The sequence below is a fragment of the Amblyomma americanum genome, chromosome 1 (genome assembly GCF_052857255.1).
Source record: "Amblyomma americanum isolate KBUSLIRL-KWMA chromosome 1, ASM5285725v1, whole genome shotgun sequence".
In the NCBI taxonomy this organism is placed as follows: Eukaryota; Metazoa; Arthropoda; class Arachnida; order Ixodida; family Ixodidae; genus Amblyomma; species Amblyomma americanum.
In genome coordinates, this window is record NC_135497.1 from 511,104,863 (window position 1) to 511,176,951 (window position 72,089).

At 49.4% G+C, this 72,089-nt stretch overlaps 2 pseudogenes; both read left to right on the forward strand.

Annotated features, from left to right (window-relative positions):
- The first annotated feature begins 12,464 nt into the window (after window positions 1-12,464).
- LOC144116783 (U2 spliceosomal RNA) lies at window positions 12,465-12,607 on the forward strand (annotated as a pseudogene).
- An 18,125-nt stretch (window positions 12,608-30,732) lies between these two features.
- On the forward strand, window positions 30,733-51,458 carry LOC144128329 (uncharacterized; annotated as a pseudogene).
- The last annotated feature ends 20,631 nt before the right edge of the window (window positions 51,459-72,089 follow it).

Genomic DNA, 72,089 nt, shown 5'->3' on the forward strand with positions numbered 1-72,089 from the left:
TATTTCTACCTTAACAGTAGATAAGATAGCAACACAAATGTTTTGTTTGGTTTTGCAAAGGATATCTTAGTGCAGCGCAGCTTTTCTGTATGGACCAGCGGGCCACATGTTTGAATACTGTATAAACGCGTGTAAGGGCCGCACTTTTTTCAGATTTGAGGGCCAATTCTTGGGGTGTGGCCCATACATGCGATGTGCGAAAAAAATTTTTTTAAAGCGAAAACACAACAATTAGGGAATGAGTGGCACTTATTCTATGTTCAATCGTCACTCGCGGAGTATTCCTACTCCAAGCTTGTGTTGTGCTCTGGTGCACGCTCATCCCACAAGAAGTGACGCAGCATTTCCGCTGTCAACGCGTTGCTGTTCCGCGCTTCCATCACTTAGCAGAGCAGCTTTTCTTCCAGTTCAGGAAGCTTGCACGGCTTGCCTCGGAAAGTGCACATTTTACACCTTTTGTTCCTCAGTGCATCATTTTGGTTGCACCATCGTCGGACGCACTTCTCGGTCACGTCGAATTTCCTGCCAGGCGAACGCTTGCCGTGTTCGACAGGAAATTCTCAGCCATGTTGCTATTAATGTGCTTGCCATATCGTGCTAAAACTGGAACGCTTGGCGGCAGCACACGAAAGCCACAACGACGTGAACTACCACGCTACCACAACTCCCATGCCTTTGACAGTCGGAAAAGGGTGGTGCTGGTTATACAGATGCCGATATGGATAGCAGGAGCTCGCAACGGAGGCAAAAGTTGATGATTATAAGCCGCCACCTCGGGCGCCATCCACGGGCGGCACCTGAAAGCTCCTGTGTGCATGCGTTGCCTACGCAATCAAGCGCACCCTTGCTTGCAGCCCCAGCTGATCGCGGAGGCCACACCCCGTGCATTTCAAAGGCCATTCCTGGGCCATTCCTGAAAAGTTTGGGTGCGGCCCTTACAGGGATAATATTTTTCTGTAATATTTCCTTGGTGAAAACGTGGTACGGCCCATACACGGGTACGGCCCCTACAAGTGTTTATAAAGTAGGGGTGCATGTGTTGACAAGCTGGTCAACCTGCTGCTGATAATTCCCCTTGATTTTCTTGTACCTTAACTATGCCTTAGGCTTCCATCTCTTGTGAACCATAAAATTTATTAGGTTGTGTGAAGTCTGATCAAATGTAGACTGAGGACTTTGGCTGTAATTTTGTTAATCATCATCTTGACTATGCCCACTGCAGGAAAAGGCCTCGCCCATATCTCTCCAGTTAACCCATTCCTAATTTTGTATTTGCTGCGTGGTATATGGGCTTTCAGTGCTTTAGTGGGACATTAACGCGATAGTGTTAAAGAGCACGTGTCGCAGAATATCCAGTGTTGCTGACAGTCAGTGAAAAATCCACGTAAACTCCCCAGAGAAGCAACCTGCACATAGGTGGGCCATCTAGGTCACGTGACGTTGTGGCATCATCACAGCCTGCCCCCTGGATTGTGAGGAAACTGCGTACTGTGACGGTTAAATTATTCATTGGTTGCGAGAAGTTGCTGGGAAGAGCAACCAGATCGCCTAAGTCCTGCCGGTGGCAGCGCCTGCCACCATCGCAGAGCAGTGGCATATCGCTTAACCATTGCACCACTGTGTCAGGAGTGGTTTGAGGACTCCCAGGGATCTCTGAATGTAAAGCCAAGGATTACTAATTTCGCATTTATGGGCATTAACACATTAACGAGGCCATTTCATATCCTTAAGGCAGTGTTTAGCCCCACCAATTTTTTTTATGTGTGAACAGGTGCATCTTTTGGTGTGTCCCCGAAGAAGAGAACGAGTTGGTCCCGAAACGTTGGGTAAAGTTAAAATATTGGTTGGCGTCAGTTTTCTCTCGAGAACCCAACCAGACGGACTTCCATCGAAGATGTTTTCGTTGAATAAAGAAGAAACTGCGAAAAGCTTCTAAGTAGGCAGAGCTTTAGTGACCCCTCCGATTTTTTTTAATAGCTGCGTTTTAGTGTAGCACAGGCAAATTAACTAATACCTAGATCCACCTGTGAGTCATTCTAATACTCATGATGCATTACTCTTTCTTTTCTGTGTAGTGTTTCTCAAGCATTATGCGACGTATAAGGGCTGCACGCAGGAGGAGGTGATGAAGGCATCAAAGAATATTTGGATGTGGCTGTCACAGAAAGCGTGCCAGCTGCGGCAACAGAAGCCTTCAAAATAAGAACATCTTTCGTGAGCATAGAAAATTGCATTTTTTTTTCATCAGAGAAGTGGCATGTAATTTTTTCCCTGTACAACTTTCTCCATTTAATGCACCATTATGTGTCGCCATACTTACTGAATGCATCTGACAACAGCATCGAGGCAGCAGGGCATATGCTGCAGGCTTGCAGCCACAAACCGTGTCTTGTGGTGCTAACACCAGACCCGGCCTGGTGGATTTTTATGCCCATCGGCCGGAACCACCAGCCCGTGTCTTCTGTCGTTGATATCAGACACAGCATGGTGGGTTTCTCGACCCAAAGAACACCAGCCCGGAAACACCAGAACCATGTCCGAATTTCCACCCTGGTGTTAACACCGAATACGGCATGCTGGAATTTTCAGTTGGGATATAAAGTTCGTTTTGAGCGCTTTATGCTGATCTAAAACTATACTAAGCTCTTGTAGATTAATTCATTATCGTAAAGTGACTGCCCATCTTCACTGTACCTTATTCTGGAGCCGCCGCGATTGCTCCCAGATTAACATAGCTAAAACAAATCCTATGGTATTGTGTTCGTATCCTAAAGATTTTTCATTTGCTCTGGTGATTACTTTTGAACAGCATTACATCCCTGCATACGAACGAGTGTACACTTCTTGGTGTCATTTTGTACAATATTTAAAGTTTGCGAACATACGCACTTATATAAAGTTGAAATGGTCTTACGGAATAAGAAGACTTCTTCGGACGCAGACTTTTTTCGAACAGTATATGGCAATTTTGCCTTATTATGCATTCATTCCCAGCAACTTATCAAACTGTATCATGTCATTGGGAAACATCTACCACACAGATTTATCACTGCTTAAAACACATCCAAAATCGAGCCAGTTGCATTACAACCTTTAGCTTACATCGCAGTGGTGGCCCTGTGATCATCATATTTTATCAATTATTTCTTTAGTTCGATACCCTTTCATTACTATTATTTACAAGTATCGCAATAAGCCAATTTCACTAGTCTTATTTAACAAGGATGCTTTGATTAATCGGAACCTGTCAAGGTTATCCAATTACATGTTTTTACTACCACCAAAGCACACAAATTAGTACACAAATATTTTTGTTTTTACTGCTCTCACGCTGTGGAACAGCTCATGGACAATCGTTAAACTCTTTTCATCGTGGCAAATATTCAAGGCAAGACTAACAACTGCATTACTTAAGGCTTATAGGCACCAAATGAGATGATATGCAAATAAAACACCTATTGTGGTCCTTTTTGGCCTGCTATTGTACAGAACTGGCGAGTAACACTTTTTGTACTGCTTTAGTGGTTGCTTTATTTTTATGCTTATGTGGGACAGTTTTCTTGCTTTATATAGCTGAAATATTCACATTATTTTATATTGTTCAACCCTTGTACGACACTGATAACTCTTTGTACTCATAGCTGTTAAGTTTTGCATGAATATTATTTGCAACATTAATTAACTACTTATGCATGACAACTGCTAGTGTTATTTTTATTTTAATCTTTTTACAATTTCACTGACAGGAGGTCCCGATGCAGCCATGAGGTATGAGACCTCTCCCTGTATTTTCACTTATGTAAGGTTGTGATGCAAAAATGAACTTTTTTTATTTTGACTTGATTGTGGCCTCCACTAAATGGGATCTGAACTGCTTGGTTGTTCATGCTCTCTGATTTTCTCAATGGATTCAGTTACCTAGGGTTATTCAGACTGCCAAACACCGCATTGTTCTTCTGCATGCCACTACAGCTTACTGTGAACGCTGCCTCGCGATACATTGCCGCAGATGTGTTCGGGACGACGACCAACAGGCTCTCCTTGAAAGAAAAGAGAAAAAAATTGCTGATGGCCTAGCTCTGTTAGGCCAGCATATACGTAGTGGAAGTGCGGCGAGTTCTGCATCGGAAGAGTGCATTTACTAGATGGGCATTTATTCATGTTAAAGTTTGAGCCATCGTGGTGGAGTTGTAGCATCTCTGGCTTAAATGCCAAAGGCCCTGGTTCAATTCCGAGCCTCGGTACAGGTTTTTTTTATTAAGTGAGTGTGCGTAGGGTGGCTGCCATAGATGCCGCCACCGAACACGTTGGTTAGTGGTTAAGGGCAGGCTCTGTTAAGGCGCGTTTATACTCCGGCGTAACGCGCGCGCTGCACGGCAACGTCACGTCGGCCAAAGCGAGACCCTCTATACTCCAACTGCGCTTGACCGCCGACGCGTTCGGCGACTTCGGTGCACTGTGACCGCACTGGCGGAGACTTGGAGCACGTCTCTATTTCGCGCCGAGTGCGCCAGCCGTCGCCGGCCCGGCCAGACCGGTTCGGCTCCACAGCGAGGCGCGCGTTGTGACGTCATGTGCCTCCTCGGAGCTCCGCCACGGCGAAAACGCAAGTTCGCAGCCAGTAAAACTTTCGCTTTAAAAGACCCAAGCGCTTGCTGTTTTCTGGCGAAGCGCTCCTTATGATACGTAAGGTTTTGCAGTATCTCTGTTGTCTACATTGAAGGCTTCGGGTACACAACTCTGGATGGGGCAAATGCGAGGTGCAAATCCCGTTACGCCTGCTATTCTGCGTCCAGGATGGTGTTTTCCTTGTCATTCCATGAGTTCATGCTGCGTAAGAACATCCATAACATTGGCTCCAACAAGAGTTTCATCAAGACCCTTGTACTCATAATTCGTGTGATCGCAGTAATCAAGGCTCTCGTCAACATCTACTCTGTAACGCATCTATCGTAAAGACTCCTCGAATTCTTCCAGAAAGCGGCGCTTTTCGAATACACGACAGGTTTCTGACATCCCAGTCTCCACGTTTTCCTCGGAAGAACGTTGTTCTCAGCATTCCTGAGGGCCCCTATACTAGCCGCGACAACGGCGGCCTTTGGATTTATTTTGGGAGCACTGTTCGAAACACCCTTGACCACTGCTCGAGAACAGTGGGACGAAGCGGTCGTAATCTTGAGTGTACTGGTCGATGCCGTGTTCATATTCTACGAGTGTGTTATGTACCTCGCCCTGAGCTGCACCTCCGCAGTCCTGGTGTGGTATGTCCGATCCCAGCTGCGGGCGTTGCAGGTCTGTCAGTTTTGCTACAGACTGGCACATTGTGACGCTGAGATAGCCTCGTCGCGTGAAGCGATACGCAGCAATCAGGACAAGATCACGAAAATGGAGGTATTTCTTGACCTCTGGAACCCAGCCACCCTGACGTCCTCCGCGTGCCTGGTGTGACTGGACGCAGTTCATCAGCCTCTACTGTCTCTTCGTCGATGTCACTGCCGATTTGGACTCGTGGCCGGCGCTGTGCTGCAGCTGTTGCTGGTTCCTACGTTTCCTCGGGCTAGCGGAGAAGAGCCAGGATATGAGAACCGAAGTAAGAGGGACGTCCCTTGTACCGAACTGATTTTGTGTGTTTACGTCGCTTGAAATGCTCAGTGTGCTACATATTAACTGACTACAATCGAGAGCAGATATATCAAAACCTTATATATTGAATTATTTACTATATCGGACACACAGATTAGCATCTTGAAACTCTTGTGAAAAGTGTGCGACAGTAGCGCACTATATCGAGCACCAATGTCTCCGGTCGGCGATATACATAAATGCGCACCGTGCCTTTGCTGGGGGCGCTTCTCCTAACGACGCTGTTCGATCACTTTTCACGCATGGAGATGGGACGGCTTTGCGGCCTTGGGCACCTGTTGGCAGCGTTAGTGCTCTGAAACCGTGTGACGAGGTGAACGTGAGGTGTGCTTCAGGATGGGTTTCGATCTTTTATAGTACCCATTTTTCATAACACATCGCTGTCACGCTGTGGAGCCGACTTAAGTAAAACCTATCGGCGGCTCTCGCCTGGCGTAGTTTGCTCGCTCCGCTGCCGAAGGCTTTGTGGAAGTTGGTTATGATGAATCTCAACGGTGTAAGTGCGGCTTTGGCTAAAGATCGCCGTGACATGACGTATTTTTCCTTAGCTCAAGTTTTGGTCGTAGAAGAATTTCCTAAAGCATTTCACCCCTGATAGACGCAGCGCCAGGCCGGTGGAAGGCTTGTACACCTTGTACTATCTGTGGGTACCCGGCGGCACTGGGGATCGAACCCTGCACCTCCCGCATGCGACGCGAATGCTCATAAGCTGGAGCATGTTATGGTTGTTAACTGTCCCTTAATTTGATGACAGGCTATTTTATTCATATTGTACTGGCGACAGGATTAGACATCCTACAACAGGCAGTGGCTAGTTCTAAGGAACCGTCAGCTGTGGCTTCCATGTGTAGCAGGATAGGCATATCAGCGCCTAGCGAGCAGTGCGATGCCAGCTCATTGGCGTTTGGCACGTCGCTGCAAGATTCTCATCACAAGAGTGGGTGGAAGGCATTCTTGCTTCTAGGTTGCAAGTTACCTTATCGGTTGCCATTTTTATATATCGACTTATTTCGTGATATGCTTCGTGTATGAAATATCCAGTTTCAACTGTTTTACAATTTTTTCGCCTTGATTCTGCCGATGTGAATTTAGTACATTATTTCTAACACAATGCAGTTCAGACGGACAAGTCATCTTAGACTTCGTCCTTAAAGGCACCAGCAAGTGGACTTGAATCGTCCTGATGCTGACCACGTACATTTGCTTGTTCTATAATTTTATTATCTGCAGCGGTATCTGCAACATTTGTAAAATAATGCACTTAGCTCAGTTTCACTGCCACGATGAACTACAGTGTAAACAATTTTTAAGGCCCAAAAGGTCAAGGACGCTGCGAAAACTGCGAGCATCGTTCAAGCAACGGATGGATAATTACATGTAAGTCTTTCTGGGCAATAAGTTACAAATACCACCTCGAAAACAACAGCAGTACTTCACTTCAACCATTATTTCAAAGAACAGAATGGTCCAGAGTTGGCTCTTAAATGATGAGAAGTCCTGCAATGCCAACAGGAATTAATGCAGGACGGAAAGAGAAAGACATGACAACAACGAAAAAGACCTCCCAGAAAGATAATTCGTGCAATGCGTTGTACAGGAGACAATAAGTCGGTAAACAGCAGGTCAGTACTGCAACAATTATTCCGAAATGTTGGTATCATTAAGTGATCATCAGTGAAAATAGGGAGCATATAAATGCGTTTCTAAAATAATCCATCTGGCACCAAACCACCTAGACACTGAATGTTTTGGACGCGTACGCCTTTAGTTCGTAATCTTGAACGTTTATACGTATTACAGTACACAACTCTAACCTTGATGTTCCTTTTATTGTTAGGTAAGCGGTCCCAACCCAAACGGCCATGGTACCGTTCAGAAAATGATAGTCGCTGGGCGTAGACGTGAAACAATTGCTTTAATTCGATCTCAAGTACATCAAGTAATAAGCAAACTGAGGGTACTAACCTGTGCCCTAGGATTGGCCTGATATGAGTAAAGAAAAATCACTTTACGTTTCTCAGCAGTAAACAACTGTTTTGCTTTTGAACAGAGTGACAAAAAGTCATATGGAATTTTTTAAAGAACACAAATTCGTGGGGTTTATCCACAATATCCCTCTGACAGGGCTGCTGCAGAAGTCAGGCGAGTGGAGCTGAGTGGCACGATTGCTCAGGTGCGCTGCCGTTAGGTGTGAACCATTCCTCTCTTACCCATGGTTAGTCTATGTTCGGCAATGGAACCACGAGTGCTTTCTATGCAATTCAACTCATTGCCACTGACAATGAGAAAATGCAACCTCTATGTTGGTTTCTCATGTCTATTTCACCCAGCCCGTGCAGGGTTTGACGCTGTGATAGGCACCTGAAAGAGCCCTACAAAGGCTGGAGTTGAGACACTTCGACTGAAAAATGAAACGGCGCTTTTGTCCACGCCATGCTTTATCACTTCATGACTTTGGGACTGTCATACTCGCGTTTTACGGACGATTAAGTGCCTTAAACGTTCGTTTTGGCTGAGTGTAATGAGATACTTGAAGGGAATTATTAAAGAATCCGAACATTTGGCGCAGAATGATGTGAGATTGCGCGGGCAGCCGCATCTATATATCTCATGGACCCAAGGTAGTTTTTCTGTATTCCAGTTCAAAGTTTCTAAAGCCCAGTGAGCAACGCTTATAAAAAGTTCTGGAAAGCTCAAGAACCTACCGCTTATCTCTAGATTCTGGTCAGAATAAGTTTTCCTCCTAAACAGTTTTTTTGCAGATGCAACAACAAACTACAATGTCACGTAGCACTGAAACAGATGCCATAACCGTAAAATAGCCCAAATTGCGTGATGTGACCTAATACCTCAAGAGAGGATTAAGACCTGGAACCGCAAAAAATTCCGTGGCTGCTGTTTTGAGTGCAGGGAATTACGCATTGTAATAGAAATAATATAGAAAAAAGCCTGTACAAACTCATATCCTTCGAGGCCCAGCTCCTACATGAAACCATAGAACCTCAAAGCATGCGCGTTACCGGGGCCGGCTTCTACCGACTTTACAGGCCTCTTCTTTTATCGGTAAGCGCTTCTTTGAACGGAAGGTGTGCCTGTCTGTTTTAACAGCAGCTAACTGAAGGTTAGGTCTGAATCAGTTTGATAACATATTAGAAATTAAAGAACACCCGAGAATTGGGAAATCAACCTCTTACTACCAAATGACAAACGACCGATGGCAAGCTGCACGACCGCTCTCCATTCTTGGGACGCGTTCGCCTTCGTGAGGGGCTCATTAATGAATTGAAACAAAGCAAATCGTGGTAGGCTGTGCGAATTTAACCTGCATGTGTTTTATGAGGTTTCTTCACATTGATTTCTATCGAGTCCTCTAATGCGCGCTGACATCGAAAAGCACACTGCTGTTTTTTTTTGCATTTCGCCACCATCGAAACCTGGCCTCCGCGTCTACGATTCGATCCGATCAACTCGGCTTCAGTATGGCAAAAGGTCTCTGAACTAGAAGCTGCACATTTAGCACTCGTCGCTTTCGCGAAAGCTGCTGTGAAGTTCAGCACAACTTCGTGTTTCGAACATGCCTTGCTTACGACGGGAACACGGAACTTGTGTTGTATATATATATATATATATATATATATATATATATATATATATATATATATATATATATAAATAAAGTACTTTTTCGGTAACATTATCTCTAATAAAGTGGGCGAAACGCTTCCGTTAATTTTATTGGATTATATCTAGGTGTTCTCACTGTGTGCTCTACATTTGCGAACGAGTAAACACGTGCAATGTGAATAACGTCATAGACTTCCAATGCGTTGGCCGGGACCGCGCCGGCAGAATTAAAATTAAGCGGATTTTGGAATTAATCAAATCAAATCAAAGTTTATTTCCCATCTAGCACTACAGATGGAGGAATCGTAGAAAAAAGCTGCCCTTGGGCAGCTTGACGAGTCTACAATCCTAATTATTGACAGGGAGGCAACACAAGAGTTTATACAATTTTAAAAAAAACAAGCACATCAAGCACATTACGGAGTTCGAATAAAATAGCTTTTACCGTATACACAGAACGATCCAAGCATTCCATGCAGCTATACTCACCAGCTGATTTCACACTTTGGTGCTCCGAAAGCTTTATTAAATTTCGTCAATGACTAGCCACAGTGACGACTGTAAGCATTCATGGTCTTTGTTTTTTCATTTTGGGCATTGAAAACCTTTGTACTGAGGCCAATTATAGCCACCCTTGAAGCGCTGGAGGTGCTTTTTCAGGCAAGTTCACCCTGGCAGAGCCATAATAGATTGTGTGCGGAGATGCTCATACAACTTCGGGCTTCGCATCCTCATCAGCATACATTCCAAAATCCACTCATCATCGTATCGCGTTCCCTTGTGTGATTTTCGTCTTGCAGCAAGGAAACATGCATGCAACTCTTTACAGCCAGCTGTTGCTTTGAGGGAAGAGATTTAAATTTGCTGTTAATGTCTCTTCACTAAGAGCCTCATTTCGCTCTTTCATGTGAGCCACCTGTATCCTTGTATTTGCCAATAGTTTCTTGGTTCTTGACAGGCTTCGAGAAATGTTCTTGGACTGTTTCTTTTCATCAGATTTCCTGGCAATTTCACTTGTGCTTTTCTTTTTTCTGCACGCTTGGTTTTGAGCCAGAATCCTTTGGTACTTGCAGAAAGCGCAGGACTCGCCTTCGGACCTCACAGATAATAAATACTTCTCAGCAAAATCATGCCTTTGTAGGAGATATGCTCTCCCGAGGCCGGCTTTACGCCGCATCCACCACAAAGATTGGTCAAGGCAACTTCTTTGATCAAGGTTTCGGCCTCTTCGGAAGTTGTGACGATGTGTTTTGACTTTTCCCTTCCACTGAGGTAAACCGTGGCTGCCACTGATTGTCCATCAAGTAAAGGCTTCGCAAATGCCACGATCTTTTCAATTAAGAGGTTAGCGAAGTTATTCAGCCTCACAATGGGCGTACGCTAATGAATCGACTGGCACGGATGGCACTTTCATCCATGTCACTGCATGGAATAGCGACGTTGAAGAACGGATGGGGACGATCGTTGGTGGTTCGCGGCCGTTCACCAACATTTTGCGCTTCGCCAGCAGCGCTTCCTTCTGCAGAAACACAGCGTGGAGTGGTGCACTTCAGTTACTGCAGCTCCGCTATTGGCGCCAGATGCTTCCATGCTCACCGATTGAGCATTCTCAACGGCTGAGCACAACTCGGAGGCATTCCGACGCAGCACGCCTGTGACGCTTTGCTGGAGGCTCTTGTTGGCGCAGATTTCTTGCTTTTCTATTTGCTGACACTTTAGGCAGAATGTGCTCTGGGTAATGCGTGAATATCGAAGGCACGGCGTCGGGTTTCAGACGCGGTTTATCGCGGGGAAGTTCGCTGGTAACACCATTTACGGTAACTGAACATGCGCTCGATAACTGCTCTCAAAATGTTTCTCGCAAACCACACCAGCTGGCGTCAGCCTTGTGTCCTCTCTTTTGATGTTTCGTTCCCATTCTGCAAGCCGCGTAGAATCAGTTGGTGCAGTACACATGGAAACACGTTCCTTGTTCGAGCGGTAACCGCTTTTACACAGTGGCACAAAGCAAGCCTTCGCTTTGCACTGTAGCTTTGGCATCTTTATTTTGCTGTCACATGTAGCTCCTTAAATGATGGGTACGGGAAAGAACATTCGGGAATTCAGTCCACGAATTTACGGCACGCTGGAAGCACGCGCCACGGATACACGCTCGCACATAACCGATGCGATCACCGTAGAACTGCAGGGAGCAGCGGATGCGATGACTTGCATGTGTCAGCACCCGCACAGGATAACAAAAACTGCACCTCGGTCAACAAAAGTATGTGCACAAGCAGGTTAATCGCGCACGCACAAGACCAGGTTAATTGCTGCCTTCCGACGCGAGAAAACCACGTCGTCTGCTGCGGCAGCACCCTCCCGACAAGCAGCGCCCTCTGCCGCCATTGATGGGCTTTCGTTGCAAACGGCGCCACCATCTCCCATTGCGCAGTGGTGGCGCTCGGCACACTAGCCAGTATATTCTAGGCACTATAGTGAAGGAGCGCCTACCTTCCAGCGTGCAAGAAGTGACGAGAGGAGAGGGAAAGGCGGGAAGACACTAAAATTCAAATTTTAAGTACAAAAATCTCAGCTTCCACAAAGCGCATTTAAAAGATCTTTGCTGGACACTATTCGTGGAGAGGCGTGCTTTAATATTACGGGCATGCCGCAACTTTATTAGAGCCCCCTTCACAGCCCCTTTAAAGAAAGCAAGGGCGTCATATCTGGCTCCCTAGGTCAGTGGACGCCTCAATCGGGCTTTCAGGTTCGTGTCGGCGGTGAGAGATGTGTGCTGAATGCATTAGCACTGACAACGTATTAACATTGCTAAATTCGTGACAACGTTAGCGTTTTGTTTATGGAGGCAAAGCGCTAAGGCGCCCGTGTGCTGTGCGATATCAGTGCATGTTAAAGATCCCCAGGGGGTCGAAATTATTCCGGAGCTCGCCGCTGCTGCACTTCTTTCTCCCTTTCTTCTTTCACTCCCTCATTTATCCCTTCCCTTACGGCGCGGTTCAGGTGTCCGCCGATATGAGACATACTGCGACATTTCCTTTCCCCCAAAACCAATTATTATTGACAACGCGGCACTGCGGCAACAGGCTCAGCGTTCATTGGCTGCCCAACCTCTCAATAGGGTGCGTTTGGCAAAGTCACGTGACAGTGCTCCGGAAGACTATATAGCCGCCGGGAGCAGAACTAGCAAGACAGGTATAAATGTTCGGACCCTGTTGAGTATCTGTTACGGATCCAATTGGACTTATTTTTGAAAATGTGGTGGAGAGTTTGAAGGATACTTCACTCCCACCACCGGTTGGCCCGGTATTGCACTACCTCCGGGATCGGCCTTGTCTTTAGCGCGTCTTTACTATCCTGTCTTTCTATCCGATCTTTCAACTCTCCTGCTATCTGCACGTGGTAGCGATTGTGGCTCGTCTTGAGCCAGTGAGCAGTCCTGTGCACTTTCCTTTTCATTCTTCCTGGCAACTATCTATCTATGTACTAGCAGGTCAGGGAAGGACACGTGCTAGCCGCCCAGCACTTGGGATATGATCGCCGAAGAAGAGGAACAGTCCTCGAGGGAGCCAGCCGGCAAAAAGTCGGACTCGGGGCAATCTCGAGGTAAGGCGCCGCGTCTTCGTCACGACAACGGTCGCTGTGTTGTAGTACGGTTCCCAAGGCGTGACGCCGGACGGCGTCGAAGAGAACGCGCGTCTTCGGAGAAGTTTTGCTGCTGTATGCATAGCCACGTCCTTGAGGCTCTCGTTTTGCACTGCTTCCTGTGTGGGTAACTGAACCTGTGCGTGGCCTTGCGGGTCTTAGGAAGCTTGGTGCTGCGGACAGTGCTGTAAGCGCGGGGAAGGTTTGTCAGGCTCGGCGTTCCTTAGATCCGGCGCGCATGTTTCGCCAGTAGGAGCTATCTCTGACAAAGTGCCAAGACTTCATGCCGGTTGAGCCTTCATAACACGCCTTTCATTCGTACTTGCTAGCCGTCGTCGACAAGAGAGTGGTGTCTGCAAATTTGCGGACTGATGTGGCGTTCGGCCGCCTCATGCTTGAACGTGGACGGCGTACAAGTGAATCCCTAGTGCCCTAAAATTTTTAAAGACCACGCTGTTCGGCTGTTTCGCGCACTGTTTGAGCTGAAGTGAATAATGTGAAAAGAGCGCTGTTTTCTAAGCTACTTTAGAGCTATTTTTCACGTGTTCTCCGATGCCCTCGTGGGCACTCCTCCACACCATCGTAGGCGGGATGCCTTTTCACGCTCGTCTTCGAGCAAGGCCATCCACCGCACTTGTATTAGGCGTCTGTTACCATCTTCGATGACCATTCCGCTTTTTTTTGTGATACGTTCACCTATTTTTGCACCTTGGAACTCTGCCTGTAATGTAGTGTTTCGTTTATAGCTGTTTTCCGGCGTTCGCAGCCGCTAAGCCCCTGTGCGTACTATTAACGCGATAGCGTTAAGGAGCTCGTGTCGCAGAAAAACCGGTGTCGTCGGCGTCTTTGGCCGTGAGCGAAAAATGGCACATCTCCGTGGACACCTGAACCGCGCCGCAAGGGAAGGGATTTTAAAGTGACCGCGTTAATGATGGAATGATTGATCGATTGATTGATTGATTGATTGATTAATTGACTGATTGGTTAGTTGGTTGATTGATTGATTGGTTTTTCCTTCTCTTACGGCGTGATCCGGGCACCCAGCGTGAAATGTGAGACAAGCGTCATTTTCTTTCCTTAAAAGCAATTGTTCATTTTATTTTCCCGGAGTTCCCGGGTTCGAACCCCACCGCGGCGGCTGCGTTTTTATGGAGGAAAAACGCTAAGGCGCCCGTGTGCTGTGCGATGTCAGTGCACGTTAAAGATCCCCAGGTGGTCGAAATTATTCCGGAGCCCTCCACTACGGCACCTCTTCTTCCTTTCTTCTTTCACTCCCTCCTTTATCCCTTCCCTTACGGCGCGGTTCAGGTGTCCAACGATATATGAGACAGACACTGCGCCATTTCCTTTCCCCAAAAACCAATTATTATTATTATTATTATTTCATTTTCATTTCCTTACTGCCCGCTTCGGGTGTCCGCTGAGACATGTGAGACAGGCGTCCTTTCCTTAAATTGTCCAATGGGCCACGCGTCGCGCCGAACGGGCGACGCGTGGCTTAAGCGTCTCTTATTTTTAATGAACGCGAGTGAACGGCGGCTTTCCAACAAGCGTCGCGTGCGCGCGCTTTGCATGGTGTCCCCTCCCATGCGAGAAATTACGTGCGCGACGCCCGTCCTTTTTCCTCTTTTGGGACAAGCTTTGTTTCAGCGCTCGACGCAAAGCTAAAGCCATTTAGCTGCGCCTTCCTGTATATGTACTCTAATTCCCGCGACCACCAACGATCTGCGCGTATTCCTGCTGGCGTCCCGACTGTTCGCTGTAAAGGAGAAACATTTGCGCATCCACCGACGACAATACGCCTCCGCCACCACACCGTTGTCGAAGGTCAGCCGTCGGTTATCCGCCCGTACAACTGACGCTGTTTTGTGACTGCTGGTTACGAATATCATTAGCGTGAGCACATCGAAACAAGCATGCGTTTCTCATCAGTGGTGTCATTTACGTGACACTCTGAGCTCAGCGTCGAATGAAGCCACTACACGGGATGCGAACTCTAAGTACCGGTACCCGGCTTAACTCAGTCATGCCTTCACACATGTTAGCCTCGTTTAGCCACGTGCCGGTTTAATTCTATGGTTTTTAAGGCGAAAGCCTTTAATGACTCATACTCGCGGCCATGGCCGTGTCCCGTCTCAAGTCATGTCACACCGATGACTAAATCAACTCGATAAGAACAAAAATTGCTGTTGGCATAGCTCTGTTAGGCCAGGATATATGTAGCGAAAGCGCGGTGACTTCTGGATGGGAAGAGTTAGTATATGAACCCCATGCATTCACTAGATCCGCCTTTATTCATGATGAAACCCTGAGCCGTCATGGCTTTGTGGCAGCCTCTCTGCCTCAAGCGTCAAATGCCCTGGTTCGATTCCGAGCTGCTGCTGTTGCTGACAGGAAGCCAGAAAGGAAAGTGCACGGGCCTGCCTACTGGCTCAAGCCGAGGCACGCTCTGCCGCGTGCTGAAAGTAGGAGAGTTAAAGGATAGGAGAAGAAAGATAGAAACGGTGACGCGCGCTAATAGGCCCATGGGCCCGGGCCGTTCCCGGAGGCAGTGCAATACCGGGCCGACCCGTGCCAGAGTGCGTCTAGTAGTCCGCCATATTCCAAATTTAATATCTTGGGTCCGAGGACCAGCAGCAGGTTCTTTTTTTAATCTGTGAGTGTGCGGGGCTTTCAGTGGCTCCCATAGATACCACCACCGAGTATGTTGGTTAGCGGTTAAGCGCGGAAGGGCGGGTAACGACGGCTCCGCGGCGAAGGAAGAAAGGAAGGAAGGAAAAAACTTTATTTGCGACAGATTTAAAGTGTTCTTGACCTTTACTGGTCACTGAGCGCCGTAGTCGATCCATCGTCCAGGATGCTGCACTTGACAGCTGCCATCGTGGCTCGGCGTACGAGAAATCGTTGTGCTTCTTCGTCCTGGCTGGCCAACAAGTGCTCCCACTGCGTCACACTCGGGCGGTATATTCTAGGCTCTATGTCTGCCTTAGGGCAGGTCCATGTGACATGCTCTATACTCTGTTTCATACATCAGGTGCAACACTGTGAAAGGTACGGAAGTAGTCCGTACGGAAAAATAAAGGGAGGCGTGTTACTCCGCGCTTGTTCTTTCGCCGAGTGGTCTAAGGCACGAGGAAGGGACAGATTGTCGTCAACAGTGAGTTGTATTTAATCAAGCTGATGACAAATGTGTAAAGTATTGAGCCTGCAGGCAAAGCCTTTAATATGTTTCGCTCGCCACAAGGAGCGCACTACTTTTTGGTCGCGGATGCAGCCAGCGCAAACAACAGCGCTAGCTTTGACAACGTTGCATCTGATGTATGAAACGAAATATAGTGTAAGTTTACCCTGGCACTCCGGACATTCGTCGACATATTGTGTAGGGAAAATCTTGTGTAGTTTGTGCAGGTGCGGGTAGGTACCGGTTTGTAGTCTGCGCCAGTCTACCGCCTCCTCTTTGGGTTAGCCTTTTGTGTGGGGCTGGGTAGCGTTTGTGTTGACCCCTGTAATGACCCAGTATGTCTGAGTACGGGGGGTCACAGGGTCAAAAGTGCCTGTGGACCAAAGAGTTGAGTCTGCTCGGTTGACGTACCCTCGAGCTAACTCGTCTGCTGCCACGTTGCCCCTCATCCCCTCATGTCCCGGAACCCATACTATATTATGTTTAGTGATTATGTGTCTTCTCGTAGTGTGTAGAATATGGTTGGCGATGCTGTCGATCCTACCTCTTGTAGCGGTGAAGCGTGTGTGCACTTCGCTAAGTCTTCTGCTTCATTGCAGGGCACATACTGCAAAGTTGTTTAAAAGCCATCCGGTCCAACGCCCGTGCGATCATCGGCTTTCCAGATACCAGGAGGCGTAATCGCTGGCTACGTACGCCTGCTACTTGCTGCTTCGTCTACGCCTGCGTAGTCGTCTTTCGACTGGACCCTACAAAAGGAGCCCCTTCATCCCCACAGCCTTCACTTGGCAGTAGCGGTGAAGCGTGTGTGCACTTCGCTAAGTCTTCTGCTTCATTGCAGGTTAGTGCTAAAAAAAAATTTTTTTTTCCACTGGTCTACTTCTGTTCTGCGCTTCGTCGCTGCTGCCAATCTAGAAACCGCTCATTACGAGTCAAGTTACGGGTGTACAGTGCATTGTTTCCATTTCGTGTTTCTGTGTTTTCGTGTTTCTGTGTTTCGTGTTTTTGGTTTGTGCAAAGAAACTAGCCACCTTGGTCATGAGTAAAGAAATAGGCAAACTAAAGGAAGACATGAGAACTGAATTGGCTAAATTAAAGGAGGAACTGAAACAAGAAGTCAAAGCTTTTCGTGAGTCCCTTGAACGAGACTTGCGAAGTGAAATCCGAGAACTGAAAAATGAGCAGAGAAATATAACCCAGAGTTTGGAATTCGCACATCAAACGATTGAGGACCTGGGAAAAAAGCTGGACGATGAGGCAGCAAAAAATACGCAGCTAAGAGTTGCAAATGAAGCTCTCCACGCAAAGTGTTCATCCCTGGAAATCAAAATAGACGATCTCGAATACAGGCTTGTTCAGTCTGAGCAAAATTCCAGAAAAAGCAACCTTGAAATTCAAGGCGTAATCAAGAAGGAAACTGAATCACTCCCCGAAATACTGTCCCACATTGGCAGCTTGATAAGTGAGCCTATTGAGGAAAGCGACATTGAAACCTGCCATCGCGTCCCGACAAAGAAAAACGTCAACAAGACCAACATCGTCGTCCAGTTTAGATCACGAGCGAAGCGTGATGCTGTTTTGAGAAAGGCTAGGAAGGAACGGTTCACAAACAGTGACCTTGGTTTCGAAGATACAACCCCAGTTTATGTAAATGAACATCTTTGCCCAGCGCTAAAAAAGCTTCTTGGAATGACCGTGAAAAGGAAATACGAACACAGCTGGAAATCAGTTTGGACGAACAACGGAAAGATTTTCGCGAAGCAAGCAGATAATACGCCTATCATTCAGATAGCGAGGGAGTGTGATGTCGAGAAGATTGTTTCCAGGCAGATAGGCGACACATCGGCTTGTAACGAGAGTGGGCAGGAATGATGACTCCACAAAGCCAGAACATAAGTTGCACAATGAATTATCAAGAGCTCGCTTTACCTACCGAAGTCAAATGTGATTTCCCCTTGTGCGAATCTGTTATTCATATAAACGCCCGCTCAGTTGGTAACAAGGAGGATGATATTGCTCTGCTTTTGGATCAGTTTCGCTTCAAAGTTGACATTCTTATGATTTCTGAGACATGGTATTCAACTCATTGTAAAATGGTAAATATATATGGCTACGATAATTTTTTTCTTAATCGTCCAGAAAGACGAGGTGGTGGTGTGGCAGTTCTTGTCAAGAAAACAAAGAATTGTTGCCTGGTGTCGGATTTCAGCACTGTAACGGATGACTATGAAATCGTGACTGTCAAAAATAGGAGCGATGTCATCTCTGTGCTATATCGCCCTCCGAGTGGTAATATTGCACGCTTTATGGAATTTTATGAATCTTTTTTGGACTATGTTTGTGATAATAACCTTCGCCTGATCTGCGCGGGAGATTTTAATATTAACATGCTTGAAGAATGCAATTCTGTTTTCGAGTTTAATGACATTTTGGTTTCATCTGGTTTCAAAAATTTAATAATCACGCCAACTCGTATTACAAGAACTACATCATCAGTACTTGACCTCCTTGTAACTAATATCGATACCACTGTTTACAATTCTGGCACTATTGTGTCCGACATAAGTGATCATTGTCCAGTTTTCATGGCATATTCTACCCACTCACCCAAATCTATCAAACAAAAACAGTCCTTTATTGCTCAGCACATCACCCAGAATGGTTTACAGGCATTTCAGCAGGACATTCTGTCACAAGACTGGTCACCTGTGACCAATAAAATGGATGTTAACGATGCCTATAATGAATTCATTACACGTTTTGTGTGTGTGTACGCTAGGCATTTTCCATTGAAGATGCACAAACCTTCAAAAAAAGCCAGGAAACCATGGGTAACTCGTGACCATTTAAAGAAAATTACAAACAAAAACCGCCTCTATCATTCTTTCTTGAAGACACGCTTAGAAACAACCTTAAAAGAATTTAAGAAAGTCAGAAACGAAGTGAACAGTGAACTTAGACGGGCAAAGTGTGCATATTACGAGCATCTGTTTGCACATGTTGCCCGGCAGAGCCCAGACATTGCTTGGAAGGCTATGAACGACGTCCTCGGTCGTGAGAGCAAAAATTATATGCCAGATACTGTAATGGTAGATGGTAATGAATTACGGGACAAAGCTCTAGTAGAACACTTCAATCATCAGTTTGTAAACGCTGCTGCCGCATGTAATGGCACCCCCTCCACAAATTCGCACCATAGTGTTGTCACTGAAACCATATTCCTCCAGCCAACTGATGAATCTGAGATATACAGTACTTTTATGTGCCTGCGGAACAGTAAAGCATTAGACATTCACGACCTGCAGATAAGACCGGTTAAGTACGTTTTACCGATAATTAGTCCTGTACTTGCACATATCTTTAATTTAATTCTAGAGTCTGGAACCTTTCCTGAGCAAATGAAAACAGCCAGAGTATCTGTTATTTTTAAAGGTGGCGAACGTAACTTGTCCACTAACTACCGCCCGATATCTGTGCTGCCTATCTTCTCCAAGGGAATTGAAAAAATCATTTTCACTCGGATAACACAATTTTTCGATAAAGAAAACGTTATCACAGCTGCACAATACGGATTTAGGAAAGGCAGATCAACGGAATCAGCTTTGTTAGCACTTAAAAAAAATATCTTGCGGAATATTGAAAATAATTTGTTAACTGCTGCCCTTTTTGTAGATTTCAGCAAGGCATTTGATTGCTTACATCATAAAGTGCTCCTTAGTAAGCTGCAGTCATATGGCATTTGCGGTAATTGTTTGGCCCTGCTGGAGTCCTACCTCAGCCACAGGACTCAGTGTGTATATGTAAACGGTTATATGTCCTCCCTCCTACCAATTACTCACGGCGTTCCACAAGGTAGCATATTAGGACCGTTATTATTCAATACTTATATAAATGATCTTGTAAACATAGATGCCACAGTTCAATTTATAATATATGCTGACGACAGTACCATACTTATTCCCGAGTACAATGTGGACCGACTAATAATAAAATGCAATGAAGTCCTCCAGAAGTTATCCATATGGTCTCAGCTCAACGTAATTAAAATAAATACAATGAAAACAAAAGCAATGATATTCCGTGCCCGGAATAAACCTGTTGAAATACATCAGTCTATTAATTTTCAGTGCCATAACATAGAAATTGTGGACGTTCATAAAATCCTCGGTGTACATTTTTCTCAGAACTTAAGCTGGGATGCACACACTCACTATCTTAGGAAAAAACTATCCTCAGTTGCAGGCATGATATCGCGTTGTCGGAGACTGCTTCCAGTAAAAGCTAAACTTCAAGTCTATAATGCTTTATTCAATTCCTATTTAAATTACTGTTCGTTGGTATGGGCCACAACAACAAAGACAAACTTAGACAAACTCCATTTGTTACAAAAGAAGGTTATCCGCTACATTGGAAATATCGATCCAACAGCCAGTACTAAAGATGCGTTTGTTTCCTTTAACATCATAAGGGTTGATAACTTATACAAATATCGATTACTCCAAACATTCTTTTTTTCCTCTACTGAAGTCAAGAACTTACTCTCATCTCTGGCATTTTTAACACTACGTAGCACAGATATACACACAAGAAGTAAAGATGTCTGGGAAATCCCCCACTTCCGCACTTACTATAAACATCAATCATTAGCACATAACCTGCCATCAATGCTTAATATGTACCAAAACACAACTCGTCTGAATCCCAAGAAATTGCGCACGTACTTCATAACATTGTGAACCACATTTTGATGTTATACTTAGTTTTTTCTACTGTGCTTCCTTTGTTTACAATTTCGTACTGTTATTTATGTCAACTTGTACTATTTTTAACTATTTTTAGCTCATTTTGGCGAATATGGTGCATTACATACTGTATTATGTTGCCGCAATACTGTATTATGTTGCGTATGGTGTACATTGCTTTATATTCACATTATTCTTTTTTTTCTCAACTTCACTGTTCTGCCATGTAACGGTCTCCTGGGCCTCGTCAAGCTGCTCACCCAGCTTTTAGCCCAGGAGACCATTCCAGTTCTTTCTGGGAAAAATAAAGAATGATTGATTGATTGATTGATTGCCTGGCCTGGCCTCAGCTGATTGCCTGGCCTCAGCTGCGTTCGACAGTTGTACTGTGGCGCTTCCGAGGAACTGACGGCAAGCCACGTGGGACGGCGACATGGGCGGCGTCAGGAGCCACGCTATTTAAGCTGCTACCGACGATCGGCGGATTGCAGTCCGACGGAGTGTGGGCTCGATTACTGACGCACGCTTTATCGTTCTAGATTATCAAGAACAAGAAGATGAAAGCCTTGGCTGCCTGCTGACGGATACATGAAGATTTCCTGGCCTCAGCTGCGTTCGACAGTTGCACTGTGGCGCTTCAGAGGAACCGACGGCAAGTCACGTGGGACGGCGACATGGGCGGCGTCAGGAGCCACGCTATTTAAGCTGCTACCGACGATCGGCGGATTGCAGTGCGACGGAGTGTGGGCTCGATTACTGACGCACGCTTTATCGTTCTAGGTAAGAGATTTTCTTCTTGCTCGGTAGACAGTACTTTTGAACAATTCGTCGGACTGCAGTTTGCTGATTGTCTCCTTGCTTTGTGCTTCAATGGCTTCGCCAGATGCTCAGTGCTTTGTGTGCTCGAAACCTGTGCAGCCTGACAATAGTATAAGTTGCAGTGAATGTAGCTGCTGGCTTCACACCGGCAAATGCTCAGGTGTGAAAAAGAAAGTTTTGAAGACACTTGATACATCGAAGTGGGTGTGCTCAGCTTGCTTAACGCTGAAGTCACAGGAGTTACAGGAGTCTGATTCAGATAATGGCGGAAAAAAGGAGGAACCGACCAGGAGCCAGCTTCTGCGCGCTATCCGTGTGCTCAATAGTAAACTGTCGGAAATAAGTTTGCGTGTGGACCAAATTGACAAAAGTATTCACTATCAATCTGCAAAGAATGATTCTGTACTAGAGAAGATTGACAAACAAGGGAAAATCATTGAGGGCGTTGAGGCGTCAATTGACCTTCTTTCGTCAAACTACGAAGAAATTAAGAGATCGCTGGTCAAGCAGAACACTCAGGTTGCAGAATTAAAAAAGCACTGTATTGAACAAGCTGAGAGTCTGGCGGAGAAATCCATTGTAATAAATGAACTAAGAGCCACAGTGAACAATCTAGAAGCCTACTCTCGCCGACAGAATATTGAGGTGCATGGAATTGAGAAGACTGACAACGAGTACCTTGTAGCTCAATTGAAGTCGCTTGCGAGTGAGTTGGAAATCCCAGAAAGAATAGATGGATGTATAGATGCTGTGCATAGACTGCCGGCCAGAGTTGGCAAAGTTTCAGTAATTCTTGTAAAATTCAAGTCGATGAGCTACCGTGAAGTCTGGCTCCGGAAGCGCTATGCACTGAGCAATGACAACATTTACATAAATGAGAACTTAACATCCTACACAAAGAAACAACTGTGGCTCGGTAAAAATGCTGCAAAGGCAAAGTCGTACAAATATGCTTGGGAAAAAATGGACATGTTTTCGTGAGGAAAATAGAGGGCTATGCTGTTTTTAAGATTCAAAATGAGGATGATATTAGCAAACTCCTATAACAATGAATGATCAGTTTGACTCGTTTGCTGAATGGAATGGACACAGAGGTGGCTTCCTCACGACATCACGCTCAAAACCTGTTCTAGACCTCGTACATGTAAATATCAGAAGCATTAGAAGGCACTGAAATTCTCTAAACGTCCACTTATGCAAGTCATTAAAAAATCTAGACGCCGTAATGTTAACTGAAATAAATGTAAATGAGCTCGAGTCTCATGGGTTTGTATTGCAGGGATTTCAGTATTTCTCGCTCTGTCGGTCCTCTGGCAGAGGTGGCGGGGTCTTAGTGTTTGTTAGAAATTCGTGGTTTGTCGAGAAATTGACTTGTACATTTACGGCTGCAGAGGTTGTTGCACTTTCTGTTAGTAACCACGCTGAGACATTTTTGCTTATCGCAGTTTATCGTCCACCTAGTTCTGACCTGCAACGATTTTTTACTGAGCTTTCCTGTTTCCTAAGCAAACATTCTCATTGTTATATTATACTAGCGCGAGATCTTAACACTAACATTCTGCAACCAAAGAAAAGTGGTGTGGAGGATTATCTTGATTTACTAGCAGGGTATGGCATTGATAATGTTATTCGTAGTTACACTCGGGAGGAATTTGCTGGCGCCTTGCTTACACAGTCTTGTATTGATCTCATTGCTACAAGATGTCCAACATTGGATGCAATTGCTGCAGTGGTACGAGAAAAAGTAGCTGATCATTATTTCCAGGCTCTTTTACTAGTAATGAACCTGAAACGCCGAAGCCACCTCTGCGTACAATAACCATTCTTGACGACCGACACGCGGACGACTTGATTCAGATCTTTGACTGGGAAAGCCTAGCAATGCGTGATCACACTGAAGCATATGACTGACTTGTTAAAAAATTCAATGAGATTTACTCTTGTTCCATGCGACGAGTGAAACAAAAAATTAGAAACCCCGAAAAGAAATAGATAACAAATGATGTCATAGCATTATCGTTTGAAAAAAGTAAGCTATGGCAACTGTGCAAGTGTAATCCCTCTGACGTTGAGTTACGAAAGCAGTATCGTGCACTTAGGAATAAACTTACATCAAAGTTGAGATTAGAGAAGCGGCGGTTTTTTTCGGCTGAATTTGTAAAATATCGCGGTAATATGAAAAAGACTTGGGGACTTCTTCATGACATGATGGGGAAAAAAAAGAGCAGAAATCTAGATGATGAACTAACTCGTATCTTTGGTAGCGAAAACAGTCGATCAACAGCGAACTCGTTCAGTGAGCAGTTCGCTACATCCGCGAAGGAATTAAAATCGCAGCCGCAGGCTCCGTTTACACCGTATATAGGTCCAAGCATTCCAAACTATGCTTTCTTACCGACACTGGGTGACACTGAGTTATGGGATACTATTAAGGTCCTCCCATTGAACAAACCTCCAGGATATGATAAGATCAGATTACGTGATCTAAAGAATAATTATAACAAGCTAAAAAGCGTGCTTTTGCATATTCTCAATGGTTGCTTTTCAACAAGAGATATACCGCAAGGAATGAAAATATCGGATATACGACCAATCTATAAAACGGGGAAAAAATCTGATAAAAGAAACTACCGACCGATCGCAATATTGCCGAGTATTACTCTTTTAATGGAGAAAATTGTATATCGAAATATGGTGTCGTTCTGTGACCTATTTTCTATAATCAATAACACACAGTATGGATCAGGCGTAATATGAGCACTGTAGATCTTCTTGAAGATTGCTGCGATCACATTAACTTGCATATAGATAGAAACGAGGTTGTCCTTGGATTATTTCTAGACTTATCCAAAGCTTTTGACACTGTTGACCACGGGACTTTGTTACAGAAACTAGACAGAATTGGATTTCGCGGGCCTTATCAGCTTTTTTTCAATAGCTACCTCTCCAATCGTTCTCAGGTTGTGAGAGTCAAAGATGACTTCAGTCATTTCAAACCAATTCTATATGGCGTGCCACAAGGTTCCGTTTTAGGACCTTTTCTTTTTAATATTTATGTCAATGATTTAGCACATCTAGGTCTGAATTCATTACTTTACCAATACGCCGATGACACGGCGTTGCTTGTTTCGCACGAGTCATACAATAGGGCTGCAGAGCTGCTACAGTCGGATGTTAAAGAAGTGTGCGACTGGTTTTCAGGTAATCAGATTTACATAAATAAGCAAAAAACAAGTTTGGTATGTTTCAGATATCCACATAAAAAAGTTATATTAAGTGAATCTGTTATTCTGCATGGTAATGTTTGCTTGAGTTGCCAGTGTGTTCCTTTACCCTTCTCTGAAACAGTGAAATATCTGGGCATTCATTTTAACGCCACCATGACCTGGACAGCCCATGTTGACCATCTCATCAAACGTCCCATGTAATTTCTATGCATCTGTACAGGATAAAATTCAATACTTCTGTCAGGCTGCGTCAACTGGTGTTTAAGGCCCTAGCGGAGTCCGTTTTAAGGTATGGCGTCACTATTTATGGTTCGTGTGCATCGTCAAGAATCAGTCAAATCGATAGAATACTGAGCAGAATTTCCGCTAACGTTTTGTATGGCACGTCAATGGAGGCCCTTGAAAGCACCAAACGGATGCTCGTTGCTGATGTGTTCTGCATTGAAGATCTATTCACGCATGTAGTAATTACCAGAAAATATTTCTCAAATAAATTTAAACACCCTGAAAACAAGCTCAACGTATTAAGAAAAAGAAATCCGTTCAAACCTTCCAAGGTATATACTAACTACGGGAAAAGGTGCCGAATGTTCTACATCCCATTTCATTTTAACCAGCTTCCAACTGAAATGCTATCATTACAATCCCTTAAAGAGGTAAAATGTAGAATAAAGTCCTGGCTTAATATGTCAAAATCCCTGTAAGCTTGCATTAAAAGAATGCTCTAAATACTCTGAGTTTGCCATCCCATGTGAATCTAGGTTGTTTAAGTTGTTTTTGAACCTGTGTAAATAAGTGTCTTAATTTGGCAGTGTGCATTAGTGATATTGTTCTTTTTTTGTATTTAGGAATATTATGTGTCTGATTGCAATAAGCTCTGTTGTGTGGTATTTGTTTTGTTTCTACATACTGGAAACTATGTTTTTTCGTCAATACTGAGCCTGTACTTCGTTTGATTGCCGTGACCCGCACACAAGCGCACTTGCGCTTCCGCGGGCACACTTATTTCAACTTGTAATTGTGACAAATAAATATGTATGTATATGTATATATGCTTGTTTGGAGTCCGTCACTATGGTGAGGTTTTGTCCTGTGGCTTTGCCGTGCGATATTGGCAGAGCAATGGCGGCCTCTTCAACTGCCACTATGCTTGTGTTGTTTATCGTTGCTCTGGTTATTTCTTTCCCTCCTTCGTCTATTACAACGGCGATCGTTTCGCGTTGGTATCGGTACTTCGCTGCGTCCGTGTAGACTACGCTGGGACTGTCGCTGAATTCCCTGCTGAGTGCTAGGACTCTAGCTTGTCGTCTTTCATGGTGTATGTTGGGGTCTATTTGTCCGGGTATGGCTGTTACCAGGATATTGTTTGTCTGTTATTAATGCGTTCCTTGTTTTTTTTGTGCCCAGGGGTAGCCCTAATTTCTCCATTAGGTGTCTCCCCATTCTGATTTGAGTGTCTATTTGCGCACTACGTTGCGCTTCTCATAGTTCGTTTAAGCTTTTCGATACTCCCAGTGCCATAGCTTTTCGGTTGGTGTTGAAATTTGAAGTTTGAGCGCCGTTTTCTAGGCTTTGCGTAGTATGGTGTCGATTTGTAGAGTCTCTTGCTTGTTTAGTTCGTGGTAGGGGAAACTATACGCTACCCTGCTCGTGACGTGACTGTCGATGTGCGTTAGGGTGTCCTGTTCTCTCATTCTCTTCTTTTTACTGCTGGCTCTTCGCAAGATTCTGGCATCTTGCTCTGTTGTATTCTTAAGAGCGGCAATGGTTTTGCTACATCGTCCTGTGTTTTGCAGCCACATTCCAAACACTCTGACTTCTGTTTTCTCAGGCATTGTCTCGTTTCCGAGTTTTAGGGTGATTTGGGAGTCGTATTTCCGTGCACCTTTTTTTATTCGTACGTATTCGGATTTTTCTGCTGAGCACGATAGTCCTCTGGTTCTGGCGTATTGTTCAGTATGTTCGATCACTCTTTGTAGCTACTCTTCTTTTGCTGCTATAGGGAGCCTGTGGTTGTCCATATTGTTATGTCAATTGCATAGATTGCATAGCTGATGTTTTCTATTTCATCCAGTACTTCGTGTCTTATCATCGCTACGTTCAATAGTAGCGGTGATATTACTGAGCCTTGCGGGGTGCCCTTGTTTGGCACCGTGAATCTCTCTAGGTGCGCGGTTTGACGTCATGCCAGATGGCGCGGCGAGCGCGCGGAGTCCGCCAGCTGCAGCTGTTGGTAGGCAATGGCTCTGTGTCTCCTCCTCAGAAGTGCCACTGCGAAATCGCAAGTTCGTGGCCAGTGTAGCTTTTACTACAAAAAATCCTTATCATCAGTTGATTGATGGAAACAGAGTCGTGGCGCAAAGCCGCGTCTACCGAAGCGCCGAAGCTGGCTAGAGCAACAGATATCGGAAGTGCACATGAGATCCCAGCGATGTCGTCACTGTTTGACCTCGTGTGGTCGAAGTATTCAGGGTCATCTTCCCGGCACGCCATATATTGGGAGTCAGGAAAGCAAATCAAATCGGGAGCAGTTAATTCCGGATGAAGTAAAGAAACACCCCTTTCGATTATCAGAGGCAACCTGATGATTACAAACAACCTGCTCGAGCTGTACTCCATTCTATGCCGTCTTTTATAACCGTCGCTATCCCTGATGCGTTTTCCGTCAGACGCCTTGATCAATAAGAACGATACGGGGCGGCACAAAAAGAATATTTGATAGATATACGCCGGCATATGACTTTCTAACGCCGCTCATATCGCCGCACTCGCGAGACGCCGCCGAGGAACCACCGACAAGAGACCTCAGTGGTTCTGGCGACGCGATTGCCGCGAGTAATTGCTTATTACAGGTTGCCACTCGCCGCGTCACATCACTCGCGCTAGCACGCTGCCCAGCTGTGCACGATCGGCACGCACGGACTGCGCGGTGGTGTGGCAATCCGCGCGATGCTCAGAATTGACAGACGCGCGCTTTGAAAGACGCGTCGACGCGCAGAAACGCGTGTTGCCGCGCCTGAAAACGCCGTGTCTCTTAGTTTGATTGCACCCGGCATCGGCGGCACGGAATCACGGCCTATAGTATACCTGCGTCCGAACACGCTCCCTCGCTAAAAAAAATTACATGCCGCGAAGACGATGCGTGGCTTTCATACAGCATTGGCCACGCCCCCTTCCTGGGCGAAGTGACGTCTTCTGGACGCCTGGGCGCGTGCCTTGGCGTACAAATATAGCCGCTCTCGCGTCGTCAGCTGGGGCACGCGCGCGCTGCTATGTGGGGAGTGGACCGAGGCTTCACGGTCCGGATCTACCATGTAGTACAATCAGACGCAATTTGAAGGGGATCGCTTTAGGCTTAACCTGCGCACGAAATAAACTAGCCTGATGCTGGTAATTCTTGCAAGAAGGCGAAACCAAACCCGTGCGATTTGTCAGCCGCTGTGTTCCGATAACATGCGGTGTAATTTTGTCATTGAAAGATACATAACCATCCAAGGCGGCCTCAGCTGGCACAGGACAGCGCTTATTGAAAGCAGTGGGAGAGGCCTTTGTCCTGCAGTGGACGTAGTTGGGCTGATGATGAGAAAGTAACCATCACACCTGTACATTGTTTTTCTATCCTGTTCGGGCGAAACGACCGCGTAACATTCCGATTGTGTTAGTGCACTGGATGCCCGTACCCGGAAGGCCGTATCTTCGCAATTGAAAAAAAAAACAACAGAAGCATGAAAAATTCGAGAAGAATTCGGCACCAGCAAGGTAAAGTTGGCTTATTGCCAAAACAAGGATAAATGAGGAGTTTAGGACACACAAAAATGACGCGTGTTTGTGCTAAAATGAAAAACGGATTCTTCCTTTCTCTCACCCCGCCGCGATGGCTCAGTGGTTAGGGAGCTCGACTACTGATCTGGAGTTCCCGGGTTCGAACCCGACCGCGGCGGCTGCGTTTTTATGGAGGAAAAACGCTAAGGCGCCCGTGTGCTGTGCGATGTCAGTGCACGTTAAAGATCCCCAGGTGGTCGAAATTATTCCGGAGCCCTCCACTACGGACCTATTTGTTCCTCTCTTCTTTCACTCCCTCCTTTATCTCTTCCCTTACGGCGCGGTTCAGGTGTCCAACGATATATGAGACAGATACTGCGCCATTTCCTTTCCACCAAAAACCAATTATTATTATTATTATTATCCTTTCTCTCAGTTCCTCCTTTATCCCTTTCCTTAGGGCGCGGTTCAGGTGTACGCCGAGATGTGAGACAAATACTGCGCCATTTCCTTCCCCCCCCCTAAAGAAAACAATTTTCAATTACAATTTTCTTAGCCCACCGAGAAAGCGAGCAGTTTCCATTCAAGTAAGCGCATAACGAAGAATGAAGGAACAGCAAACACCAAGCAGCAGCGATACCCGGCCAATGATGATGATGTTGGTATGTAGCTTTTCCCTTTGTATCGGGTGGGTTTAGGACTGCTTCCGAGGCGGGAAAAATTAAGAAAATAAAGGGGGTGAAAAGAAACGGGAAAATTGAGAATAGGGGAGGCGGGCTTCTTTTGCGCACAAGCGCTCATCGCTCCCTCTAGTATTGATAAATGGCACTGTTAAAGTTCCAAGTCGGCACAGTTTTGCCGGAGGAAGGGACAGGATTCCAAGTCGAGGATTCTTGGGCCTGAATTTTTAATATTGCAATATTGTAAGGAACCGTTATGAAAATATTTAAGGATAACGACCCGTGTCGTATGCGATGACAGTGCCCGTTAAAAATCCTCAGATTGCCGAAATTATTTAGGAGCCCTCTACTACAGCACCTTTTTATTATTTCACTCCTTCCTTTACGGCGGGGTTCGGGTGTCCACAGAAATGTGAGACAGTTACTGAGTCACTTCCTTTCCTCAAAATGAATTCTCAGTTTGCAATGCTTCTTTCTTCCAATGCCTAGCAACAGCTTTCTTTTAAAGTTTATCCATCTCTCGCATGGTGTAGTTCGGACTGCCGTAGAAAACCAATGGAGAACATTTTGGACGATAGCAATAACGTGAATAGCAAAAAAAATGCAAGAATGCCGAAGGAGGATCTCCAAATATATTGATTGTTGCAGTGAAATTTTACGATAGGTGAATAAATTGCATTCACTAACTCTTTCCCGTTGAAAAATGCGGTTGTCCAGGATTTCTCAGTATGCCGTCGCCGCGAAAGAGTTACTAGGAAAACGGATTGCGAGAAATGAATTGTTGCTAACAGAGCTGGGATGGAGATGTCCTCTTCCCTTTGAAGTTTTCTTTTTGCCAATGCCTCCAACGCTTTGCACGTGCTAGACATGAGAACGAATGATGAAGGAGAGAAAGAGAAAAGAATGAATCATCATCGCTACGCAGCGAGTGCCAACTACCTTCGTCGTCGTCTGCACCGCTCCCCATGGCGTGTCGGCTGACCCACACCCGCTCATTACCTCGGTCGAGTCTGCTCTGTCATGGCCGCAGAGGTGGCAGCCTACCCTCTGTTCGGAAGCACTTTGGCGGCCCACGAAGTCTTCCACCCGTTCGACGCAAGACTCGTCGAGTTCCACGGCTCCGAGTCCCGTTGTGAGGACGCCGGGCAAGGGCTGGTCCACCGCGGGACAGATGAAAACGCGGGCCGCTCTTGGACGGCTGGCGGCAAAGACGACGACATCCCATCCCCGCCCCGTGGGGGAGCTCTTCGTATCTGGGAGCACCTCACGGTCTGGGGACCGCCGCCCGCGTGTTCCATCCGCGCCAGTAGACTCTCGAGTACTGAGACCTCCGCCGCAGTGTCTGTGCCTTCTTCCACCAGCCTCCTCTGATAACCCTTCGCCGACCGAAGGAAACCCCGCGGTCCAGTATGTCTGTCGCCGAGATAGCCATGGCGCTGGAAGCCGCCGTCAAGAACTGCCGTCGGAGGTACATTATGCGGCTTTCGATTCTTGACCGTGACTTCTGCGTTTGGCGACCCGCCCGCCCAGGCCCATTGGTAGTCCCCGCTCCGCGTTGCTTCCGATATAAAGCGATGTGTGAAAGAGTATGCGACCACGAGGCGGCCACACTTTGGGCTACTCCTCTATGGTGGAAGGCAGGACGTTATTAGGCCAGATTGCCTTCTTTATAGTGCCGAGCAGTTCTCGTGCCCTTGCATCGTCTTCAGGTGACAGCGCGTAAGACAGTCTGGAGTATACCACTTTCCACTTTTTTTGTCTGTATATTATTCTCTAAGTGGGACTGCTGGGCTGCTCTTTCACCAAAGAGTTGTCGGCTAATCTCGACAGTGAAACATCGCCGCGACTTCACGTTAGTTCGCTGCATCGCCTTCTCAGAGAAGGGTGTGCAGAGCTATGCTCTTGAATTTTATTAGTCGTGTGAGAGTTAGGTTGTTTAACGGCCGTCCTGTCCTGAGTTTCGGCCTCTGTTAGCGATTTTCAGTAATTGGATAATTGGATGTTCACTCTCGCAGATGTCTTTTTTTGTGACGGTCCTCACAATATGTGCTTACAACGGAAGCGGCTGGAGTTAATTCTCGCACATGAAACATTAACGCTTTCTTCGGTGTCTTAACCGTAGTCAAGCCATGAATTACGCATTATTTCACCTGCACGGCAGTGAGAAACAATTATGAGTAGTATGAACTTATATTATCATATAATTGATATAATGTTACCGTAATGCGAACTTACCTGTGTTTGCTTTGTTGCTGAAGGGCCACAGTATTTTTGTACATTGCGTGATTCAAAATGGTTTCTGCTAAGAGTTTTATGTTGCGTTTCAAAGAAAACACGGCGGCTTATTTGGCTGCGCCTGATATGAAGTCCGGAGCATTTATTAACAATCCAACGTCCACTGAAGAAGTCAACACTATTTCATTCCTGGTGGCACTGATTGACGTTTGGTAAACGCCCCCGCTTTTCGGTAATCCATTAAGCTGATTGCTTCACGTGCATAACGGTAAAATTTCGAAATATTTTCCTGCTCCGAATTAAGACGCGTTGATTGTGAAATTCGCGACATGCGGTTAGCGCTAGCCTTTTTTGAGCAGGTTTAGGGATTCTTGTGCTTTGTCTTGAATGCAGAATCACTTGTACTCTCCATGTTCTATACACTTTGCTACATATTTTGTGAAGCGTTCTGCATCCTGCAAGTTTGCGTCCTGCTGTAGCAATTCACTAACATGGGGATTATGTTTCAAATCGGAGCCAAGTGTATGCATCATAAATTAGTCCGCGCTGCGCCACAAGTGGTTTGTGAGCATCCTTAGGTTTGGTGTCCTTACGCAAGGCGATCGAATCAAATGTCGGATTAGCCCAATCCTGTCCTACGGCATCACTGCTGTGTTATCTTTCCCGACACTTGTCAAGTGAAAGATTAAAAGCGACAAGCTGCTTATAGACCTTCTCACTGTCCACAAATTGGTGTGCTTTCTGGACTGTGCTGCGTGTGCGCCGTCCAATGGGAACGTTGTCGCCACAGTACAATGACATTATCGCTGCACCCAACAGCCTAAATATCCACAAATATTGTCAATAACGTCGCGCGACTGTTGACGGCGCGGCATGTCAGCGCCTTATAACGGTGATTAACGAAAATATCGGGGAGAGTTTGCGCCACCGCAGCAAATTCTCTCGAGGGCCAGCGTCATTTGCTTCGCTGTTCCGTTCGGGACACCTGTCGTGGAACATACGTTTGCAGCCTGAAAGTGGTGCGATTGTGTGATCACCCCCGTGATTGTGCTTCTACTTCGCAGCGGTCTACGACAAATCACAAGATTCGCATTTGAGGAATATTTCGTCCGAGCGGATAACATATTTTCTTGTATATTGTTGTCTGCTTTGGTTGCTGCTGTTCGTATGAATGGGCTCCAGTAATACGAAACAAAATCGGAACGGCCGTCCAGTTGACAAATGGTATTTCAAGTGGAAGGGTATGTGTCCTCGTGAACGGGACAGCGCAAAAGACAGCACTCGGACTGGAGATTATTTAGAGCGCATGCGCGAACTCTCGCTGATTTCCCAGCTTATTGCCATTTAAGGCGCTGACTTCCCGCGCGGTTGTCGGTCGCGCAATATTATTAAAAGTTCGGAAGGCTGTGCATAGCGACCACCACCAATGGGTACAGAAAGCAGATTGATGAAAATTGGATGCTCAGTGCGCAGTACTGCGGCACGGCATTCCATAAAACAGTGCCAATTGCGAAGATGTGCTGTCCGCTGGCTCATTTGTTCCCGCTCACCCCTTGTTACTGCGCAGCGCGAATGGTGACGAGACCACCTAGAGGAAGGGCCCCATGCGCTTCTCTGGGCAGCACGACATCCGGCTCCTGCAGGAGGTGCTCAGCCTGAACCCGTTCAAGGACACGCCGCCCACCACCACATGGACGTCCATCTCCAAGAACCTCGCGGCGATGCTCAACAGCGCGCGGCGATGCCGGGAGCGGACCATCCTGCTGCTCGACCAGTTCATCAAGGGTGACTCCCCTATAGCCTGCAGCGGCACAGCACCAAGGAGGAGTCCGCCGTCAATGTGCAGCTTCTGCAGCAGGTAGATGCGTGGCGGTAATCACGTACAAAAATGGTCTATGGACAGTCTATATACTTCTTATAGACTCCATTGCCTTCCTAAAGATAATTTTTCGCTATTCCTAGTTTATAGGCTGTTCATATGAAAATGCCTACAAAAGGCATGGCCATAAATCTATAGATTGTCTATGGACTTCCTATCGGATTTGCATTGCCTATAGACTTTTCTCTCGGTAATTTCTATAGAGAGCCTCTCAAATATAATGTAGATAGACAGGCTATGACAGTGTAAGGGTATTCTATAGATTGTGTACAGAAATTTTTATAAGGAATGGGCCAAGTTACATGGCCATGTCCGAGTCAGTGAAGTCTTTGCTGATCGTCCGAGGACCGCTTCAAAAGTATGATGGTCTCTTTTTGTTACACCTCCACTGGTGAGGACAAAAATAAATGGAGCATGCTCTTGTGTTCTAGGTGAACTTAAACCAATCCTAGCAAAAGTCAATAAACTTCGTATGACCGTCTAAGACCATACCAGTGGTGCAATCTATCATAGCATCCTTAGCAATTACAGCTCTGTTCAGCGCACATTAGTTGATCGCCTTGCGCAGGAAGAAACGCGCTGAAAGGAAAGATAAATTAGAGGAAGCCGCTCCCCACAACACGCTGCGCCACGCGAGTGTCAGAAGTGCGTGGTGCTGGATGTCAGCATGAATTTACCCCATTTAAGATTCTTTTCAGGCACATAAGTGCACCGCATAACTGAAGGGAATTAAATCGCTGTGGCTCCTCATTCTATATCTTCCTATTTTTTTATTAGAATGCAGTACATGCAGCAGTCAGCGTGTAAGATGTTGGCACGAAGACCTGGGTGTGCATGGTTTACTTCTGTTCGTGCCAGTACGATCCCCTGGCATCACTGTATTTGACTTTGGTTCTGGTGCCTTTTGTAGCCATAGCTATATTAAGGTAGCATTTTGAACGTTCAGCGTGGCGGCGCAGTGGCGGTGGCAACGCCGCCACCCTGTGGCTGCGCCGCCTGTCACGGATCTCTCCGGACAACACTCGGACCGAAAGAATGGACTAGGCGACGGGTGTACCCGCACAAACGCACATTTAATACACCCTACGTGGCACACACACACTAGAACACAAAACTAACAAAACTAACGCAAAGCGCAAAGACTATAAATACACATGACCCGGGCACACTGCTGCCAGCGTCTACTACTAGCGTTCTACTATTCGTGGTCGACGTTCGTGCTCAGGGTTGGTTCGCTGCGGCTGCGGCGTTGTATGGATCCCGTAGCCGGCGTCGAGGCGGCGTTCGGCGTGCTTGGGCTGACGTTGCTGGCGGCGTCGCTGGCTGTGTCGTACAAGCTCCGGTTCCAAGCGCCCGTGGAGATGATGCCGGTGTTGTTGGCGTTGGGGGCACCACCCGGATGGGTGGCAACAGCGCTGGAGACACCCCTGGCCGTAGCAGGTGGTAGCGTCCAATGTTGATTCCCCAGAACGGGCTCATGCACGGCAGGAAGTCCATGATGCGATATCGTAGAACGCGAGCTCACTGGAGCAGTAGCCGGCGTCGCTCTCTTCCAGCCGATGTGTCCCTGACCTGCCGGAGCCTCCGCTTCTCTACTGCTCCCCCTCGGGCCTCGCTCTCACTCGCCCTTTTATAGCATCGGAGTTAGTCCACGTATGCCTTGTCGTCGTCTTCTCTTCTCCACCAGTCATCTCTCTCCACTTCACTGAATGCTTCTCCACTAATCATCTTCCTCCACCTCACCGGATGCTTCTTCTTCCTCTTTATTCTTCGGTTAATTCGCGTCGTCTTCATCACACCTTTTTCCTTTAAAATTTAATTTAGGCTCCTTTATATATGTGACACCGCCACGCTGTCACCTGATTGGTCAAGTGGTTCGGAGCAGCTGCCGGCGGCACGGCGCACGTGGTTCATCACGTGGTTGGTCATGTGGCCAAGTTCCACTCAGCCAGTTGTAGCTATCGCGTCACTCTAGTTTTAACCAGAGCTAAACCACTGCCAAATTGTTTTTGTTCACGCCGTCGGAACGTAATAGGAGTGTTGATGGCTTTCTACTAAACAAACCGAGGTTACTAATGGGCTAAGTGCAAAGTGCCTTCGGGATATAATGGCACTGCGGAGCGCGTGTTGACTTCATAGTAGTGGAACATGGCATGTCTGTGCGCAGGACACAAATTGCATGCACCTCGGCCTGTACCTCGTCTGTAAATTTTGCGACCATTTTCGCACAGTTTAGTAGGAAAACTGCTTAACGCTAGCAGTAAACTTAGAAGCCCCAAGGTGCGGCAGGCTTTCTGATTCTTCTTTATCTTGACCACGTGTGGGCTTCGAATTCAACAATAGTTCGCTGCATTTTGGCTTCCATTTCAGGCTTTTGCGCTGGTCCTTGCCCTCGGCGCGAAAGTGGTTTTGTCCGTACGGACCTGCTTCCCTAATTTGGTTATCAGGAAAGCTAAGGTGCAGTACCGTCTCACACTTGATGGGCACCTGAACCGCGCCTTGGGGAAAGGGAGCAAGAAGACAGTTAATGATTGAAGGGAAACAGGTGCCGTGGTAGAGAGCTCCGGATTAATTTTGACCATTTCGGGTTCTTTAATGTGCGTTCGCATCTTACAGAACACGACCGAGCTTCTTTTTTGCATCTCGACTCCATCAAAATGAGGACTCCGCGGTTTGGTTTGAATCCGCGTCCTCGGGCTCAGCAGCCCAACGATCTCACCGCTGAGCCACCACGACGGACAGCTCCTCAACACCGTGCCTCTTGCGTCTAAAAACGGGGCTGTCTTCTCGGCACGTGTCTCATCTCTGTAAAAGTGTGGTGTGTGCGAACGCCAGCGGAAGGTCGTGACCTTCCTTAGTCTTCCTCGTATAACTTGCTGCTCAGTGCGCCGGTTTGTTTCCACCGTTTACGCCTGCATTGTGGGATCTCCCAAGAGAAAGGTAGAGGTAGAAGGCGTCATTTGATTTTTGAAAGGGCACGCAGAATGTGAAAGCAGCTGTTCCGCCTTCTCATTGCTCGGCACTTTGTTATAGCCAGATCTGTAGAGACATGCAGCCGCATATACCGTAACGCCTACTTATTCACTCAGCAGAGAACACGCTTATTTGCTACTTAAATGGTGCCTTCAGTGGTACGCCAGGCTGTGGTCCTTTCTTGACACCTTCCATTCACAAATACTTTTATTTTCCATCGTTTTGCACAAGGTTACCCTAGCCCTATTCTCCTATGTGCCTGCCATGGGGCAGATATGGTCCTGCAGGCCTGGTACTCTCCATTATCAATTATTAACTTAAGCTGTCCCGTGCATAATCTATTGCACTGTCCCACGTTCTCTTGTTTGTCTTCCACTTTTCGGCAGCGGAGTAGCCTAGGCGGCCACAGTTCAGTGAGGCAGTTATAGTTACGACGACCAATTTTATCAGCGCAACCGCCACTACAAGTTTACTAATAATACTACTACTACTACTGCTGCCAGTGCTACTACTACTACCCTACTAATACCACCACTAGCACTCCACTACCACAACAACCGTGACTACTACTAGTACTACTACTACAGCGACTACCTCCATTAGTGCTACTATGAATATTGCTATGAACAATATTTCTCGTATTGCTGCTACTATTGCTACTACTACTGGGGCAGCGCATTGAGCAAGACACGGTGCATATCCTCGCCGCGCAGGTTCTGCAGCAGTACCGAGACGGCGCGGGCGGCTACAGGTCGCAGGTCGCGCATCGGGGGATGAGGCCTCGTGATGGCTGCGCCGGCGGCGGCGGAAGAGGAAGAAGACGATGATGACTTCAACCTAGAGAAGAACCGACCGCTAGTTATTCTTCAGGAGGACTCCACATCTGATGCGTACACTGCTAGGCAGGGTGAAGAGCAGAACCTTTTGCTGTTCTGTCCTCCACTGCGTTTCTTAAAAAAATCTGACACTAGCTGACAGACATCACTGTTAGGAGTCGAATTCCTGAGCCAATTCCGCCAAATTACGCCAAATGGCAAATCGTTCTACATGCTGCAACTAAACCGAGTTTCTGCTCGCTTTTTCTGTACACCTACGCCGAAAGATAATTGAAAAACTTTCACGAGAACGAAACCGAAACTGAAGCAGGTATTTTAATTTGTTAGCTACATGGTATTTCCCCATCAATAGACACCTTTAGCATACCGTGTTACTGATACCGGTGCCGGAATACCGGCAGCCTGCGCGCAGCCAACGCGCATGCGCAAATCGCCTTTACGGCGTTAGGAATCCGGCAGCTGCACGCGTCTGCAGCATCTTGACTAATCAGCGCGTGCTCACCAGCGGTGGGCACGCTTCCGGTACTTCAGTAACTCGGTACACGGTATGCTAAAAGTGTCTAATTTCTCACGAAGTAGAAAAATATAAGTATTCAATATCTTGAATAGTTCATGAATAGAACTTGCTGTTCGGTTTGTGCCATACCGCGAGTTTTGCATACGAAGTATGCCATGAATATCTGAAAAATACGAACTTTCCTGCACCGCCAAAGTTGCTGTGAACAATTATTGCATTTCTAAACGGCCCTCACTACATTGACCAGCACGATCTCATACTTGTCGCATAAATGAATCCGCGATTTTCTCGTGTGTTTGATCGCCAGCACGCGGCACAAGCGCACGCGCGATAGTGCGAGGTCGTGCGAGAAATATTCATTCATGGACATCGGGAGTTGCCGCAGCCGCGCTCCTGTCAGAAAATAAATGCAGCTCCATAAGGCGCATCATTAGACACATTTAGCATACCTTGTACAGCGTACCGTGTTGCCATTACTGTGACCGGAGTACAGAATCTCGTCCACCGGCAACAGGCATGCGCATATTGGTCCGATGCGGAAGGCTTGCGTGCTGCTGCCGGAAACCTGACGCCATCTGGTGGCCTCTAGGCGATCTGCGCATGCGCACTGACGGTGCGCGGGCTTCTGGTACTCCCGTCACGGTAGCAGTAACACTGTACACGGTATGCTAAATGTGTCCATTAGACACCTCTACCATACCGTGCACCGTGTTACTGTTACCGAAGTACCGGGAGCCCACCCACCACCAATGCGTATGCGCAGATCGCCTCGAGAGCGCCAGATGGCGCCAGGTAACAGGCAGCTGCACGCACGCGTGTCGCTTCGGGACCAATCAGCGTTTGCGCAATGACTATGCTCAAGATGTCTGTTGTCTCGTGCCATTACGCGGCCCACAATTGGTCCTGAACCCGCTTGCGAAGAGTGTGAACAGGCGTCAGTGCTGCACCCGCCGCGGTGGCTGAGTGGTTAGGGGCGCTCGGCTACTGATCCGGAGTACCCGGGTTCTAACTCGACCGCGGCGGCTGCATTTTTATGGAGGGAAAACGCTAAGGCGCCCGTGTGCTGTGCGATGTCAGTGGATTTCAGTGCATGTTAAAGATCCCCAGGTGGTCGAAATTATTCCGGAGCCTTCCACTACAGCATCTCTACCTCTTTCTTTCTTCTTTCGCTACCTCCTTTATCCCTTCCCTTAGGGCGCGGTTCAGGTGTCCAAGGATATATGAGACAGATACTGTGCCATTTCTTTCCGCAAAAACCATTTATTAATATTATCAGTGCTGCTACCTTTCTTGGCCTCTACGATGTGCGTCGGTCAATAAAGCAGGGCTTGCATAGGACAGCGGGTCGGGCGAAGCCCCGACACTCGGGCATCCCAGCGGTGAATTCGCTTTGGCCACTGTCACCCTGCGCAGTTTCACTCTGTTTGACGTACGCGTTCGCAATGGGGAGCGTCGCAGAAAAAGCTGCCGCTGCATGGTGACGTGGCGTTGAAGGATAGTCATTTATAGGACAGGTAGAAAATCGAAGGCCGCCTTGCATGTATTTGTGTAGTATAACATATCAATGTTTGCTGTTATTTTGCATAGTTGTGTCTGATTTATGTTGTCAATGAAGCACCGACATTTAGTTTTGCGATGATCGGAAAGACGTTTTGGCCAGGTGGTGCAAAGTATTGAGAAAACAGGACTAGGACAAATATAACAGGAGCCGGCCGCGCACAGAGTGCTCGAAACCTTAGTGCCTTGCCCTGTGTGCTTGTGTCATTCTTGTCCCTGCGCTCTTTTTCAAATTCAAGGCTAGTGAGGTGTCGATCTCTGCCTGTTCATTTTCGTTTTCCCCCTCCACCTCTTTTTGTCATAATAAACGGGGATGGAATGACTGAAGTTATACTTTATTGCCCTAAGCAGTAATCGCTATAAAATCACTGGTGGTAACCTCATTGATCGTATCTAGAAGAGTCACTGTAAGCTATATCAGCGTACCGCATTCTTCCTTTTGACGCCTGGTGCTTCCAGAACGAAGATCCCCTTTGTGATGCCTTGCATATCTGTCTTCGCAGCGTCGTTATATTAAGAGGTAATTTAAAACTCTGCACAATTTTTGAACCTTGTTTAATCAGCACATTGGGGCATCAGGTCGTAGAGTTGAGTTGAGTTGAGGTGTTGAATGCTACAGGTGGGGTTAGCCTTGCTTTCTCTGCCGGCAATTGCTCCACCGCAGCGTCCCTTCGATATTAACAATGCCGCATCTACCCCGCTAAGCGCACAGTCTCTTATAATAGCACTCATTCTCTCCCGCAGTAACAATTTATGCACACAATCAATCCACACAGTTCACATCACAGTCCACTCCAGAAGTCACCATCTATGCACATATTCAGTCACAGTAAAACATAGGCCATTGTAGTGCCACACTCCATACACACATTCACTCACAGTATAAAGTAGTCCACCCCGGAAGACACCATCTACGCACACATTCAATCACAGTAGGCCATAGTCCGTTCCTGCTGTCACCAATTAAAAACAAGATCCGTGTTCTGTAGAAATGTTAAAAGAAGGCGTGCAGCCTCCCTTCTGCATGTCTGGTTTCCACTCGGGTAGACAATGTCCTGCACTGTGCTGTGACGGGTTCCTGTCTTCTTGAAGGAAGCGAACAACATATGCCTTTCCGCGTTGTGCTCTGGGCAGTACATAATATAATGTTCGATATCCCCGCACACACCACATAAAGAGCAGAGCGGAGACGATGCTATGCCGGTCTTATGCATCCATGCAGGCGTGCGAGCAGAGGCCGTGCTAATTCGATGTAGAAGGGTCGCCTGAGATCTTCTCAGTCCCTTGGTCACACATGGCTTGTGGGACGCACTCCAAAGGGTACTGAAGTGATCGAGCACCGTTTTCCTGCAGAGACTTTTCCCATCTTGAGGTACTTTTCTTGATGGAATCCTCAGTCGTAGTTGATGAAACTCAGGTCGTAGAGTTACGAAGCGTTTGCAGGGCACCGCTTTATGCAATTTACCTGTAAAGCCTCGTTCCCCCCGTTCTCGCAAAACAGAGCTCTGGCAGCCGTGTACCTTCCATGCCCGGCAGCACGACGAAAATGAATGCGATAATTGTAACTTTTTCCCGTGACTCTGAAATCTAGAAAATCTCAACGCCATCTGTCATGGCTGCGCGTACCTTCAACATGACATCGAAAGGAACCTGTTAGCCCGAAGCGCACAGCGAGTTCGCGTTTCTTTGCCGTTCTCAGTTTGCAGCGGGGTAGCCATACGACTGTGCGCGTCGCTTAGAATCGTGTGGTGAATGACAGACTTGTCGGTCGATGGTGACGCACGGTGTGGCTTAGTAAATAAATATCCCCTGGTGTCAGAGACCTTTATGATGTCGAAAATTTATGAATAGTCCGTTTGTAAGCCTTATGCCACCTGCTAGGTTTTCGGCGCTAAACCGAACACGACGTAGACGCGCAAGCCGCTGATTTAGATTGCTATCGAGGATTTTGAAATCTGGCCGAATCTGGAAGCTGTGCTTTTGATAAAGATAAATAGCGCGTTTTCTTCGCATAAGGCGAATAACCTTAACTGAATCATCTCCGTTGGGAAATCTCTGATGCAATCTCCGCCACACAGTGGGAAAGCAAAGCTTCTATTGTAAAATGTGTGTTACCTTTCTCTGCTTCATGTACGCGTGTGAGGCAGATTTCTAACGCGCCTAGGAAAGTTAATAGACGAATATAGGGAGGTGTCTTAGGGGCCACCCACCCGCCAGTTTGTATCAGTTGTAAATATGCTAATATTGCTGTTTCGATGTCATAGTTTTCCTGCTTAACCGTGCAGTAGCCCCGGCCTACCGCATACCTAAATTGGCGTAAAAATCTGAATGATTTTCATTTTTTCAAGGTTAGGTCTTTGCCCCCACCTTGAGTAGTCGAAAATTCCCTGCGCCATGGCGCTCTTTGGCCATAGATGCCCTTGCGCCGTAAAAACCTTATCGTCGTCGTCATTTGTGCTCGCAAGTGTATATATCATTTCCTCACATTACTGTGGAATCTGCATTTTTAAACATACTAACCATTGCAAAGACCAAGTTCCGACTGTGAGAAGTGCAAGCAATCTGCTCGAAGATAGCTCTTTGCCACGCTAACGCAACACAGCCTAACGTTTCTGTGGTCGTACAGCTGCATCAGCAGATGCTAGCACAGGTTTTAATTTTGATATTTATTTGCTATACGTGCCTAAGTATTTGCGCGCAGTTTTATTGTTCTTGGACACTCGTAAATTGTCCTAATCCGCTGATTTCATAACTGCCGTAGTCATGCTTTTCTTTACAAATCGATCCTTTTTTTCTGAAATGCTGGGGCCTCTAGAGTAAAAATACGGGAAGTTCACAACTTACCTCCCACATTCCCGGTTCTTGGACCTTAGAGGGTCTAAGAAAACTGATGATCGCGCAAGCGATACGACTGTGCTACTATCACTCACCTTCTTTCTTTTGCTCCGACAAACATTCTTCGTGGTATCCGAAACCGAACGATATGTGGGAGTAGAAGGTACTCTTTTTGTACACAGCCAAGCACTGGTATCTCTAGGCTAAGAATTACGCTGTCATTTCATTGAGCAAATTGGCCCGTAAGCAAGACTTTTGCTTGCAAGTGGCTTCTGCCCAGGGCCGATATTTTTCTCGTATTCAGAGTGACTTCTTGATATATACAGTAGGTATTAATTGTGGTTATACTGATGCGCACACTTGGTGAATTGAGTGCTGCGATCCAGAAAGCCCGCTTATTGCTCGAGTGTTTCACGTGCTGTTTTTACAATGTTTGTCACTCGTGGTTAAGCGCGGCACACCTGACTGACAACTTAGCGCGTGCTCAAAGGCGAAGCCGAGGGACATTAGGAAGCGACTGAAGGACGTCTGGGCCGGAACGCGTAGCTCGACGCCTCAAATATTTGAATAAACTTATTTACGTGCAGCAATCTTGGCCTCGTGCTATTATTTGAGCTGTAATGGTCCCAGCCCTTTTCTGACTGCGTTTTCTTTCCCCACCGACCATTGTGCTTCGTAGCTCATACTTTTCATGGTGTTTCTTGAGTTGTACGCAATAATAGGCATTGGCATAGATACACCACCCATTGGAGACTTTACAGACTGTTCATTTCACTTGTTCTCCAAAGGTACATCTCATGCGCAAGATAGTCGTGAGGAAGGTGGCATTTCTCCCGCATAACTACGTAACACCTCCATAACAGCGGCATAGTAAGACCAGTAAATTCCGAAGGTCTTTTATACAACGCACTCTCGCTTTGTGTTTTAGCTAGAGTTAAGTTTCTTGCCCTCCTTCTGATGGGATGGTCGGTTTGGGCTGGTCGGTTACTCGTCGTGAGCGGTGGATGGTGATGGCACGCTGGCCGGTGATTGATACATGGCGGTTAGCAGTACGAAGGGATTAGCGCTCTTCGTCCGCTCGTCTGGCGACACGTTACCGGTTGGGGCAGCAATTCGAACTTCTTTGCAAATAAACGGATTTATTCAAGATGGAATCGACATAAAAAAGCTTGTGAGCAAAAGCCAGTTTAAAAAGGGCAGTTTTAAAAAGGCTGTTTAAAAAAGGGAAAAAAACGGCCGAGCTTGAGACTCGGCGCGCTCCCCCTCAGTCATTGTTTTCAGTGGGTTTTTAACCCCTTCGATAATTGGGCGGAGCTTTAGTAAATTAGCTCTCGCCCAATTTTAACCAACAGCAGTGCAGTGGCACCGTACGTGCAAGTGGGCGGAGCCCAGGGCTCCCGGGTCTGAGCCCAGTGGACCCCGCACCTCCTGGAACGTGCAGGGCGCGTGACTCCGCGTGCGCAGCTCACTGCATATGCACTCCATCGAGTGCCACGCATCGGATTTGCCATCTCTGCTGACAGCAAAGCAGTGTCTTCAGCGGGACAAGGTCATCAGCCTCCTGCCGGTCAGCAGAGGATGACCCGGCGCCAGAGCCGAAAGGATTAGTAACGTAGCTGGCATCGAGGCAACCTAAGCGCAGGTGTCACGCCTCGACGTACATTCCTCTATTTCCCCTGGGCATGACCGCTCCTGGGAACAGGTGCGGGGAGGGGGAACGACCCGTCGGCGCCGTGGGCTTCTAACTTAACATCTCCCCACCAAGAATGTTGTGAGGGGGGACGCTTGCTGTACACACAATATACCAAAGGCCACAATAGCACAAAGGTTCTGGCCCTCAACAAAATACAGAACGGGCAAAAGCAGAAATAACCCGGTCCCCACTGGGCACCGTACCAGCACAAAAAAAAACATAGGAGGGTCACTTCACAACCTACTTATTAAAATAGGGAAAAGAGTACGTTCAAAAGGATATCTTGTTGCATGCATCTACACTCAGATTTACATATTTTTCTCTTTGCGACCCAAATAACAGTCGAAACAATCATGAAATAAGGAGTCCAACATTAATGCACTTGAGATAGAAGTCCAGAAGCAATCACACACACACAGTCAGGTTGGGCCACCGTCCCGAATGTTCCTTGGCCCGCGATGTCTGATCCATCTACCTAGCACAGGTGGCTCCCCTTCTCTGCCCCACTTTTGTGCCTTGTTTTTTGCAAATCGCTGGTACTTGCTCGCATTTGCAGTGGTTCGTAGTTAGAACCTCTGTGGAACGTGTGGGGCAGAGTCCGTGTGCAACCTGGATAGGGCGTCGACGCATTTATTTAGAGAGCCTTTTATATTAGCGAACTCAAGGTTGTACTAATGGAGAGCCAGGCTCCAACGGGTCAATTGGGCGCTCGAGGAAGCTGATCTTGTTAAGTAAGTCAAGGGTTTATGGTCAGTGTGTACCTTAATCCTCGTGCCGAAGAGCCATGTATCCAGACACCCTAACGCCCATATGACTGCGCAAGCTTCTCTTTCTATGGCGGACCACTTAGCCTGCTGCGGCATCAATTTCTTGCTCAAAAAGGCAATTTGTTTTTCTTGCCCGTTCAGCTTTTGTGCCAGAACATGCCCCGACCACTCTTTCCGACGCGTCTGTTGTCAACACAAACTCTTTGTTGAGGTCAGGGGCCGTGAGCATAGGCATCCCGATCAAGGAGGCTTTGACGGCGTTAAACGCCCGTTCTGCTTCCTTTGTCCACAAGATTATATTCGGGACCCGTCGGTTGGTGAGATCTCTTAAGGGGCGGACTATCTCCGAATACGAGGGGACGTAGTCGCGGTTATAGTTAAAGTCCAAGCGCATTACGCCGCTCCTTCTTGGTAATCGGTGGCTTAAGATGTCCCATTGCCTGAGCTTGTTCCGGGTCCGGTGAATGAAGCCCTGAACCTACCACGTGTCCCAAATACCGGACGCTTTGCTGTGCAAACCTGCATTTTGTTGGACTAACTGTGAGTCCAACGCTCATGATAGTCTCCAGCACACAACCCAAATGGTCTAATAGTTCCTGCCAAGTTTCGGAGCAGACTACCACGTCATCGATGTATGCGCACGCGTAGCCAATTTGCTTTTGTAGGACACCGTTCATTATCCTTTGGAAGGTGGCTGCCGAATTACGCAGTTAATAAGGCATCACGCGCCACACAAATAGACCTCTGGGCGTCGCAAATGCGGTGTATTCTTGTGAGTTGTGTTCCACTGCTATTTGTCAGTAGCCCCGAGTCATGTCAAGGACAGAGATGAACTTCGTCTTAGCTACGTCATAAGTCAGCTCTGTGATGCTGCTCATTGGGAAACTATCTACTTCTGATATGGCGTTCAGTTGTCGGTAATCATTGCACAGCCTCACTTTTCCGTCTTTCTTCGCAACACAGACTATGGGTTGTGCATAGCTACTCTCCACAGGTTATATTAGATCCCCTTGAAGAAGTTCTCCAATCTGGCGGTCTACCTCATGCCAAAGTGCGACAGGCACACGGTAAGGGTAAGTTCATGTTGGTTTGGCGCCTGGTACCAGGTTTATCTTGTGTTCCCCAACCAAGCACTTTACCGGCCGTTCGGAGAACACCGTTTCGTATCGGCCTATCACTTCACCGAGCTCCCTGATTTGTTCCTGGGTCAAATGCGTGGACTCATGTAGTGTGAATTCAAAGGTGTCACTCCCACTATGCAATCCGGAACACCTTTTATGTCCCCAAACTCTCCATCAGACTAAAAAATTACGCCTACGTTGTTCACTCTGGCGTAATACTTTCTTAATCTATTGGCGTGAGCCCACCGCTCAGAACAATCTCTGAAGATGACAACATAGCTATCGGGTCGTCTATGTTATTTAATCGTTGCTGGGTCCAACCATTTAGGTCGCATCTTGTTCTGCTGGTTCGTATCCAACACGAGGACTTCCTCACCCTCACAGAACCTTTTGGCCCGTGCCCTTAGAGTGTATTTCTCCGCATACGCTTTCTGCAGCAGCTTTATTTGGTGATCTACCCTCTCTGCTACTTCAGACATTTGCTGCCGCAGCTTGATCAGATACTCTGACTTAGCCTTATTTAGGCCCGTAGGTGATGGCCAGTTCCTGTCCATGTCTTTTGAAGGATACTTAATGGGCCTTGCGGGACGTGCCCATACATAACCTCAAACGGGGATGCTCCCGTGATTTCGTGTGGAACTTCTCGGTATGCCCACATCATGCATGGAATAAATCGGTCCCATCCGTAAGTGTGGTCACCTATTATGTGTCTGAGCATCGCCTTGAACGTGCCGTTCCAGCGCTCAATGATGCCACTGCTTTGTGGATGCTCTGGCGTTGAAAACCTCATGTTTATCCCCAAGCGCTGCATGAGTTCCCGAGTCAGTGCTGAGGTGAAGTTTGTTCCCTGGTCGCAGCAAATCAGCTGAGGGACATCAAACCGCGCGAAAATGTAGAGAAGCGCCTGACACGTGGACTTAGCTGTTAGTGAGCGCAGCGGTACCACGTCTGGCTACCTGGAACATAGATCGATAACACATAATGCGTATCGATGTCCCCGCGTTGATACTGGCTCGATAGGTTCAATGCAGTCCAAATAAATCACTTCGAAAGGTTCCCTTGGCCGAGTAAGCGTTGTGATTGGTACCCTCTCTGTCGTCATTTTCCTCGAAAACGTTTGGCAAGTATGGCAGGGTTAAAAATGCCGTCTGACGTCGGTAGCTAGGCTAGGCCAGAAAAACGCACTGCGGATACGCTGTTTAGTTTTCATTTCAGAAAAGTGTCCTGCGCAGGACATATTATGCGCAAGAGTCAGCACTTCTTTCCGACGACTCTGCGGGAGTAGGAGCTGTCGACACGGTCTGTCATCCAACACTTCATGGTGAAAGAGTAGTCCTCGTTCTATTGCCATTTTATATGTTCCGGCCTGCGCCTGTGAGCAAGAGTATGTTAGGGAGGCGTCTCCTCTTTGCTGACCGGCGAAACTAGGGTCCGCCGTGCTCTCGTCTGTCTGCGGTGGTGCGAGCTATGTACCTTCTGGTGCCCCGTTGTCCTCTGCACTCTCGCTTGGTTCAAATTCCAACTCCCGTGATATGTTCTGATCAGGTCGTGCGATCTCGGTTTCTGCTTGTATTATCCTCACCGCGAGATCAGCGGCTTCTCTTTGCTTTCTTTTGAGTGCCTCGAAAACGTCCAGGGTCAGTAGGACATCGACCTCTCCAGTTAGCTCATCCGTAACCGCGCATAAAGTGACTAGTTGTGGGCCTGCGCCGCTATCTTTTGTGGGCAAGCCCAGTGGTACATAAAAGAGCTCGGCTGTTACAGTGTGCCCAAACGCACCCCGTAAGCGTACCGTCCCACTTCCCTGCTTCCGGACTTCCTCAGGCACCACTTTTCGTCTCAACACGGTGATGTCTGCGCCTGAATCGAGGCACGCTTTGAGCGGTTGTCCCCCACATACGTGATCTACCCATGTCAGCCGTGATACCGGCGCCAAGCCTCTTGTTGCCACCTCAGCTTGCGTTACGTATTCGACCGCGGCTCTTGCGGTCATCTTTGCGTCCTGCTGGTGACGACCTAGCTCGATCATTACCAGACATTACATTGGGCCTATTCTGTGGGCAGTTCTACTGCACATGACCGAATTTACTACAGCCATAGCATTTTGGCGGTTCCCTATGCTCGTCTTTGGATCGATTTCCTTGGTTTCGTGACTCGCGCGGCTTTGCCTCATACTTTTTTGGCCCCTCTGCAGCCCTTTGACGGCGTCCACGCGTACTTAATTCATATTGTTCGGCAAGTTGCGCAAGCTCCTTGGGTTTCAGCCACTTATCTGTCTCCGGTTAGAGAACGTACTCGCGCATTTCGTCCGGCATAGTCTGCTTAGCGTGGTCTTCCACCATGAGGGCCCGAACATCCCTAACGTTTTCACTTTCCTAATTTGCAAGTAGTAGCCCAGCGTTACCTTCAATTTGGTGACAAACTGACCCCAGGTTTTGGCATTTTTTCTACAAGTGTAGAACCTCCGCTTGTATTCTTCAGGAGTCAATCGGAGCTTCACGAGTACTAGCTCCCGAATTTCCTCGAAACTCATTACCGTGTCGACCGACTGGTTAGCCACGAGTACCCGAGCTTTTTCATTCAGGAAACACATTATAATTGATTTCGCGATGTTATTCAGGATCTTGCAGGCCCTTATCATATTTTCGGCGCTTTTGAACCATGCAGGAATGAGGTCGTCCGACTCTGGCATTGATGCGAGGACTGCCCGTAGATCATTCGCGTGCTGACCCAACTTTTCCCTTCTGCTGCCATTTCCCGGGGTGCCCTGACCTCTCTGAATCAGCGTCTGGAGCTGAATTTTAGCCTAAGGGCTTCAATCTCTAGCTCCTGCTCCCTCAAGCGTGTGCTACCCTGGCTGCTGTCACTCGCCGGGGTGTTACCGCTCTGCCCATCCATAATTGTCACGTTCTCCGTGTCTTCCCCGTCAGAGTCCGTGTCAATAGCGTTTTGACTTCCAGCGCGCAGTTTCTGTGCTCGGGTAGTGATTGACATCGCGTTCCCTGAGAAAACGGGAACAGGCACACCTGTGTTCTGCAGACTTCTTGCTCGCGCTGCGCTGGGTCGGTGTCAGCCTTTCCGCTGTCCACGTTCCGCTGGTGGCGGAAGGGGTGGGAGTCCCACCGGTGCTCACTGCGGGGCCCGTCACGTCCTCCAGGCCGATGAATTCGCCAGCCACAGATGCCGCCGAAGTCGCCGCGCTTCGCTCCGTCGATCCGCTTCTCTCGCTCCTCGGCCTCACTTGGACTTTGGTCCCCGGGGCTTCTCACCAAGATTTTGTGCCCCGTCAATCTTCCGGAAGGTACTGCCTCCAACCGCTCTGCAGGAAGCCGCTCAGACGATCCTGGTCACGGCTCCAGTTAATTTTCTTGCCCTCCTTCTGATGGGATGGCCGGTTTGGGCTGGTCGGTTGCTCATCGCGAGCGGTGGATGGTGATTGCACGCTGGCCGGTGATCGATACACGGTGGTTAGCAGTACGAAGGGATTAGCGGTCTTCGTCTGCTCGTCTGACGACACGTTGCTGGTTGGGGCAGCAATTCCAGCTTCTTGGCAAACAAACTGATTTATTCAAGACGGCATCGACATAAAAAGGCAGGTGAGCAAAAGGCAGTTCAAAAAGGGCAGTTTTAAAAAGGCTGTTAAAAAAATGGCCAGGCTTAGCTGCTCCGTTGACTCGATAGGCTATTAACTCGATCGCCATTGAAACTGCCCGTGTAGCAGCGATCGATCGCCTTTGAGTCGATAGACTATCGGTTCGAGGGCCCTCGAAATGCCCGTGTGACAGTGGTATAAGACTGTCCCGGCGAAGGAGCGCAGCTCTTTTATACATATGCCGTGACGTCAATCATAGCGCAGCGGCCCTAGCGGGAGGAGCGGGAGTCAGGTGGTGGCTGCGGCCGCGCGCGACCGTGCGAGTTGGGGCCCAGCTTTTCCTCCGGCTGTCGTGACGTCATGTTACGTGGTTTGGTGGCTGCCCGGCCGTGCCCAAGGGCTGAACTGAGTGATTGCAATATGCAACGCATAAAACGGCCGAGCTTGAGACTCGGCGCGCTCACCCTCAGTCATTGTTTCCAGCGAATTTTTAACACCTTCGATAATTGGGCGGAGATTTAGTAAATTAGCTCTCGCCAAATTTTAACCAACAGCAGTGCAGTGGCACCGTATGTGCAAGTGGGCGGAGCCCAGGGCTCCCCGGTCCGAGCGCAGTGGACCCCGCACCTCCTGGAACGTGCAGGGTGCGTGACTCCGCGCGCGCAACTCGCTGCATGTGCATTCCATCGAGTGCCACGCATCGGATATGCCGTCTCCGCTGGTAGCAAATGAATGTCTTCAGCGCGACAAGGTCGTCGGCCCCCTGCCGGTCAGCAGGGGATGACTCGGCGCCAGAGCCGAAAGGATTAGTGCCGTAGCTGGCATCGAGGCACCCTAAGAGTGGGTGTCACGCCTCGACGTACATTCCTCTTTTCCCCCAGGCATGACCGCTCCTGGGAACAGGTGCGGGGGGGGGGGGGGGGGGGGTCGGGGCCGTGGGCTTCTAACTTAACAGCTAGGTTCTCATGTCTGGTCATCACAGACAGATGGAGTTTACGGGTGTTTAACGTCCCAAAGTGACTGAGGCTATGAAGGATGCCGTAGTGAAGGGCCCCGTAAATTTCGGCGACCTAAGGTTGTTTAACGTGCACTGACATCGAACAGTATGCGGACCTCCGGAATTTCGCCTCCATCGAAATGCGACCGCCCCGGCCGGGATCGAACCGCCGTCTTTCGTGCACACATGAAGGTCCGGTGCCTTGTTCGTTGAAAGGAATAAATCAGAAGATCTGGGCTGGGTTTGTCGAGTTATTTGCGCGCCGGACACAGGAAGTACCGGCGCTCAAGTAATGTGAAAAACTAAGCCCAGTTATTCTGATTTATTGCTTTCAACGAACAATTCAGTGCTGCTGTAGTATAGAAGCATTGCAGACCAGAAGGCTGGTATATATTTGTGTATAAAAGCTGCCCACAGCCGGATTCAACAAGCTCAGAAAAGCAGAAAGACAATGAGGAACAGGTGTGCGCTTGTCTGTTCTTCTGTTAATGTATCTTCTGGATGTGCGCAGCATATCAGCAGGATTTTATTCGGGAAATCAGCAGTTATTTTCGCATGCATTATTTTATTACCCAGCGGCTTAAACGCACGATTTGTGCCATATCCTATGTTCAGTGTAGTGTTGTCCTAGACGCAGGTGGCAGCGAGCGCGAGCAGCAGACGCAGAACGGCACGCCCTCTGCGAAGGAGCACGCGCCCCCATCGGCCAAGCCTGCGTGCATGGCTGCCTCATCTACCTTCCCCATCAGCGGCATTGGCAATGGCAACGGCATTGGCGGAGGCAGCTACTGCGGCCTCACTGACGATGACGGGGGTCATCAAGAAATCGTCATGGCCGCCGCCATGGGCGACGTCAAGTTGGCTGACTTCCCAGCCAGGTGGTCTCGTTCCTGCTCACGTGCCAGGCCAAGGAGATGCATGTGCGCTAGCAGGAGCTCAAGCTGCGCCTCGAGGAATTCGACCAGGAGCGAGCCAAGCTCAAGCTCTAAGAGGACCAGCTCGCCCTCGAGAAGGCGCGCTTCGAGATCGAGTGCCAGGAGCGCGAACTGCAACTCCGCTCTGAGCGCCAGGAGAATACGCTCTTCATAGAGGAGCTCAAGAGGGTCATGAGCTCTGGTTTTGCGGACTCCTAGCTTGTTCACTTGTTGGCCACTTGTTGCCTGCCACTTTGGGCCGTTGGAAACTGTGTGTGTGTGTGCGCGTGTGCGTGTGTGTGCACGCACGCACACACACACGCGATTTTGCTCGCGGCGGTGTGAGTGTACGTGACCTGGTCGTGAGTGTAAGAGACCTGGTCGTGTTGATGCCTAGTGTCTGCCAGTTTGTCGATGGCACATGGTACCTGAGTTGGGCCTCAGAAACGAGCAGTGGTAGAGGAAGAAGATGAAGACCATAAGGAAAGGACCTGAACTCATGGGTCAAATGAAAATGGTATTACGTTAGTGTGTACACAAATTCTCTGCCTCAGCCTACGCTCTTTTAAATGAAACTTTCATTGTGGCGAAACTTTAAATCCGCGTCCATTCAATACAGAATGTATAAAGGGGGGCAGCAAATGCAGTGAAAATAATATCAAGCGAAAACAAATATTTTAGGAGTAACACTTGACTGCGCTTCTAGTCGGGACTTCAACTTCTTGTATATTACTGTTGCAACGTTTAGGGCCATATACGTTGCACTATTTGATTTATTTATTTTTACTCAAATACCCTAAGGGCCCACTAGGGGCATTACGTAGGGGGGGGGGACATAACTCGGAGCAGAATTTTCAAAGATGAAAAACCACCTCAGTGGTTAATACGGGAAGTTGAGAAACAACATAACAACGTAAACATTGTTACAAAAAGTGCAGAAACAGCAGAGAAAGAGAACATAACAGTTTGGAAATAAGTGATATAAAAAACTGATGATGGCCTAGCTCTGTTAGGCCAGGATAAACGTAGCGAAAGCGCGGCGACATCTGGTTTGGAAGAGTTAATATATGAAAGGCGCGCGTTCAGTACATGCGCCTTTATTCATGATTAAACCTTGAGCCGTCGTGGCTGAGTGGTAGTGTCACCACCTCAAACGCCAAAGCCCCTGCTTCGAATCCCTGCCTCGATAGTTTTTTTTTTCATTCAATGAGTGTGCGGGGCTTGTAGTGGCTCCCGTCACTGACCACGTGGTTGGTCACATGGTCGGTCACGTGGTGCGGAGCAGCTGCCGGCGCAGCGGTGCCGTAGCTGGTCACGTGGTGCGGTGCGACCACGGTGGGAATGCGAGCACGGTGAAACTGTTAGTTCGTGGCCAGTGTAGCTGTCGCTACAGGAGCAAATATTGTTACTGATCGCGCTGGGATTCCAGATAAGTTAGCAATTCTGACCGAAATAAGGAAAACCAGGTCATAGTATCAACACTGGAGGGCAGCTCATTCCATTTTTTTGACAAGGTTAAAGGCGAATTCTTGTACTTTTCCGTCCGAGCAAAGATAGGATTGAGTTTGTAGACATCATCGGTACGACGTGAAATATGAGGTGGCGGTAAAATATGCGACCAGGCAAATGATGTACTGCTGTGATAGAGAGGTTGAAAAAAGGATAATCTGGACAATTTTCTGCGCATTGCGAGTGGCGGCATGTTGATCTCTTCTTTCAAAGATGAAACACTTTGAAATCTCGAGTACGATGAGAAGTTTAATCGCGCGGCCTTATCCGAACAGCTTCAAGTATATTGGTGAAGGTGATTTGGTAGGGATGCCAAAGGATTGACGCATATTCTAGTGAAGGGCGCACAAGAGAATTGAACGCTTGAAGCACGGTGTCTCTGTCGGCTAGATATAAGCGCCGCTTCAGAAAGCCAAGTTTTTTTGTCTTAGATGTAATATATTCCGTGTGGTCAGTCCATGTTAAGCAAGAATTTAAGAGGATTCGGAGGTAATTAACCGATGAAACCGAGTCTACTATGGCATCGTTTGTTAGGTAAGTATTTGGTTTTCATTTTGAAATGGAAGTGAATTTCAAATGCTTAGTATTTACTTTTTTTATTTGCATCTGCAATTTTCCGCACTACTCTGCTAGCCTATTCAGGTCAGACAGCAAATTCATGACGTCGTTAGGACTAGATATATGACTGTGCTATGACTATAAATAACACAAACGTAGGCAAAAAGTTTAAATGTCAAAAAATAAATAGGGCTATATCAATATTATATATTAAAAAAAGCGGACCTATTACTGAGCATTTAGGAACGCCTGGTTGAACAAGGGTTAGGCAGGAAATACTATCATTTAATTAAATCGCTTGAGAACGATTCGTTAGAAATTGTTCAATCCATCGAGTTGTTTTGGCGTCGTGTTCAAGACTGCGTATTTTCAGTGTTTGCCGTTTATGAGGTACACGGTCAAAGGCTTTTGAAAAATCAATCAAGATACCATCTACATAATGAGACAGGTGCAATGAATTATGAAATTTCGTTACCTTCTCCTAAAGCTGTGTTTGGCATGAAAGCTCCGGGGGAAAACCATCTGGTTGTTTGCAAATAATTTATTTCGATTAGGATGGGCCATAAAGTTAGTATATAGAATATGCTCAATAAGTTTGCAGCTAAATGATGTTAGCGAGATAAGCCGGTAGTTGCTGAAGACAGTGTCATCACCAGATTTAAGTATTGGCAGAACATGAGCTGTGTTCCAGTCTCTCGGGTATACATTCAGAATCATGTGATTGTTGGAAAATTAGCGAGAGTAACTGTGCTGAGAAGTGACAGCTTAGTTTTAAAAGTTTAGCACTGACGCCATTGGGCTCTGGACTGGTCTTGAACGACAAACGGTCAATGGCGCATTTTACGCCTTGTGCGGTGATGATAATAGATGGAAAGCGAAGTGGGATACTTTGATGTGGCGGCTTTATGGAATTAATAGGATACTTATCTGTGTACACCCTGGCAAAGTATGCATTAAATTGTTTGGAACACTCGACTGGTGTTAGCACGGTGTCATCTGTACCTAACATGGACGGTACCGACTGATTTTGTTTGGCATTTACTACCTTGCAAAACTTCTTCGATACTATTATTAAGAAATTGTGCAAAGTGCAATTAAAGTACCTCTTTCGTGCGTCAATAACTATTCCTTTGTTCCGTTGTAGATTTCATTGCAATTTTGCCACTCTTCAGGAACATCTGACCGACTGGCTTGCCTGTACGCTCTCTTCTTCCTGTTTATAGATTTCTTGACATCGCGGGTAAACAATGGGTTGCCTATAGGAGATATTAAAACGTATTTAGGCACACATAAGTTTTCAATATATTTCAGATGATCGAGAAATAACCACCCGTTTTCGTTGGTCGTACGGCTCTGGAAGCTTGGTTGGCACTCAGCAAAAAACCTTCTAACATGCGATTAATTTTTTCAGTATCTGCACGCACACAGTTCAGTATTGGGTTTATTGTTTTGCTCCTGTCAGCGCGAGGTAGAGCGAACTAACAATGCAAAGCCTTGTGATCACTGATTTCTTCCACAACTTGAGTATGCGCTAGATCCGGATTATTTGTCAGGATGAGGTATAATGTGTGATTAACGCGAGTGGGTACGTGCACTACCTGGCTGAGATGAAGTTACTGAAGACATTGAAGAAAACGTAGATGATCAGCGCAGTTACTATGGGCGTTAATCGATTCAGTGTTCCAATCAAAGGCTGGATAGTTAAAATCCCCATAGATAATTAAAAACACCAAGTTAGCCTCTTCGTGATTTGATCAGTTGCATCATTGAAAAGATCAGTGAATTCGGGACGGCTATCTGGAGGCCGGTAGAACGCACCAATGATGCAATGAGATTGGCGAAAAAGAGCTGAAACCCAGATTACTCCCAGAGGCGATTCAATAGCTAATAGCGATTGCTGGAATTCCTGTTTTACCATAAAGAGTACTCCTCCTCCTGTAGACCAGATTCTATTATGGCGAAAAAGCACTAAAGACGGGAGGAACATCAGCTCACTATTGTCAGTGTCATCGGTAAGCCAGGTTTCCGTGCCGACAAGGTTATCAGTTGAACACGTGTGCATTATTGTTTTTAAAACGTCAGGTTTATGAAGTATGCTGCGGTAGTCCTCCAAGAGCATGCAAATTGGAGCGGGTGTGGCAGTTTTTATTCGTTGTTTTACATGCCGTCATTCCGTGGTCTGCTCTGGTAGAGCAGAAATGCGGATAGTGTGATCAGAGGCTGAATCGCAGCGATAAACCCCGCTCTTCTTGTGCAGCTTGTTGTATCGCACTCTATAGCGCCAATATTCCTTGCGGTGCTCCTCGGCAAAATCACGCAGCTTTTTTCCTTCGCGTAGCACTTCAGGAGAAAACTCCTCATCCAACCAGACTTTAGGCGGCTCGGCGTCCTTTAACTTTTATGCATTCCTGAGAAGTTCTCTTTTGTTTTTCAAGTTGAGAAATGTTACAATAATTGGACAATGGCTATCAGGTAAGCGTTGGCATAAGCGAAGGGCTCTTTTATTATCGCCAGCGTGAATACCAAGATGAGTGTCTAAAAATTTTTTAACAATGCGCGCGGATTCCGCATATCCCTCGTTGCTAGTTGCAGGAACGCCTTTGATAATAAGATTTCTTCGCACGCGGTCACTCATATCATCTACCACATCTATCAGCTCGTTTGTTTCTTTTTCTTATGTTCACCTTATATTTCTGTACGGTTTCGGAACCGGCTTTAAAGCCGTTCTTGAGCCCCGATACACTGGTTAGGCTTCCTTGAATAGAGAACACTGTGGTATTTATGTCGTTGATTTGGCGACTGATTTCGGTTAAAGTTTCCGTGGTTCCAGCATGGCACTCTTAGGAGCGTCAATGCGTCGTCCACCTTAGGACCGGGATTTGCTTCCACTTCGCCAGCACAGAGTAAGAGCATGGAAAAGCGCGCAGACATCAAAAGTGAGGGTTAGCGGCAGAGCTCGCGTAGAAAGCCGGCTGCTGCATTGAAACGGTCCCTATGGGAGCAGTCGTGCATTCGGCAAGCAAAGAAGGATACCATGCGCGCATGGAACGTGCACACGTCGTACCCATTAGAGCAGAGGTGAAGGCACAATGGTTGGGACAAGCGGCCACAAGGTTCAAAAACGTTGAATGAGCAAAGAATGCCTGCCGATAACGGCTAAAGGGTACAGATTATGCTGATGCCGCTCGTGGCCGCGAGTCCAAGGGAAGGGATGCCAGGTCGTCCTATTTATGGGGCTGTGGTGGCGCTGCCTACCGTCGTACCCGGTCTGCATCAGATTGAGACGGTGCGGGATGATCGCCTGTCCTCAGCTGACACGCTTGGGAGCCAGATAAGTAGGCGTACTTGTACTTCGGTAGGGTGCAGCGATGAAGCAGCGGGGCTTGACTGGTAAAAGCAAGGCACGTCGATCTATAATGGCATAAAAAGGTACATATTTTTCTGATGCCGATCGTGGCCGCGAGTCCCCGGGAAGGGATGCCAGGTCGTCCCATTTATGGGGCTGTGGTGGCGCTGCCTACCGTCGTACCCGGTCTGCGTCAGCTTGTGACGGTACAGGATGATCGCCTGTCCTCAACTGACACGCTTGGGAGCCAGAGAAGTAGGCGTGCTTGTACTTCGGTAGGGTGCAGCGATGAAGCAGCGGGGCTTGACTTGTAAAGGCACGGCACGTCGATCTATAATGGCATAAAAAGGTACAGAATATGCTGATGCCGTTCGTGGCCGCGAGTCCAATGGAAGGGATGCCAGGTCGCCCTATTTATGGGGCTGTGGTGGCGCTGCCTACCGTCGTACCGGTCTGCGTATGCTTGTGACGGTGCAGGATGATCGCCTGTGCTCAGCTGACACGCTTGGGAGCCAGATAAGTAGGCGTGCTTGTACGTCGGTAGGGTGCAGCACTGAAGCAGCGGGGCTTGACTGGCTCAAGACAAGGCACGTCGACCTATAACGGCAAACGGGTACCGATTATGCTGATGCTGTTCGTGGCCGCGTGTCCAAGGGAAGGGTTGCCAGGTCGTCCTATTTATGGGGCTGTGGTGGCGCTGCCTACCGTCGTACCCGGTCTGCATCAGCTTGTGACGGTGCAGGATGATCGGCTGTCCTCAGATTACACGCTTGGGAGCCAGATAAGTAGGCGTGCTTGTACTTCGGCAGGGTACTGCGATGAAGCAGCGGGGCTTGACTGGCTCAACGCAAGGCACGTCGACCTGTAACGGCAAAAGGGTACAGATTATGCTGATGCCCTCCGTGGCCGCGAGTCCAAGGGAAGGGATGCCAGGTCGTCCTATTTATTGGGCTGTGGTGGCGCTGCCTCCCGTCGTAACCGGTCTGCGTCAGCTTGTGACGGTGCGGGATGATTGTCTGTTCTCAACTGACGCACTTGGGAGCCAGATAAGTAGGCGTGCCTGTACTGCGGTAGGGTGCAGCGATGAAGCAGCGGGGCTGGACTGGCTCTAGCCAAGGCACGTCGATCTATAACGGCAAAAGTGTACAGATTATGCTGATGCCGGTCGTGGCCGCGAGTCCAAGGGAAGGGACGCCAGGTCGTCCTATTTATGGGGCTGTGGTGGCGGTGCCTACCACCGTATCCGGTGTGCGCCCGCTTGTGACGGTGCAGGATGATCGCCTGTCCAGAACTAACACGCTAGGGAGCCAGATAAGTAGGCGTGCTTGTACATCGGTAGGGTGCAGCGATGAAGCAGCGGGGCTTGACTGGTAAAGGCAAGGCACGTCGATCTATAATGGAATAAAAAGGTACAGATTATGCTGATCCCGTTGGTGGCCGCGAGTCCAAGGGAAGGGATGCCAGGTCGCCCTATTTATGGGGCTGTGGTGGCGCTGCCTACCGTCTACCGGTCTGCGTATGCTTGTGACGGTTCAGGATGATCGCCTGTGCTCAACTGACACGCTTGGGAGCCAGATAAGTAGGCGTGCTTGGACGTCGGTAGTGTGCAGCACTGAAGCAGCGGGGCTTGACTGGCTCAAGACAAGGCACGTCGACCTATAACGGCAAAAGGGTACAGATTATGCTGATGCTGCTCGTGGCCGCGTGTCCAAGGGAAGGGATGCCAGGTCGTCCTATTTATGCGGCTGTGGTGGCGCTGCCTACCGTCGTACCCGGTCTGCGTCAGCTTGTGACGGTGCAGGATGATCGGCTGTCCTCAGATTACACGCTTGGGAGCCAGATAAGTAGGCGTGCTTGTACTTCGGTAGGGTACAGCGATGAAGCAGCGGTGCTTGACTGCCTCAACGCGAGGCACGTCGGCCTGTAACGGCAAAAGGGTACAGATTATGCTGATGCCCTCCGTGGCCGCGAGCCCAAGGGAAGGGATGCCAGGTCGTCCAATTTATCGGGCTGTGGTGGCGCTGCCTCCCGTCGTAGCCGGTCTGCATCAGATTGTGACGGTGCGGTATGATTGCCTGTTCTCAACTGACGCTCTTGGGAGCCAGATAAGTAGGCGTGCCTGTACTGCGGTAGGGTGCAGCGATGAAGCAGCGAGGCTTGACTGGCTCAAGGCAAGGCACACCGATCTATAACCGCGAAAGGGTACAGATAATGCTCATGCCGGTCTTGGATGCGAGTCCAGGGGAAGGGATGCCAGGTCGTCCTATTTGTGTGGCTGTGGTGGCGCTGCCTACCGTCGTACGCGGTCTGCGCCAGCTTGTGACGGTGCAGGATGATCGCCTGTCCTCAGCTGACACGATTGGGAGCCAGATATGTAGGCGTGCTTGTACCTCGGAAGGGTACAGCAATGAAGTAGCGGGGCTGGACAGGCTCAAGGCAAGGCACGTCGATATTTAACGGCAAAAGGGTACAGATTATGCTGATGCAGATCGAGGCCGCGAGTCCAAGGGAAGGGATGCCAGGTTGTCCTATTTATGGGGTTGTGGTGGCGCTGCCTACCGTCCTGCTTGGTCTGCGCCAGCCTGTGACGGTGCAAGATGATCGCCTGTCCTCAGCTGACACGCTTGGGAGCCAGATAAGTAGGCGTGCTTGTACTTCGGTAGGGTGCAGCAATGAAGTAGCGGGACTGGACTGGCTCAAGGCAAGGCACATCGATCTATAATGTCATAAAAAGGTACAGATTATGCTGATCCCGTTGGTGGCCGCGAGTCCAAGGGAAGGGATGCCAAGTCGCCCTATGTATGGAGCTGTGGTGGCGCTGCTACGGTCGTACCGGTCTGCTTATGCTTGTTACGGTGCAGGATGATCGCCTGTCCTCAACTGACACGCTTGCGAGCCAGAGAAGTAGGCGTGCTTGTACTTCGGTAGTGTACAGCGAAGAAGCAGCGGGGTTTGACTGGCTCAATGGAAGACACGTCGATCTATAACGGAAAAAGGGAACAGATTATGCTGATCCCATTGGTGGCCGCGAGTCCAAGGGAAGGGATGGCAGGTCGCCATATTGATGGGGCTGTGGTGGCGCTGCCTCCCGTCGTAGTCGTCTGCGTCAGCCTCTGACGGTGGAGGATGATTGCCAGTCCTCAGCTGACACGCTTGGGAGCCAGATAAATAGGCATATTTGTACGTCTTAGGGTGCAGCGATAAAGCAGCGGGGCTTGACTGGTAAAGGCAAGGGACGTTGATCTATAATGGCATAAAAGGGTGCAGAGTATGCTGATGCCGTTCATGGCCGCGAGTCCAAGGGAAGGGATGCCAGGTCGTCCTTTTTATGGGGCTGTGGTGGCGTCGCCTCCCGTCGTAGACGGTCTGCGTCAGCTTGTGACGGCGCAGGATGATCGCCAGAACTCAGGTGATACGCTTGGGAGCCAGATAAATAGGCGTGCTTGTACGTCGGCAGGGTGCAGCGATGAAGCCGCGGGGCTTGACTGGCTCAAGGCAAGGCACTCTGATCTATAGCGGCAAAAGGGCAGATTATTCTGATGCCGTTCGTGGCCGCGAGTACAAGGGAAGCGATGCCAGGCCGTCCTATTTATGGGGCTGTCGTGGCGCTGCCTACTGTCGTACCCGGTCTGCGTCAGCTTGTTTCGGTGCAGGATGATTGCCTGTCCTCAGCTGACACGCTTGAGAGCCAGATAAGTCGGCCTGCTTGTACCTCGGCAGGGTGCAGCGATGAAGCCGCGGGGCTTCACTGGTAAAGGCAAGGGACGTTGATCTATGACGGCATAAAAGGGTGCAGATTATGCTGATGCCGCTCGAGGCCGCGAGTCCAAGGGAAGGGATGCCAGGTCGTCATATTTATGGAGCTCTGGTGGCGCTGCTTCCCGTCGCACCCGGTTTGCGCCAGGTTGCGACGGAGCAGGAAGATCGCCAGAACTCAGCTGACACGCTTGGGAGCCAGATAAATAGGCGTGCTTGTACTTCGGTAGGGTGCAGCGATAAAGCAGCGGGGCTTGACTGGCTCGAGGCAAGGCACATCGATCTATACAGACAAAAGGGTACAGATCATGCTCATGCCGTTCGTGGCCGCGAGTACAAGGGAAGGGATGCCAGGTCGTCCTATTTGGAGGGCTGTGGTGGTGCTGCCTACCGTCGTACCCGGTATGCGCCAGCTTTTGACGGTGCAGGATGATCGCTTGTCCTCAGCTGACATCATGGGAGCCAGATAATTAGGCGTGCTTGTACTTCGGTAGGGTGCAGCGATGAAGCAGCGGGGCTTGACTGGCTCTACCCAAGGCACGTCGACCTGTAACGGCAAAAGGGCACAGATCATGCTGATGCCCTCCGTGGCCGCGAGTCCAAGGGAAGGGATGCCAGGTCGTCCTATTTATGGGCTGTGGTGGCGCTGCCTCCCGTCGTAGCCGGTCTGCGTCAGCTTGTGACGGTGCGGGATGATTGCCTGTTCTCAACTGACGCACTTGGGAGCCAGATAAGTAGGCGTGCCTGTACTGCGGTAGGGTGCAGCGATGAAGCAGCGGGGCTTGACTGGCTCTAGCCAAGGCACGTCGATCTATAACGGCAGAAGTGTACAGATTATGCTGATGCCGGTCGCGGCCGCGAGTACAAGGGAAGGGACGCCAGGTCGTCCTATTTATGGGGCTGTGGTGGCGGTGACTACCATCGTATCCGGTGTGCGCCCGCTTGTGACGGTGCAGGATGATCGCCTGTCCACAGCTAACACGCTAGGGAGCCAGATAAGTAGGCGTGCTTGAACTTCGGTAGGGTGCAGCGATGAAGCAGCGGGGCTTGACTGGTAAAGGCAAGGCACGTCGATCTATAATGGAATAAAAAGGTACAGATTACGCTGATCCCGTTGGTGGCCACGAGTCCAAGGGAAGGGATGCCAGGTCGCCCTATTTATGGGGCTGTGGTGGCGCTGCCTACCGTCGTACCGGTCTGCGTATGCTTGTGACGGTTCAGGATGATCGCCTGTGCTCAACTGACACGCTTGGGAGCCAGATAAGTAGGCGTGCTTGGACGTCGGTAGTGTGCAGCACTGAAGCAGCGGGGCTTGACCGGCTCAAGACAACGCACGTCGACCTATAACGGCAGAAGGGTAGAGATTATGCTGATGCTGCTCGTGGCCGCGTGTCCAAGGGAAGGGATGCCAGGTCGTCCTACTTATGGGGCTGTGGTGGCCCTGCCTGCCGTCGTACCCGGTCTGCGTCAGCTTGTGACGGTGCAGGATGATCGGCTGTCCTCAGATTACACGCTTGGGAGCCAGATAAGTAGGCGTGCTTGTACTTCGGTAGGGTACAGCGATGAAGCTGCGGTGCTTGACTGGCTCAACGCGAGGCACGTCGACCTGTAACGGCAAAAGGGTACAGATTATGCTGATGCCCTCCGAGGCCGCGAGTCCAAGGGAAGGGATGCCAGGTCGTCCAATTTATCGGGCTGTGGTGGCGCTGCCTCCCGTCGTAGCCGGTCTGCGTCAGCTTGTGACGGTGCGGGATGATTGCCTGTTCTCAACTGATGCTCTTGGGAGCCAGATAAGTAGGCGTGCCTGTACTGCGGTAGGGTGCAGCGATGAAGCAGCGAGGCTTGACTGGTTCAAGGCAAGGCACGCCGATCTATAACCGCGAAAGGGTACAGATTATGCTGATGCCGGTCTTGGACGCCAGTCCAGGAGAAGGGATGCCAGGTCGTCCTATTTATGTGGCTGTGGTGGCGCTGCCTACCGTCGTACACGGTCTGCGCACAGCTTATGACGGTGCAGGATGATCGCCTGTCCTCAGCTGACACGATTGGGAGCCAGATATGTTGGCGTGCTTGTACCTCGGTAGGGTACAGCAATGAAGTAGCGGGGCTGGACAGGCTCAAGGCAAGGCACGTCGATATATAACGGCAAAAGGGTACAGATTATGCTGATGCGGTTCGAGGCCGCGAGTCCAAGGGAAGGGATGCCAGGTTGTCCTATTTATGGGGCTGTGGTGGCGCTGCCTACCGTCGTACCGGTCTGCGTATGCTTGTGACGGTGCAGGATGATCGCCTGTGTTCAACTGACACGCTTGGGAGCCAGATAAGTAGGCGTGCTTGTACTTCGGTAGGGTGCAGCATTGAAGTAGCGGGGCTGGACTGGCTCAAGGCAAGGCACATCGATCTATAATTGCATAAAAAGGTACAGATTATGCTGATGCCGTTCGTGGCCGCGAGTCTAAGGGAAGGGATGCCAGGTCGCCCTATTTATGGGGCTGTGGTGGCGCTGCCTACCGTCGTAGCGGTCTGCGTATGCTTGTGACGGTGCAGGATGATCGCCTGTGCTCAGCTGACACGCTTGGGAGCCAGATAAGTAGGCGTGCTTGTACGTCGGTAGGGTGCAGCACTGAAGCAGCGGGGCTTGACTGGCTTCAGGCAAGGCACGTCGACCTGTAACGGCAAAAGTGTACAGGTCATGCTGATGCTGTTCGTGGCCGCGTGTCCAAGGGAAGGGCTGCCAGGTCATCCTATTTATGGGGCTGTGGTGGCGCTGCCTACCGTCGTACCCGGTCTGCGTCAGCTTGTGACGGTGCAGGATGATCGCCTGTCATCAACTAACACGCTTGGGAGCCAGATAAGTAGGCGTGCTTGTACTTCGGTAGGGTGCAGCGATGAAGCAGCGGGGCTTGACTGGTAAAGGCAAGGCACGTCGATCTATAATGGAATAAAAAAGGTACATATTATCCTGATGCCGATCGTGGCCGCGAGTCCCCGGGAAGGGATGCCAGGTCGTCCTATTTATGGGGCTGTGGTGGTGCTGCCTACCGTCGTACCGGTCTGCGTATGCTTGTGACGGTGCAGGATGATCGCCTGTGCTCAGCTGACACGCTTCGGAGCCAGATAAGTAGGCGTGCTTGTACGTCGGTAGGGTGCAGCACTGAAGCAGCGGGGCTTGACTGGTAAAGGCAAGGCACGTCGATCTATAATGACATAAAAAGGTACAGAATATGCTGATGCCGTTCGTGGCCGCGAGTCCAAGGGAAGGGTCGCCAGGTCGTCCTATTTATGGGGCTGTGGTGGCGCTGCCTACCGTCATACCCGGTCTGCGTCAGCTTGGGACGGTGCAGGATGATCGGCTGTCCTCAGATTACACGCTTGGGAGCCAGATAAGTAGACGTGCTTGTACTTCGGTAGGGTACTGCGATGAAGCAGCGGGGCTTGACTGGCTCAACGCAAGGCACGTCGACCTGTAACGGCAAAAGGGTACAGATTATGCTGATGCCCTCCGTGGCCGCGAGTCCAAGGGAAGGGATGCCAGGTCGTCCTATTTATGGGGCTGTGGTGGCGCTGCCTCCCGTCGTAGCCGGTCTGCGTCAGCTTGTGACGGTGCGGGATGATTGCCTGTTCTCAACTGACGCACTTGGGAGCCAGATAAGTAGGCGTGCCTGTACTTCGGTAGGGTACTGCGATGAAGCAGCGGGGCTTGACTGGCTGAACGCAAGGCACGTCGACCTGTAACGGCAAAAGGGTACAGATTATGCTGATGCCCTCCGTGGCCGCGAGTCCAAGGGAAGGGATGCCAGGTCGTCCTATTTATGGGGCTGTGGTGGCGCTGCCTCCCGTCGTAGCCGGTCTGCGTCAGCTTGTGACGGTGCGGGATGATTGCCTGTTCTCAACTGACGCACTTGGGAGCCAGATAAGTAGGCGTGCCTGTACTGCGGTAGGGTGCAGCGATGAAGCAGCGGGGCTTGACTGGCTCTAGCCAAGGCACGTCGATCTATAACGGCAGAAGTGTACAGATTATGCTGATGCCGGTCGTGGCCGGGAGTACAAGGGAAGGGACGCCAGGTCGTCCTATTTATGGGGCTGTGGTGGCGGTGACTACCATCGTATCTGGTGTGCGCCCGCTTGTGACGGTGCAGGATGATCGCCTGTCCACAGCTAACAGGCTAGGGAGCCAGATAAGTAGGCGTGCTTGAACTTCGGTAGGGTGCAGCGATGAAGCAGCGGGGCTTGACTGGTAAAGGCAAGGCACGTCGATCTATAATGGAATAAAAAGGTACAGATTACGCTGATCCCGTTGGTGGCCACGAGTCCAAGGGAAGGGATGCCAGGTCGCCCTATTTATGGGGCTGTGGTGGCGCTGCCTACCGTCGTACCGGTCTGCGTATGCTTGTGACGGTTCAGGATGATCGCCTGTGCTCAACTGACACGCTTGGGAGCCAGATAAGTAGGCGTGCTTGGACGTCGGTAGTGTGCAGCACTGAAGCAGAGGGGCTTGACCGGCTCATGACAAGGCACGTCGACCTATAACGGCAGAAGGGTAGAGATTATGCTGATGCTGCTCGTGGCCGCGTGTCCAAGGGAAGGGATGCCAGGTCGTCCTATTTATGGGGCTGTGGTGGCCCTGCCTGCCGTCGTACCCGGTCTGCGTCAGCTTGTGACGGTGCAGGATGATCGGCTGTCCTCAGATTACACGCTTGGGAGCCAGATAAGTAGGCGTGCTTGTACTTCGGTAGGGTACAGCGATGAAGCAGCGGTGCTTGACTGGCTCAACGCGAGCCACGTCGACCTGTAACGGCAAAAGGGTACAGATTATGCTGATGCCCTACGAGGCCGCGAGTCCAAGGTAAGGGAAGCCAGGTCGTTCTATTTATGGGGATGTGGTGGCGCTGCCTCCCGTCGTAGCCGGCCTGCGTCAGCTTGTGACGGTGCGGGATGATTGCCTGTTCTCAACTGATGCTCTTGGGAGCCAGATAAGTAGGCGTGCCTGTACTGCGGTAGTGTGCAGCGATGAAGCAGCGAGGCTTGACTGGTTCAAGGCAAGGCACGCCGATCTATAACCGCGAAAGGGTACAGATTATGCTGATGCCGGTCTTGGACGCGAGTCCAGGAGAAGGGATGCCAGGTCGTCCAATTTATGTGGCTGTGGTGGCGCTGCCTACCGTCGCACACGGTCTGCACCAGCTTGTGACGGTGCAGGATGATCGCCTGTTCTCAGCTGACACGATTGGGAGCCAGATATGTTGGCGTGCTTGTACCTCGGTAGGGTACAGCAATGAAGTAGCGGGGCTGGACAGGCTCAAGGCAAGGCACGTCGATATATAACGGCAAAAGGGTACAGATTATGATGATGCGGTTCGAGGCCGCGAGTCCAAGGGAAGGGATGCCAGGTTGTCCTATTTATGGGGTTGTGGTGGCGCTGCCTACCGTCCTGCTTGGTCTGCGCCAGCCTGTGACGGTGCAAGATGATCGCCTGTCCTCAGCTGACACGCTTGGGAGCCAGATAAGTAGGCGTGCTTGTACTTCGGTAGGGTGCAGCAATGAAGTAGCGGGGCTGGACTGGCTCAAGGCAAGGCACATCGATCTATAATGGCATAAAAAGGAACAGATTATGCTGATCCCGTTGGTGGCCGCGAGTCCAAGAGAAGGGATGCCAGGTCGCCCTATTTATGGGGCTGTGGTGGCGCTGCCTACCGTCGTACCGGTCTGCGTATGCTTGTGACGGTGCAGGATGATCGGCTGTCCTCAGATTACACGCTTGGGAGTCAGATAAGTAGACGTGCTTGTACTTCGGTAGGGTACAGCGATGAAGCAGCGGGGCTTGACTGGTAAAGGCAAGGCACGTCGATCTATAATGGAATAAAAAGGTACAGATTACGCTGATCCCGTTGGTGGCCACGAGTCCAAGGGAAGGGATGCCAGGTCGCCCTATTTATGGGGCTGTGGTGGCGCTGCCTACCGTCGTACCGGTCTGCGTATGCTTGTGACGGTTCAGGATGATCGCCTGTGCTCAACTGACACGCTTGGGAGCCAGATAAGTAGGCGTGCTTGGACGTCGGTAGTGTGCAGCACTGAAGCAGAGGGGCTTGACCGGCTCATGACAAGGCACGTCGACCTATAACGGCAGAAGGGTAGAGATTATGCTGATGCTGCTCGTGGCCGCGTGTCCAAGGGAAGGGATGCCAGGTCGTCCTATTTATGGGGCTGTGGTGGCCCTGCCTGCCGTCGTACCCGGTCTGCGTCAGCTTGTGACGGTGCAGGATGATCGGCTGTCCTCAGATTACACGCTTGGGAGCCAGATAAGTAGGCGTGCTTGTACTTCGGTAGGGTACAGCGATGAAGCAGCGGTGCTTGACTGGCTCAACGCGAGCCACGTCGACCTGTAACGGCAAAAGGGTACAGATTATGCTGATGCCCTACGAGGCCGCGAGTCCAAGGTAAGGGAAGCCAGGTCGTTCTATTTATGGGGATGTGGTGGCGCTGCCTCCCGTCGTAGCCGGCCTGCGTCAGCTTGTGACGGTGCGGGATGATTGCCTGTTCTCAACTGATGCTCTTGGGAGCCAGATAAGTAGGCGTGCCTGTACTGCGGTAGTGTGCAGCGATGAAGCAGCGAGGCTTGACTGGTTCAAGGCAAGGCACGCCGATCTATAACCGCGAAAGGGTACAGATTATGCTGATGCCGGTCTTGGACGCGAGTCCAGGAGAAGGGATGCCAGGTCGTCCTATTTATGTGGCTGTGGTGGCGCTGCCTACCGTCGCACACGGTCTGCACCAGCTTGTGACGGTGCAGGATGATCGCCTGTTCTCAGCTGACACGATTGGGAGCCAGATATGTTGGCGTGCTTGTACCTCGGTAGGGTACAGCAATGAAGTAGCGGGGCTGGACAGGCTCAAGGCAAGGCACGTCGATATATAACGGCAAAAGGGTACAGATTATGATGATGCGGTTCGAGGCCGCGAGTCCAAGGGAAGGGATGCCAGGTTGTCCTATTTATGGGGTTGTGGTGGCGCTGCCTACCGTCCTGCTTGGTCTGCGCCAGCCTGTGACGGTGCAAGATGATCGCCTGTCCTCAGCTGACACGCTTGGGAGCCAGATAAGTAGGCGTGCTTGTACTTCGGTAGGGTGCAGCAATGAAGTAGCGGGGCTGGACTGGCTCAAGGCAAGGCACATCGATCTATAATGGCATAAAAAGGAACAGATTATGCTGATCCCGTTGGTGGCCGCGAGTCCAAGAGAAGGGATGCCAGGTCGCCCTATTTATGGGGCTGTGGTGGCGCTGCCTACCGTCGTACCGGTCTGCGTATGCTTGTGACGGTGCAGGATGATCGGCTGTCCTCAGATTACACGCTTGGGAGTCAGATAAGTAGACGTGCTTGTACTTCGGTAGGGTACAGCGATGAAGCAGCGGGGCTTGACTGGTAAAGGCAAGGCACGTCGATCTATAATGGAATAAAAAGGTACAGATTACGCTGATCCCGTTGGTGGCCACGAGTCCAAGGGAAGGGATGCCAGGTCGCCCTATTTATGGGGCTGTGGTGGCGCTGCCTACCGTCGTACCGGTCTGCGTATGCTTGTGACGGTTCAGGATGATCGCCTGTGCTCAACTGACACGCTTGGGAGCCAGATAAGTAGGCGTGCTTGGACGTCGGTAGTGTGCAGCACTGAAGCAGAGGGGCTTGACCGGCTCATGACAAGGCACGTCGACCTATAACGGCAGAAGGGTAGAGATTATGCTGATGCTGCTCGTGGCCGCGTGTCCAAGGGAAGGGATGCCAGGTCGTCCTATTTATGGGGCTGTGGTGGCCCTGCCTGCCGTCGTACCCGGTCTGCGTCAGCTTGTGACGGTGCAGGATGATCGGCTGTCCTCAGATTACACGCTTGGGAGCCAGATAAGTAGGCGTGCTTGTACTTCGGTAGGGTACAGCGATGAAGCAGCGGTGCTTGACTGGCTCAACGCGAGCCACGTCGACCTGTAACGGCAAAAGGGTACAGATTATGCTGATGCCCTACGAGGCCGCGAGTCCAAGGTAAGGGAAGCCAGGTCGTTCTATTTATGGGGATGTGGTGGCGCTGCCTCCCGTCGTAGCCGGCCTGCGTCAGCTTGTGACGGTGCGGGATGATTGCCTGTTCTCAACTGATGCTCTTGGGAGCCAGATAAGTAGGCGTGCCTGTACTGCGGTAGTGTGCAGCGATGAAGCAGCGAGGCTTGACTGGTTCAAGGCAAGGCACGCCGATCTATAACCGCGAAAGGGTACAGATTATGCTGATGCCGGTCTTGGACGCGAGTCCAGGAGAAGGGATGCCAGGTCGTCCTATTTATGTGGCTGTGGTGGCGCTGCCTACCGTCGCACACGGTCTGCACCAGCTTGTGACGGTGCAGGATGATCGCCTGTTCTCAGCTGACACGATTGGGAGCCAGATATGTTGGCGTGCTTGTACCTCGGTAGGGTACAGCAATGAAGTAGCGGGGCTGGACAGGCTCAAGGCAAGGCACGTCGATATATAACGGCAAAAGGGTACAGATTATGATGATGCGGTTCGAGGCCGCGAGTCCAAGGGAAGGGATGCCAGGTTGTCCTATTTATGGGGTTGTGGTGGCGCTGCCTACCGCCCTGCTTGGTCTGCGCCAGCCTGTGACGGTGCAAGATGATCGCCTGTCCTCAGCTGACACGCTTGGGAGCCAGATAAGTAGGCGTGCTTGTACTTCGGTAGGGTGCAGCAATGAAGTAGCGGGGCTGGACTGGCTCAAGGCAAGGCACATCGATCTATAATGGCATAAAAAGGTACAGATTATGCTGATCCCGTTGGTGGCCGCGAGTCCAAGAGAAGGGATGCCAGGTCGCCCTATTTATGGGGCTGTGGTGGCGCTGCCTACCGTCGTACCGGTCTGCGTATGCTTGTGACGGTGCAGGATGATCGCCTGTGCTCAATTGACACGCTTGGGAGCCAGATAAGTAGGCGTGCTTGTACGTCGGTAGGGTGCAGCACTGAAGCAGCGGGGCTAGACTGCTCAAGACAAGGCACGTCGACCTATAACGGCAAAAGGGTACAGATTATGCTGATGCTGTTCGTGGCCGCGTGTCCAAGGGAAGGGATGCCAGGTCGTCCTATTTATGGGGCTGTGGTGGCGCTGCCTACCGTCGTACACGGTCTGCGTCAGCTTGTGACGGTGCAGGATGATCGGCTGTCCTCAGATTACACGCTTGGGAGCCAGATAAGTAGGCGTGCTTGTACTTCGGTAGGGTACAGCGATGAAGCAGCGGGGCTTGACTGGCTCAACGCAAGGCACGTCGACCTGTAACGGCAAAAGGGTACAGATTATGCTGATGCCGGTCGTGGCCGCGAGTCCAAGGGAAGGGACGCCAGGTCGTTCTATTTATGGGGCTGTGGTGGCGGTGCCTACCATCGTACCCGGTCTGCGTCAGCTTGTGACGGTGCGGGATGATTGCCTGTTCTCAACTGATGCTCTTGGGAGCCAGATAAGTAGGCGTGCCTGTACTGCGGTAGGGTGCAGCGATGAAGCAGCGAGGCTTGACTGGTTCAAGGCAAGGCACGCCGATCTATAACCGCGAAAGGGTACAGATTATGCTGATGCCGGTCTTGGACGCGAGTCCAGGAGAAGGGATGCCAGGTCGTCCTATTTATGTGGCTGTGGTGGCGCTGCCTACCGTCGTACACGGTCTGCGCTAGCTTGTGACGGTGCAGGATGATCGCCTGTTCTCAGCTGACACGATTGGGAGCCAGATATGTTGGCGTGCTTGTACCTCGGTAGGGTACAGCAATGAAGTAGCGGGGCTGGACAGGCTCAAGGCAAGGCACGTCGATATATAACGGCAAAAGGGTACAGATTATGATGATGCGGTTCGAGGCCGCGAGTCCAAGGGAAGGGATGCCAGGTTGTCCTATTTATGGGGTTGTGGTGGCGCTGCCTACCGTCCTGCTTGGTCTGCGCCAGCCTGTGACGGTGCAAGATAATCGCCTGTCCTCAGCTGACACGCTTGGGAGCCAGATAAGTAGGCGTGCTTGTACTTCGGTAGGGTGCAGCAATGAAGTAGCGGGGCTGGACTGGCTCAAGGCAAGGCACATCGATCTATAATGGCATAAAAAGGTACAGATTATGCTGATCCCGTTGGTGGCCGCGAGTCCAAGAGAAGAGATGCCAGGTCGCCCTATTTATGGGGCTGTGGTGGCGCTGCCTACCGTCGTACTGGTCTGCGTATGCTTGTGACGGTGCAGGATGATCGGCTGTCCTCAGATTACACGCTTGGGAGTCAGATAAGTAGACGTGCTTGTACTTCGGTAGGGTACAGCGATGAAGCAGCGGGGCTTGACTGGCTCAACGCAAGGCACGTCGACCTGTAACGGCAAAAGGGTACAGATTATGCTGATGCCGGTCGTGGCCGCGAGTCCAAGGGAAGGGACGCCAGGTCGTTCTATTTATGGGGCTGTGGTGGCGGTGCCTACCATCGTACCCGGTCTGCGTCAGCTTGTGACGGTGCAGGATGATCGCCTGTCCTCAACTGACATTTTGGGAGCCAGATAAGTAGACGTGCTTGTACTTTGGTAGGGTGCAGCGATGAAGCAGCGGGGCTTGACTGGCTCTACCCAAGGCACGTCGATCTATAACGGCAAAAGGGTACAGATTATGCTGACGCCGGCCGTGGCCGCGAGTCCAAGGGAAGGGACGCCAGGTCGTTCTATTTATGGGGCTGTGGTGGCGGTGCCTACCATCGTATCCGGTGTGCGCCCGCTTGTGACGGTGCTGGATGATCGCCTGTCCTTAACTAACACGCTTGGGAGCCAGATAAGTAGGCGTGCTTGTACTTCGGTAGGGTGCGGCGATGAAGCAGCGGGGCTTGACTGGTAAAGGCAAGGCACGTCGATCTATAATGGCATAAAAAGGTACAGATTATGCTGATGCCGATTGTGGCCGCGAGTCCCCGGGAAGGGATGCCCGGTCGTCCTATTTTTGGTGCTGTGGTGGCGCTGCCTACCGTCGTACCCGGTCTGCGTCAGCTTGTGACGGTGCAGGATGATCGCCTGTCCTCAACTGACACGCTTGGGAGCCAGAGAAGTAGGCGTGCTTGTACTTCGGTAGGGTGCAGCGATGAAGCAGCGGGGCTTGACTGGTAAAGGCAAGGCACGTCGATCTATAATTGCATAAAAAGGTACAGATTATGCTGATGCCGTTCGTGGCCGCGAGTCTAAGGGAAGGGATGCCAGGTCGCCCTATTTATAAGGCTGTGGTGGCGCTGCCTCCCGTCGTAGCCGGTCTGCGTATGCTTGTGACGGTGCAGGATGATCGCCTGTGCTCAGCTGACACGCTTGGGAGCCAGATAAGTAGGCGTGCTTGTACGTCGGTAGGGTGCAGCACTGAAGCAGCGGGGCTTGACTGGCTTCAGGCAAGGCACGTCGACCTGTAACGGCAAAAGTGTACAGGTTATGCTGATGCTGTTCGTGGCCGCGTGTCCAAGGGAAGGGCTGCCAGGTCATCCTATTTATGGGGCTGTGGTGGCGCTGCCTACCGTCGTACCCGGTCTGCGTCAGCTTGTGACGGTGCAGGATGATCGGCTGTCCTCAGATTATACGCTTGGGAGCCAGATAAGTAGGCGTGCTTGTACTTCGGTAGGGTACAGCGATGAAGCAGCGGGGCTTGACTGGCTCAACGCAAGGCACGTCG